The sequence below is a fragment of the Taurulus bubalis genome (assembly GCF_910589615.1).
Source record: "Taurulus bubalis genome assembly, chromosome: 1".
NCBI classification, from domain to species: Eukaryota; Metazoa; Chordata; class Actinopteri; order Perciformes; family Cottidae; genus Taurulus; species Taurulus bubalis.
Genome location: NC_136589.1, coordinates 48,691,515 through 48,763,603, shown reverse-complemented (window position 1 = coordinate 48,763,603; position 72,089 = coordinate 48,691,515). Strand labels below are relative to the sequence as shown.

The window sequence follows — 72,089 nt, the reverse complement described above, 5'->3', positions numbered from 1 at the left end:
TTACAAAATTCTCTGTGGATTATTAATGGTTCAATTTCATCAAAATATATCAAAAGCTTGTTTATATCGCATTGTGTTCAGAAGAAAAGGACCAATGAACCTCTAAGGAGAAAATTCAACTAAATTCAACAAAGCAGCCCTTGCAGTACGTTCAACATAGACATACAATATTTGGTAGGCGTATGTACCACATATAAACTTATAAATAACTCTCTTGGGACCATGCTCTAAACCGTACTTGAAGTCGGCCAATTTCATTGTCTTCGTAATTTTTTTCCTATTTCTAGTTCAAATTGCCATAGTTTCCCAGTCGATGGCGCTACGACTATGAGTTAATATTGGCATGCAGAAGTCTTCAAGCCATATGACTCTCATAGTGACGATGACTGTGTTTATTAGTAAATGTACAGTGATAATAACTGTCTTTATTAGTATTGATACAATGATGATAACTTCCTTTATTAGGATAAATACAGTGATGATCACTGTGTTTATTAGTATATGTAGAGTAATACTAAATGTGTCTTTATTAGTGTTGATACTTTTGTCTTTATTAGTACAAGTATAATAACTGTCTTTATTAGTATGACTATAGTGATATAACGGTCTATAACTGTTAGTATTAGTACAAAGGTGATAACTTTGTCTTTATTAGTACAGTGATGATAACTGTGTCTTTATTAGTATTATTAAAGTGATAATAAATGTCTTTATTATTGTTAATACAGTGATGATTACTGTCTTTATTAGTATTATTACAGTGATGATGACTGTTTATTAGTATATGTACAGTGATACTAAAGATGTCTTTATTAGTGTTGCTAACTTTGTCTTTATTAGTACAAGTATAATCTATAATCTTTATTAGTATGAGAACTGTCTCCTTATTAGTATTAGTACAATGGTGATAACTTTGTCTTTATTAATGAGTACAGAGATGATTACTGCTTCTTTATTAGTACAGTGATGATAACTGTGTCTTTATTAGTATTATTACAGTGATGACTGTTTATTAATAAATGTACAGTGATAATAAATGTGTCTTCATTAGTGTTAGTACAGTGATGATAACTTTGTTTTTAATATTATTATTACAGTGATAACTGTCTATTAGTATTAGTACACTGATAATAACTGTCTTTATTAGTGTTAGTAGACTGATAATAATAGTATAAGTACACGGATCAAAAGTCTCCAGCTGTTAAAACCGACTGACAGCTGCTCCAGATGTGATCAGCTGATCCAGATATGATGAGCCGTCAGGGTGCTTCAGAGGAAAGGACGCCTCATTTCTCTTAAAACATATTTCCTTGTTTCCTCTCTCCTCGGATGGTTTCCTTGATCTCTCCATGCAATCCTGGTGGGAGGGACTGGGACACAAGGAAAAGACACAAATGAGGAAAACGGGGATGCAATTAAGAGACTTGGGATGTACCCATTGTGTTTTTTTTCTTCTCTTTATGTGAACAGAAGGATAGTTCACACAAAAAAAGAAAAAAATGATATATATATATATATATATATATATATATATATATATATATATATATATATATATATATATATATATATATACTTACATACACACACGCACACACAGTAGTGTCACTTCACTTTTACCTCCTAATTCATTTAACGGAATCACTGTAAGGCAAGGCAAGGCAAGTTTATTTGTAGAGCACATTTCAACAACAAGGCGATTCAAAGTGCTTCACATAAAACCATTAAAAGCATCAAAACATAATGCAGATTTAAAAACAGTTAAGAAAACATTAAAACAGTCAAAAAGCTAAATAAAAGTAGAAAAAGCAACTTAAAAAATAAAAGTTGAATAAAAGTTGCAGTGCAGTTTAAGAAATAAAATGCAGTAGTGAGATGCAGTAGTTGAATCTGGTTCAGTTAAAGGCAGCAGCAAACAGAAAAGTCTTCAATGTGGACTTAAAGGAGCTGAGGGTCTCAGCAGACCTGCAGCTTTCAGGACCTTGTTCCAGATGTGTGGAGCAGAAAAGATGAACGCTGCTTCTCCATGTTCAGTTCTGACTCTTGGAACAGAAAGTAGACCCGTCCCAGACGACCTGAGGGGTCAGGATGGTTCATAAGGTAGACCAGTCCCAGACCAGCAGCAGATCTCAAACATACTTAGGCCCTAAACCATTCAGTGCTTTATAAACCAGCAGCAGGATTTTAAAGTCAATTCTTTGTTTGACAGGGAGCCAGTGCAAAGACCTCAGAACTGGAGTGATGTGATCCACTTTCCTGGTCTTAGTGAGGACTCGAGCTGCAGCTTTCTGAATCAGCTGCAGCTTCCTGATTGACTTTTTACAGAGACTGTAGGTTTCTGCTGATGGCAAAGCTTTAGTGGTTTAATAATAATTTGCCCACTCACATTTTAATTAGTAGAGAGAAGTTTGAAATACAAAGTGTATTGGGTTTGAAGTGTTTTGCGTTTAGGTTTACAAGGCAAATGAAGGAAACCAGAGCAGCTGCCAAAAAATGAGGAGCTGTACCTCCAAATCTACCAAATAGTTGGTTTATGAGTCTGATGTGGGTTGGCTCTGAAAAAGTGAAGGAACCTTGGTCTGATAGGGTTCCTGTTAGACATTCCTACATTATGATGCTCCATTTAGCAGGGGCTCTTGTTATATGGTATTTGGCAAGTTCTTGTTTTCATAAGCAACTAATTATTTCTCTCACTGTCTCCAAAGTCTCCATTCAATATTTTTTAGATCATGCACAGATGGCACACACTCAAGCTAAATACAGATTCAGGCTTATCTAAGGCCACTCAAATGCACCTCACCTTATTAGTTCCCAAAAACTGGGAAGAATGCTCCGCCATCATGCTCCAAAAATCTTATCAGCAGTGTTCACTGAACACATATGTACAGTTTCCCCTTGTTTTTCTACTTCTGAGACAGAGGTTTGGCTGAAACATGGCTTCTCGCAAGAAATACCATTATGCTCTGTCCAATAAGAAAAAAGTGGGAAATAAGTCAAAAATTACTGTTCTGTGAGGATTTACAGCCCAAACTGGATACATATTGAACACAAACCCCACTCGACACCATTTATGACAGGTGAAATTCAATTTTAAACAATTGTGTTACCACTGTGAGACTTGACCTGTACTTCTCTAGTCCTCCGACCACTCAAAGGGCTTTTAACACTACTTGTCATCATTCACACACATGCATACACTCATTCCACCTGCCCATCAGGACCAACTAACATCCATACACTGTAGGCACACTACGGGGGTTAACCCTTCAGGGACTGAGATCATTTTCTAGATTTTAAATCATTTCTTAAATTCACCTTTTAAAAGGCACTTGCATATCAGATACATGCCCATGTTTCAGTGGCGGGCCGTGTATTGTCTACCTGCGCTTTGTATTTTGCCCGATGTCCCGGTAAACACTTTGTTCGTGGAAAGGTGGTAAGTATGTGTTGTGCTCGGCCACAAAGGAAAGTAGATCCGCATATCCACATGTTTCCCTTGTTTGTAGACTCTTTACGTTCGTTGTGTTCCCCTGAATGAGAACTCCTGTTTTCCCAAAACAATGACACAATCTATCAGTCTTTTTAGAATTTCCCTGTTCATCTTAACTTTTTCGTTGTGAAGCTCCGTTTCCCTGCAAACTTTTTGTTGATCTGAAAATCCACTCGGGTCTCTCCAAGCGTTTTCAAGAGCACCGTAGCTTGCAAGTGTCCTGCCGTTTTTTTGGTGTTGCGTTGCAGCCTTGCAAAGGCAACTCAGGTTAACAAATCCAACGTGGCTCCAAACAGCAAGACGCTAGGTCGCAAATAAAAGGCATTCCCAGCAATACAATTTGCAACTCTTCTCTGATGCCGTCAGCCAGGAATATTGTTCGTAGTTGGCGGTGGCACACCGACCAATCACAGCGCATGTTAATGGTTAATGGTATTGACTAAGGGTTAAGTGTCAGAACTATTGATTCCGTCACTCTGAGTTTGGAGGGGCGGCCTCTGTAATCAGAGTCAACAGCAGCAGCTGAAACTTGTGGAAGACTCCCACGGTCAAAGTCACGGAAGATGGAAAGTCGCTTGCCTTGGTGCAGGAGCAGGGTAACCTTCCCGCCCGGTGCAAGATCTGTTCTTTGATGTGAAAAATAGTTGAAGTATTAAATTAGTCTTAATTTACATAAACTTCACATAAACCAAATGTTATGTTTCTGTGGATACGTCATTTTCACAAATGTCACACCATCAGCATACATTGTAAAGAGGTCGTGTTCATTTCACATATTTCCTTGAGATCACGTTGTTTCAATCATTTCTATTCAAATTCCAAGATTAGTCTTGAACCTGTGGCAGACCTGGAGAAGAAATACGGTGTTGCCTACAACGAACCACCTGAGATACAACGACAGAGGAGTCAAGGTTAAAACAACACAAGCAGAATATAGAGCATCCTTTAAACCACTCTGTCAGCTGTGTATCAGAAGACAGCAATTAGTGACCTGAGTAATGCCTTAACTTGTTAAGGGGCTTAAAGCAAAAAGAAGCTCAAAGAGCCTCAAACACAGAGAAAACACAAATAGTGTCAATATCATGGAACTCTAAGCAGCAGTAGGAGCCTCAATAGAGAGGATGATGTCTATTTGCACTTATTTTTAAATCTTACATTTTCAGTTGGCCATGAAACGTTTTTTTCAGTGGTAACACGCCGACACAATATATAGCATAGTGCCATGGGAAAAATTGAAGAATTTAATCTAAAAATATTAAAGGTCATGATTACCGTAGATACTGGACACACATAAGAGTATAGTGCAGTATACGTATATATCATACCGTATTTTGAATGTTTGGTTGTTTGGAAGTCGTGGGCTGTAACAGCAGCCATATTGGGAGAATTTGGTCCTGTGACTGTTGGTCAGTGGTAGCAGAGTCGTCTTTCAATCAGAGCATCGGTGGTTCGAGCCCTGCTAACCCGTGTCGATGTGTCCTTGGGCAAGACACTTCCAAAACTCGCGATGTGGATCTGCGTTTTACAATATTTACATTTTGGAAATATTCATATCTCCGTGATAATACAGCGCAGAAATACATTTAAAATTCTAGAGGAATTCTATTACCCAATTTCATTGCTTAACATTGCTACAAAATATTAGCTAAACTGCTGGTAATGTGCTTGGAAAAGGTCTTACCATCTGTTATTTCCGCTTACCAGAAGGGCTTTATTAAAACACAGATGTTTTTTTTTTTAATGTAATGTTATATACAAACTCTAAAACTCAAAAGGACCCTGCAAGTGTGATCTCTTTAGATGCCAAGAAGGCCTGCGGCAGAGTAGAATGGGGTTATCTTTTCCGTACTTTCGAGAAATTCAGCTTTGGCGGTTGATTTATTGCTTGGTTCAAGTTACTGTACATCTCTCCTCTTACATCTGCCAGGACGAACAAAAACCACTGTGACTACTTACCCCTGTTTAGTGGCACAAGATAGGGATGCCGGATTACTCCGCTGCTCTTTGACCCACTCGGTATTGCGCTTTATTGCATCTAACCCTCACCTCACAGGAATTGAGCAGAGAGTATCACTTTATTTTCATGATTGTTTCCATGCCTGATATCTCTATGCTAATTGATCTCAATTTATTTGGTCTCATCTCTGGCTACCAGCTGACTTTCAATTAGAGTGAGCTCTTCCCTCTAAATGCTGCTGCTCGCAAATACCAACTTTACACAATACCATTTAGAATAGTTCTAGACAAGTTCATGCCCTTGGGGGTTCCGGCGTCATTTTAACCCTCCCCTCGCTCAAATACAGCATGACTTTCAGAGAGAGATGATGATGATTACTCCCCTTATCCCTAGCTGGTCAAAACAATTTAGGTTAAAAAGAAAGGTCTGTCTAAATTTCCTTTACTATTTTAACGTGTTCCTATTTGTATATACCTCAAACAATAAGATAAGATAAACTAATATTTACAATGTAAGAAATGCCAATAAAAAAGAGTTTCCCCAAAAATTCTGCTGTGATAACTTAACAAGTATTTTGAAGACATTCTCTTGAACTACGCTTATTGTCCAATCAAATATTGGGTATATTTTCTTTGTCTCAAATGATTCCATTCAGGAATGAACACTTTTAATTAAACAAAACAAAAGGCTGAAACTGAAGCTGACACTTAATGACATATATGGCCCCCAAACCCTGCTGTGTATTGCTACGTTTCAGATCCAAAGTTTCTGCTGGTGGGAGACTTAAATGTTCGTTACGTGCAACCACATTAGCTTAAAAGTAATGCTTCTTTGGTTCAAAAATCTTGGAAATAGCCCAGTATATCCCTGCAATTAATTAGCTCCGCCCAACTGCCCATACAGTCTTCGACAGGTATTGACAATCAATTAAACTCCAACATGATAACATAAAACTGCCTGGCTGTAACTGGGAAATCTGGGTAAACATGGTGTAATATCTGTGCCTAGTCCAATTATGAGAAAAGGGTGTGACGGTTTTAGCCGGCTATTTAGTTTTAATCAGTGGCTACCACATTTCTTTTTTATAAACAATACCTGGCTATGCTGAGTATCCAGCACAAACCTTATTGACAGTGGTGATGATTCTCAAATGAACAAGATAACAACCATTTGTGGTAGAAGACAAACCACTGTGCAAAAAGGGGACACTGCAGACCTCCATAAATACATGTAGTCCAATTGAATCACATCCCTTGCAATCTTGTCAACTCTGCCCCAGCAATACTCTTCTAAATATAAGATCACTTATTAAAAAATATTTTCATGCAATTATCTTTTTCTTTCAAATGATCTAGATCTCTTCATGATCAAATAATCTTGGCTGACACCAAATTAATTCCATTCAATTCAGTTTATTTTATATAGCCCAACATCACAAATACAAGTCTGTACACATGACATCCCTGTCCCGGCACCTCACATCGGATCAGGAAAAATCAGCAGGGCCATGGCAGCTGGCAGGACCGGTTCCAGGCAGTCACGGGGCAGGACCGGGGTAGGGCCGATTCCAGGCAGCCACGAATCCATGAAAAAAAGAAAGTAGAGTTAGTAATATGCATTGAAGAGACAATAATTTATCCAGAAGGAGAGAAAGAAGAGGAGAAGAGGAGAGGAGGAGCGAAAGAGGAAGAGAAGGAGAGGAGGAGCTCAGTGTATCCTAAGATGTCCCCCAGCAGTCTAGGCCTATAGCAGCATATCTAGGGGCTGGACCAGGGCAAACCTGAGCCAGCCCTAACTATAAGCCTGAAACAGCCCTAACTATAAGCCTGAAACAGCCCTAACTATAAGCCTGACACAGCCCTAACTATAAGCCTGAAACAGCCCTAACTATAAGCCTGAAACAGTCCTAACTATAAGCGCAATCAAAGAGGAAAGTCTTAAGTCTACTCTTAAATGAGGTGACTGTCTGCCCCCCGGACTGAAAGTGGAAGCTGATTCCACAGAAGAGGAGCCCGATAACTGAAAGCTCTAGCCCCCAACCTACTTTTTAACACTCTGGGAACCACAAGTAACCCTGCATTCAGTGAGCGTAATGCTCTCGTGGGGTAATATGGCACTATAAGGTCCTTAAGATATGATGATGATCAACAGTTAAGGCTTTGTAGGTAAGGATAAGGATTTTAAATATGATTCTCGATTTTACAGGAAGTCAGTGGAGAGCAGCTAGTACAGGAGTAATTTGATCTCTCTTCCGCGTCCTCGTTAGTACACGAGCTGCAGCATTCTGGATCAACTGGAGAGACCCAAGGGATTTACCGTAGCAGCCTGATAATACGGAGTTACAGTAATCCAGTCTTAAGGTAACAAATGCGTGGATAATTAGTATGCTCCCCTACCTGATTGCCCACCAGGTTATTGTTAAACAAGTTAAGACAAAGTTGTTTTTGAAAATCCATTTGGCGGAAACTGCTCTTCTTAGGTCTTACATGATTGTTTACTGTCAGCTGATGCTGGCCATAACTCAGACAACCCACAGACAACAATTGTGTTTTTACAACACTTAAGTTCACTTTATATTTAAATTCATATCACAGTATTTTGTAAGATTCTGGCGGTTTCACAGTATACCACGGTATCGTTACTCCGAAAATGAAACTTAAATGTACGTTTCAACTCTGCCGGAGTGCCGGTGTTCTGGATTAAAATAATGGAAGAATATCCGACAATCACCAAAGAGCTCTGAAAACCTGCAAGCAACATCCAAACCATGAGTGTGAATACGGATCGCGAGCAGTAGTGTTGCATGCTGGGTATGGAAACCATGAGAGTGAGTACAGATCGCAAGCAGTAGTTTAAGAGTCAGTCAGTGATTGTTTACTTAAAGTATTAGGGTAAATTTAACGTGTTCTGTGAAGCATTGAGCGTAGGTTGATGTCAGAGGTTGGGCCGCTTGATGATGCAGGTGGGCCGGTCCAACGCCGTCGGACTACCGTGGATCTCCCCGGTGTTCCCCATGGCCAGTCCGCCCCTGACTTCAGATGTTGGTGGGGAGAGCCAGAGACTTTTACTCATCCTCCGTTTAGTGCTTCACGGAGACCTGGCTCAGTGGATCGATACCGGACTCCGCTCTCCAGCTGGCTGGGTTCCAGCTGTTCAGAGCGGACCGCGACACGGAGCTCTCCGGCAAGGCGAAGGGTGGAGGAATCTGATTCTACTTCAACAACGGCTGGTGTAACGACGTAACAGTGATTCTACAGTACTGTTCGCCAGACCTGGAATCTCTGATCATCCACTGTAAACCCTTCTACTCCCCAAGTGAGTTTGCTTCATTCATCCTGGTCGGCGTTTACATGCCGCCGCAGGGCAACGTGCACGAGGCACAGCGGACACTCGCCGAGCAGATACGGTGTGTGGAGCGGACCTACCCGGACTCTGAGTTATTGTCCTTGGGGACTTTAACAAAGGAAACCTCAGCCATGAACACCCTAAATATAGACAGTCCAACTAGAGAGAAGAGCATTCTGGACCACTGTTACACCACAATCAGTGGGGCTTATCACGCCGTCCTCTGCACTGGGAAACTCTGACCACGCCATGGTTCACCTGATTCCCTCATACAGGCAGAAACTAAAGCTCTGCAAACCTGTGGTGAGGAAGTTCAAGAAGTGGACCAGTGAGGCTCTGGAGGATCTTCGGGCGTGCCTGGATTGTACCGACTGGGATGTATTCAGGACTGCTACTAACAGTCTGGATGAGTACACAGAGGCTGTAACTTCATACATCAGCTTCTGTGAGGACAGCTGTGTTCCAACCAGCTCCAGGGTGAGTTACAACAATGACAAACCCTGGTTCACAGCGGAACTCAGGAAGCTACGGCTGCAAAAGGACCAGGCATTCAGGAGTGGGGACAGGGACTTGTTCACAGAGTCAAAATACAGGTTTAGCAAGGCGGTGAGAGATGCTAAACGACTGTACTCTGAAATCTGCAGCAACAGCTCTCAGCAAGTGACTCTGCTTCTGTCTGGAGACGGCTCAGACAGATTATAAACTACAAGCCTAAAACTCCCCACTCCATGAATGACCTCCGCCTAGCGGATGAGCTGAACGAGTTCTACTGTCGTTTTGATAGACAATGGAGCAGTCCTGACGCCATCCCCCACAGGCCCATCAACCAGCCACAGACCATCATCCACCCCCTCACCCAACCCATCAGGGGCTCATGCCTCTGTACCCAAAAAAAACTAGGATCACAGGACTCAATGACTACAGGCCCGTCGCCCTGAACCTCTGTGGTCATGAAGTCTTTTGAACGCCGGGTCCTGTCCCACCTCAAAACCCTCACTGACCCACTCATGGATAGGGTTGGGTACCGAGAATCGGTGCCAGTGTGGCACCGGTTCCAACAAGTCCGGTACCTACCGGACCGAAAAGCAACGCAGATTTCGGTGCTTCCTTCCGGTGCCTGAGCCAATTTAAATACTTTTTTTTTTACACTACTCTGTAAAGTTGCACGGTATATAGATACTAAAAAGGTATCGTTTTTAACGTACCCGTACGTTAAAAACGATTATTAAAATAGCGGATCAGAGCACACTGCTGCTCTGCTCTCTGTCTGCCTGCAGGCAGAGCGGGGCTCGAGGGGGCGGGGCTCGAGGGGGCGGGGCTCGAGGGGGCGGGGCTTCCAGCGCTCACACACACAGTGCGCGCACACAGAGATCGCTGGAGACACGAGCACGAGCTTTTGAACGTCCGTCCTCGACTTGATGGAACAAATCTCTCCAGTTGATATTAATGATGACGTGTAGTCCAGTAAAGCAGCAGTTTTAGGATCCAACAGTGTCTGAGTTCTGTTGTCCCATCAGGCCACCTGATTGGACTGGTGTCTGTTCTTTTTTTAAATATATATTTTTATAGTTTTAAAACGGTTTTTAAAGTTAAAAAGGTTTGAAACTGTAGTTTGAAGTCAAGTGTTTTGTATGTACTTATTTATTTATATCTATAGTGTACTTTAAACAGTTAATAATATTGTTCAATTTGAAGAAAAAAATTGCCTTGGCAATAAAAAAGTATCGGTTCAGGCACCGTTTAGCACCGGTATCGTTTTAAAAGTATCGGTTTAGCACCGGTATCGGAAAAAAACAAACGATACCCATCCCTACTCATGAACCCCCTGCCGTTCGCCTACAGGGCCAACAGGTCTGTAGACGATGCTGTCAACATGCCTCCACTACATCCACTACATCCTCCAGCATCTGGACTCCCCAGGAAACTACGCCAGGATCCTGTTCGTGGACTTCAGCTCTGCCTTTATTACCATCATCCCATCCCAGCTGCAGGACAAGCTCTCCCAGCTGCAAGTGCCTGACTCCACCTGCAGGTGGATCACAGACTTCCTGTCTGACAGGAAGCAGCACGTGAAGTTGGGGAAACACGTCTCAGGCTCTCGGACCATCAGCACCGGTTCCCCCCAAGGCTGCGTTCTTTCCCCGCTGCTCTTCTAACAGCTGCACCTCCAGTCACCAGTCCGTCAAGCTCCTGAAGTTTGCGGATGACACCACCCTCAATGCACCAGGTCACCAGGTGGTCAGTCTCCCACCTGTAGGCGGACTCGTCTATTGAGTCCGCCTACAGGTGGGAGACTGACCACCTGGAGACCTGGTGCAGCCAAAACAACCTGGAGCTCAACGCTCTGAAGACAGTGGAGATGGTTGTGGATTCCATCCGCAGCCCCACCCGCACACATCACCCTGTGTGACTCCCCCGTCGACGCTGTGGAGTCCTTCCGCTTCCTGGGCTCCATCCTAACCCAGGACCTCCAGTGGGAGCTGAACATCTGCTCCATCACTAATAAGGCTCGGCAATTTCACTCCCCTGCACATCCCTCCACACCTCATTTTAATACACTTGCCACTTTACTTTACACTTGTCACTTTCACACAATCACTTCATTCCGTACACTTTATTTTATTTTAATTTAAACTTTAATTTTTATATTCCATAAGTCTAATTGTAAATACTCAGTAGACCCAATTGTAAATATTCATGCTCCCTTTTTATTGCACTCTGTTTTATGTTTATCGTTAAATGTTTATTGTTAAATGTTAAATGTCATGCACCTTCCGCCAGGACAAATTCCTTGTATGTGTAAACATGTTTGGCTTCAGTTATCAAGCTCCTCCTTTTGTGGAATCAGCTTCCACTTTCAGTCCAGGGGGCAGACACAGTCGCCTCATTTAAGAGTAGACTTAAGACTTTCCTCTAGCATAACGTTTATAGTTAGGACTGGTTCAGGTTTTCCCTGGTCCAGCCCTTAGATACGCTGCTATAGGCCTAGACTGCTGGGGGACATCTTAGATACACTGAGCTCTTCTCTCTCTCCTTCTGTATGAATTCAAGTCTCATCAATGCACATTACTAACTTTACCCTTCTCTGGAGTCATTGTGCTTTCTCTCCTCACAGGTTTACATGGGTCGTGATTTTATCGTGACACCTTCTGCTATCATTATTATTATTAGTTGCATTTCTATTAGTATTGCCATTAGGAGTGACCATTACTGCTTTTATTATAATTATTATTCGATTACATCCACTGTTGCTGATATTACTGGTAGTTGTAAGTTTTTCATCATATTCATTGAATGTGCTGTAATTCTGTTTTGTTGTTCATTCTGTACACATGACATCTATTCTGTCCATCCTGACAGAGGATGTTGCTCTCCGCTTTCTTCCCTTTTTCTCCTTGTTAAATGTTTTTTGAGGGACCGATGTGAGGTCCCAGGACAGAGGATGTCATATGTGTACCGATTGTAAAGCCCTCTGAGGATAATTTGTAATTTGTGATTTTGGGCTATACAAAGTAAATTGAATGAATCATTTCATACAGGGCCCTATTTCTCGTACCTGGCTTACTGAGTTAGCAGGCTAATTTTCAGGATAAGATGACGTAGGTCTGGCTTTCTCGGTTTCTCGAAGCAAGTTTAGATAAATCACCATAGCAACACATCCAAAAATGTAAATCTGCTCTCGGGCAGGTTTACTGAAATTCACTGGATAAGCTGGACACTCCCACCAGACAAAAAAGGCAGCTCCCTTCCTCATTGATGAAGGAGCGATATTATTGTATTAGTTTTATAGGAAGAGAGTTCTTCCAGATCGCCAAGATCCGTTCTCACATCATCATGACTTCCTGTACGCGGCGATATAGACATTGAATACCACAGGCACAGCCGATAGGACGTCTCACAGACAGGGACTATCACCGCTGCATGTTCTTAAGTTCATTTAGCGCTTAAGAAACTTATGGATGTGTTGAAAGCACTAATTATATGACAGTGTTATTAGTACACCATACATATCATTATTGTAGAACATGATTAAGGTGGACTCGTTATAAGAATACAGAGAATCATACACAATTTCTTTTCACTGCTAATACATACATACTGATCCGCCCATACACATATTCAAACTCCTAGGTATATGGTAATCTACACATACATGTATATATCCATATAGTACATGATACATACGCAAATACAGTACATATATTGTCATAAGTATATATTAATTTGTATACTACTGCCAGCAGATACATTTAAATAAATATAATCTGATTGATTTGGGTGAATTTGCCGATACATTTTCCCAACACTGACGCATTTTACTTGTCTGATATATTTGCGACGCTTGTGTCTCGCAGCGGGGGCGCTGTTAAGCTGCGCTCACACCAACAACGTTGCAAACGTGTTGCGAATATTTGCAACGCGTTTGCTGTGAATGATTAAGGTCTTGAATTCCTCATATGCGTTCATGATCATCTCCTGCTTCTCAGTGGAGAGAAAAAAAGTTGAGTACTGACTAGTAGCCATCACCATTCCCTCCAGCACAGCCATCCCCACCAGCCCGGGTCTGTTTTCTATTTCTGAATATGTATATTGTGGTTTATTTTTATTTATTATGTATAATACATATTTTATTTGAAAAAGAAAATGTTGTAATGGTCATTTTTCATTTGCACACACCCCATGAAGCTTTATCTGCAGTATTATGTCATTTTTCAGTCCCATTTTTATTATTTTGGTATGACAAACAACATTTCTACGGTAAAACAAAATTTCGATCGGTGCGGCTGCAGCAGTAAAACAGGCGCTGTACCGGTCCGTCTTCGTGAAGAGGAGCTGAGCCTGAAGGCGAAGCTCTCCATTTACTGGTCGGTCTACGTTCCAACCCTCACCTATGGCCACGAACTCTGGGTCGTGACCGAGAGAACGAGGTCTCGGATACAAGCGGCCGAAATGAGCTTCCTCCGTAGGGTGGCCGGGCTCAGCCTTAGAGATAGGGTAAGGAGCTCGGACATCAGGGGGGAGCTTGGAGTCGAGCCGCTGCTCCTTCGTGTTGAAAGGAGTCAGCTGAGGTGGTTCGGGCATCTAGTCAGGATGCCTCCTGGACGCCTCCCATTAGAGGTTTTCCAGGCACGTCCAACTGGTAGGAGACCCCGGGGAAGACCGAGGACACGCTGGAGGGATTATATCTCATTCTCGGGGTCCCCCAGAATGAGCTGGAAAGTGTTGCGGGTGAGAGGGAAGCCTGGGTCGGCCTGCTGAACCTGCTGGCACCGCGACCCGACCCCGGATAAGCGGTTGAAAATGGATGGATGGATGGATGTTGAGCCAGGTACGAGAAATAGGGCCCAGGAAAGGAGAGTATGAGCTCTCCTTTCTCTTTCCCATGAATGAACAGACTGCTTTCAACTTCTAGTTCTCTTTGTCTCTATGTCTTTTTTGTTTCTCTTTTGTTTTTACGGACTTGTTTTTTACATTTAAGCCATCATATGATATCAAGTTATTTTCCATTCATAAATAGAAGCCCAGTCACTAAAGCCAACTCGCATCGGATGAAGAGTCAGCTAATGCCGGTTGGCCACTCAGACATATCCCTGAGAATGACTTGAACTGTCTGTATAGTACATGCATTTGAAATATATTTTGTAATCTGTCATCTAAAATTTCACAAAATGTCAGTTAAAAACCACAAAACCGTAAATTTGTTTAAAAAAACATCACTTTCAGACTCTCTTATGTCAACAAAACAGACTTTTTTTCAACCTAACTAAACTAAAATTGGCATTACACTGCCATGTTGTCTTTTATAACATCACTATAAAAAGTGTTTTGTCTATAGAGCCCCACAAAGGGCTGATTTCATAGACACTCTAGGTGGAAGGAGTAAGGAACATACAAGAACATGAGGGGGGGTTGTTTGGCTAAGGGTACCCAAGTTGCTCTTGGAGAGGGATCAAACCTTGAGGAGGCCCTTCATCGCAATCCTTCATCCACGCAGCTTTTGTTTTGCTTCTGCTTTTAGATAAACTCATACTTCGGAGGCAACGGAGCACAGCACCGGGCTGGAGCTTTTCTTTCTGTCACATTGAAGAAACAAAAACTCTCATGGAGAAGCTGCTGTGTGGGTGAGTTGTGGGACAGATAAAGCTTATCATCATGAGTTCTTCGCCCATTTGTAAGAAACAAACATTTCTGTCCACGGAGCTTCACAGTCTGTGAAGGAAAGACATTACTCTTTTTGCAATAATCCAATTACTCAAACACCTGCAGACATGCAATAACAGTTCCGGTGCAAAGATACTATCTCCTTCCCCACCATCAAAACTATCTCACTTAAAAGACACTTTCCCAGCACAGGGTTGCACCAGCTATGTGTGTTCTAAGTAACTACTGGTAACTTCCAAAACTTTGAGTGGGCAACCATAGCTTTAAATTTAACTGGTGTTCTTTGAAAATAATAGATATTATTTAGATTTATTTATAGATTAATAAATGGATCTATATTTGGTTTAGTTTCGAATGTGAGGGATATACCTGATTATGTTGAGGTAGATTGTGTTATTTCATGTTATTTCTTGTACAGTGGTTAGTAGTGACTAAGAACTATAACGTACAAACATTATTTTCAATCCAATTGTTGCAGTTGTTTATGTATATATTTAGTGAACTGTTGTCTGTAAATAACTTTGTTGTGTGGTGTGTTAATCTCCACACACATACTGACGTTTAAACTTGGTTATGTTTGAAGTTGGCAACTGGCTCCTGAAGAAAATAATCATATTCCATGAATCTAGCTAGTCATGTTACACGCCTGTCAAAGCCTTAAGCTGAACACACATGCACATGTTTTGAGGTATTTGAGAAGCTTAAAGTGAACTTCAGGAACAAATCCTGTCAACCAACTCAAATCTGGGTGCTCAGTCGCACCCAGCTACAGTGATACACTGTAGATCAAAGTCTCAAGATGGAGATATATTCACATGCCACACAAAATGGTTTGCTCAGTGTACAAGTCAACAAGTATGGAACAACTCAACCCTGTAAATTCAGTGCAGGAACCAGAAGTAAATGAAATAAAACTGATGGAAAATTCCACTGTAAAGTACTTCAAGGCCTTCCAAGAGTTATTTTATCACGTGTGGCAATTTATCTTTTTGGTGTAGGTATATTTCAGCAACCTGCCAAGACCATTTCTACTTCAGTTACGGATTCATTTTATTTCCCAGAAACACTGTAAACCTCCTGAAAACTTCCATGGTCCCATATATTGTAAACCCATCAGCATCCAGCTGGGTTTACAATATATAATGTCAGTAATGTCGAGAAAGTCAGGATATCCAAGAAAAAGAAGGAGCGGTGACCCTCACTGTGCTGTGGCCTCCTGTTGATTCACACACTGGTATCTTTGCCATTTTCACTATGGATGACCCTCAGTATGGTGGTTAAATATATCTATAAAAAAAAGCCACCAAAGAGGCCAAACACAAAGAATAACCTTTAACTTTAAAGGCTGGATTTACTCTGATATTACTTTGGCATGCATATGAAGCTTCGGAGATAACTGGGATCCCAATGTTTTCATCTACCCATGTCCAAGATGGTTGAGACCATTATTCACCACTGGCTACCAAACATTGAGACGGTACTCTTTTATCCATGAAAAACATTGAAACAGGTCAGTGATGATCAACAAAAACCCATGAAATGTAGAAAAGTAAGAACATTTAATATGCACGAGTGCAGACATCAATCACTCAGATGTGGCAATCAGGGTCGAGGAAAAAATGACCCACATTTTTATTTTAACATCACAAGATCCCTTTCAGTTGAAGTCAATTGTAACCAGTAATGTTTGTTCAGTTTTACTACAGTGAACGCACAAAATCAGCCTGACAATCTGAAAAGATTGCATGAAAGTCTATGAAGTATAGCCGGCTAGTTTTCAGACTCTGGTCACAGCTGGCTTATGTGACACTATGATTGGTCAGTCTGCGTTTAAAAGACGTAAATGAAAAGTCAGAATGTTCTATATTCTGCGGTACAGGCCATAGATTGCAGATTTGTTCCATGATTGGGTACCTGTAATTATTGGCCTTTGATCTCTTTGATCATTACGGAGTAGGTTTGATTTTGAACACACCCTCATCTGAACCGTTCTTGTTTACATTTACAGTTGTTCATGGAAAACTATCACTGCATACAAATATCAACATGATAATGAACCATTCAGCTGCAGGAGAAAGGAATGTGCTTGCGTAAGACTCAAAAAACTTTCCAAAACCAAGAGCTTCAGATGAAAAGAAGAAAATGATCCGTCAGACCTTGGTGTACTCACTAAAGAAGCTATTTGACATGGGCCTCTTGGGCCTGACTGCTGTTGTGTTTGGCTGTAGAGGGTTCGGAGCTGCAGGGCAGAAAAAGCCACCTGTGGCTGCTATGCAAGAGGTGTTTGGATGGCAGGATGACATGGCCACCCCTGGGCATAAGCACATAGCTGTACCAGAGGAGCGCGTAAGAAAGGATGGTAAGAGCTCAAGATGAAAGGAGAAAAATGAGAGGTGAAAAGCAATCACATGTTGAAGAGCTGTTTTATCATACGACTAATTGTTTAACTCTTGTATAAGAGTGGTAATGATTTGATTACAGTAGTTTGGTCCAATGGACATTTGCTACATCAATTATTTCAGCATTTACCCAAATTATAAAAAAAAAATTTTTTATTTAAAATGTGTTAATATGTTACCACTGGTACTATCCAGTACTATGAACATGTCTGTCTCCAATGTTTGTTTGAAGCCAACGTGGGCGAGAAATTCTTTGCAAAAAAAAAAGATGAACATCTCCAATTCCGTAAAAGAACCTTTGAACAGAAATTTAAAAAACATAAATTAATTATAAATCAGGGATTTACAAATCTTCTAACCTCTCTGCTAAGCACACCATTGTACACTTATTGTGTATTGACTGAACATTTGATAAAGCATCAAAGTAATTTCTTTGTTTGGATTAGTTAATAAAAGTCTCTTCTTGAAGTACCTTTATAAAATGTTACCAGATTACCCTGGCTTCCTCAGAGAGATCGCCCTGTGCGGTATAAGTAAGTGCATGCATACAGACAGACTTCCTCTAAAGAATAATCAGGCAGAGATACAGAAAAACTTAATTTTAAGTCGTTACATTTTTTGATTGTTATGTTTGTGGATACCATTTATGCAAAAATACTTCCAAAACTTTCCAAATGCATCCATAATGTGTGGGACTTATAGTTAGGGCCAAGCGGTCAAGAAATACTGAAAAAGACAGATCAAAGGCAAAACACTGTTCTTAAGAACAAAGCAATTAGGAAAAATAGACAATTGGATTAAGCAGGAGATCAGGGATAAGTGTGACTTGTCTTAAATCATTACCGGGATGCCAAAAAATATACAAGGCCTTGTTTTTTCACAACAACCATTATGATTAATTGTGTCACTGCTCCTTGCCAAATCAGTGATTAATACAGTGTATACATTACGTCAGTAGAAAGGAAAAGCAGTTACACGGTGCACCTGGCAGAGAAGGAAACTAACATGGAGATGGAATAACAGAAAAATGTAACACACTGGCTGAGGATGTAGAGCTTAGAATAATCACACTGCATGTTTTGTGAACAGACATGTGTGAGTGAATAGACATGATAGATTGTACACCAACAACTTAATAACATATGAATAAATATCCAACCAGTTCAACAAACTGGCAATAAGTCTGTGATGTTTGCCATTGTACGCAAGCATGTTTTCCTGTCAACTGGCTCCACCTTAGCATTCAGCCTTCACTGATTAGCCGAGCCAGCCTCAGGCAACAGCAATCAGGAGCCTTGTGGATGTTGAGAAAGATAAAACATACTTTTCCTTTACATAATTAATCAAATAACATCATACTAATGTTTATTTTGTTCTGCCTGTAATCCAACTGTTACACTGTATGGCTCTTCCAACAGGCTCGCCTTCATCTTGACTACATAAATGAAGTTGAAATGAGGAACATTGCCCTATGGAGCGGCATGACAATGGTGAAACTGAGTGGAGTTTGCATGTTGCTGAAAGACTTTGAGCTATGCTTTTAAACATGGGAGGGAGCCTGGTGCTCAGGCGAAGCAGTTTGATTTCCCAAATGCTCATAATTAAACGTTTTCTATTTGAATAGCCAGCAGGGAACTCCTGGGCTTGTGTTTTCGTAGTGGCTATTGTGTTTGTGGAGCCAAATATTGGAAACTTTGATACCGAATCCCTTGGTGTATGTTAACTTTGGCAGCGACCAAAGGATTCTGGGGATGCTTTTCTTGCGTTTTACTTCGCCTCCACTGTTCACCACCCACCATCTCCTCAGGTCGTGGAGTTCCTTGTGTAGCCACTGCTCGCTGAGCTGAGGAGGAAGCACAGGGAAGACATTGTGATGCACTTGGGGTGAAAACTTATCTCAAATGTCTCAGAGGTTTTTAGAGAAAACAATTCAATGTGGGACTTTTTTTTGAGAGGCCTATCTCTTCTTGCTGAACTCTGCTTCATCCTCTGTCATACCTTACAGCGCTCTGTCTCTAGCTGCAGGAAGCCTTCAGCCACCTCCAGAATGTATCCTCCCCTTCCAGCATGTATGGTGCATGAACCACTCACCCTGCGATCTCTCTCTCCTGCCCAGGGATCAGTGAATGTTCAGATTACTGTGGAAAAGAGGACCTGGGCCGATCTTTGTGCAGCACAGGATGAGTCCCGACTCGATGGGAATGTGAGCTGCACAGGAGGAAAGGCAGAGTCAATAAACAAGCAGTAGAGCAAATAAGCCACACATACTGTTTGTTAATAAGTTCTCTTTTCACGTGTGTATGTGCTTGAACAGTAACACTGACACCAAGATCATCCAGGACTGTAGTAGCTTCCTTCAAGAGATCTCTGCTGTTTGGGGTTGGTCTTTTTTTAATAAATGCATGGCATAACTATGGGAGCATTGGGAGCTCTATTTCCATTGGACCCCAACCTGAAAGATTAGATTAAATGATATTGTCATTGCACATACCAGTACTGAGTACAGTTTAATATCTTAACAAAAGGGGGGAAAAGCAGTTCAGTGCAAAGTAATGTATTGAATTTATGAAATAAATAAGGGGTGGATATATATATATATATATATATATATATATATATATATATATATATATATATGTTACATGGATACAGAACAGTGTGTTATGAATATGATGGTCTCTGTCTGTGAGACAGGCAATCGGCTGCGCCTGTGGTGATCAATGTCCGCGGCTCGAGAAGCTCTTTCTTGGCAGAATCGATAGCGCTCGTACAGGAAGTCATGATGATGTGAGAACGGATCTTGGCGATCTGGAAGAACTCTCTCCCTATAAAACTAATATCGCTCCTTCATCAAAGAGGAAGTGAGCTGCCTTTTTTGTCTGGTGGGAGTGTCCAGCTTATCCAGTGAATTTCAGTAAGCCTGCCCGGGAGCAGGTTCACATTTTTGGCTGTGTTGCTATGGTGATTTATCTAAACTTGCTTTGAGAAACCGAAAAGCCAGACCTATGTCATCTTATCCTGAAAATTAGCCCGCTAACTCAGTAAGCCAGGTACGAGAAATAGGGCCCTGTATGAAATGATTCAATTCAATTTACTTTGTATAGCCCAAAATCACAAATTATCCTCAGAGGGCTTTACAATCGGTACACATACAACATCCTCTGTCCTGGGACCTCACATCGGTCCCTCAAAAAACATTTAACAAGGAGAAAAAGGGAAGAAAGCGCAGAGCAACATCCTCTGTCAGGATGGACAGAATAGATGTCATGTGTACAGAATTAACAACATAACAGAATTACAGCACATTCAATGAATATGATGAAAAACTTACAACTACCAATAATATCAGCAACAGTGGATGTAATAGAATAATAATTTTAATAAAAGCAGTAATGGTTAGTATTAGGCAATACTAATAGAAATGCAACTAATAATAATAATGAAAGCAGAAGGTGTCACGATCAAAAAAAGAAGAAAATCACGATCCATGTAAACCTGTGAGTAGAGAAAGCACAATGACTCCAGAGAAGGGTAAAGTTAGTAATGTGCATTGATGAGACTTGAATTCATACAGAAGGAGAGAGAGAAGAGCTCAGTGTATCTAAGATGTCCCCCAGCAGTCTAGGCCTATAGCAGCGTATCTAAGGGCTGGACCAGGGAAAACCTGAGCCAGCCATGTTAGCCAATTTTTTGCCATGTTGCTATGGTGATTTTTTTCTAAACTTGCTTCGAGGAACCGAAAAGCCTGACTTACTCAGTAAAAAGTAGCCGGCTAACTCAGTAAGCCAGGTACAAAGAATAGGGCCCAGGACTCTGTTTTAATTTTATTTTTTTATTAAGGCAAGTACACAAAGAAACAGTGCAGTGCAATTGTGATACATTTAACATTTTCTTCCCCCCCAAGCATTCAAGTCAACAGTATCATTCTTCTTGTGAACAAACTCCCTTCCCGACCAACAAAAACAACAACAACAACCTCTTAATTGAGCATACAAAAATAATGCAGGGGGGCGGCAGTGCCAAGGAAAGAGTCTGTAACAGCAGGTCACGGTATACTACTACAATACCTCATCAGGAGAAAGTTGATCAAAATATTGAAGAAGAGGTCTCTAGTAAGTGTAAAACCTATCAGAGCACCCTCTAAGAGTGAATTTAATTTTCTCAAATTTAAGGAGGAACAGGATATCATGTGACCATGCTTTAATGGACAGGGGTTGTGAAGATTTTCATAAGAGAAGGATCTTCCTATGGGCAATTAAAGAGGCAAAAGCAATAATATTGTCCTGAGTCGCTGAGGTGGCAAGGCTGTCAGGAGACCTACCGAAAATAACTATGTGTGGGGATGGATTGACGGTTATACCTAAAATGTCAGAAATGGATTTAAAAAAGGACTGCCAATAATTATCTAATTTTGAACAGGACCAAAACATGTGAGTCAGGTTACAAGGAATCTGGAAGCATCTACTACATGCTTCATCCATTGACTCTGGATACATTTTAAAGCGTTTATGTTTGCTGTAATGTAGACGGTGGAGCACTTTAAACTGTATGAGAGACAGACTAGCACAGCTAGAAGAAGAATTAACAGCCTCAAGAGCCTTTTTCCAGAAATCCTCAGAAAAGTTTGTTTGTAATTCAATTTCCCAATCAGCTTTAATCTTATTTACCGCAAACTCATTAGTTGCGAGCAGGAGGTCATAAAGGAAGGAAACCTGACCTTTGGGCAGCAGTCTCACCTTGAGTGCCAGGTCTATGCCACTGAGGCTCGGAGCTTGAGGGAATGTTGGCGAGTGGGTCTTAGCAAAATCGCGAAGTTGAAGATATCGAAAAAAGTCTAAGCTATTTAGATTGAATGTAGAACACAACTGGTCGAAACTGGCAAAAACGTCATTAACGTATAAATCACCCAAACAACGAAGTCCATTCCTCTCCAATGATGTAAATCGTGGGTCATTCTTAGCTGGTATTAAAATATGATTATTACAGATGGGTGTTGCTTCAGGGAGGGAAAGCCATCCAAAGTGTCTTCTAATTTGCGACCATATTTTAAGTGTGTGTATTACCACAGTATTAGATGTGAATCTAGAGGGAGAAAGAGGGAGGATATCACACACTAGTGATGGGAGAGACGAAGAGGAGGAGTCAGCCTCCAATCGGCACCAGCTGTACTGGGGTGAGATAAACCAATGTGTAATTTTGTGAAGATTGGCTGCCCAATAGTAATTGATAAAAATTGGTAGCCCAAGCCCGCCCACCGACCTGTTCCTCTGAAGCAAATTCCCTCCTGTTCTTGCATGTTTGCCTGCCCAAATAAAAGAAGAAACAGCTTTGTAAATACATTTTAAAAAGGACTTAGGAAGAAATATGAGGAGACACTGAAACAAATACAAATATCGGGGTAGTACGTTCATTTTGATAGTTTGTATCCTTCCTGCCAGAGACAGTGGCAGACAATTCCACCTCTGTAGATCTGCTTTAACTGCAATAGTCAAAGCAGTACAATTTTGATCGTTAAGAGTACGCATGGTATGTGTAACTATAATACCCAGATATTTTATTCCTGTGTTAGATATTTTAAATGGTATAGACTGTAAAATTTGTGCAGCCAGTTGATTAATTGGAAGACATTCACTTTTTGAAATATTTAACTTATACCGAAATAGTGCCAAAAATGTTCAAAAGCGAAAGGATATGTGGGATACTTGTCAGGGGGTCACACACATACAGTAGGAGATCATCAGCGTAAAGTGAAACACAATGTTCAACCCCTCCCCTTTTGATCCCTTTAAACCCTCCGGCTGACTTTAAAGCAGCTGATAATGGCTCAATGGCGGAGCAAATAACAATGGGGAGCGTGGACAACCTTGCCTAGTACCACGGAAAAGAGGAAATGGTTTTGAACGCTGTGAGTTTGTGCACACAGATGCATAAGGAGAAGAGTAGAGTAGCTTAATCCAGGAGATGAAGCTGGTACCAAAATCAAACTGCCTCAAAGTAAAAAAAAGATAAGCTTACTCCACCCTGTCGAAGGCCTTCTCGGCATCTAGAGATACTACAGCCTCAGCTTCAGTTAAGGAAGACGGGGTGTGAATGATGTCGAGCAGCCTTCTAACATTCGAAAAGGAGTGTCTCCCCTTAATTTCCCCTTAATAAGTCCTGTTTGATCTTCTGAGATGACAGTGGGCATAATATTCTCTAAACGACGAGCAAGGACTTTAGCTAGTATTTTAACGTCAACAGAGAGCAGTGAAATTGGACGATAGGATGCACAATTTGCTGGGTTCTTGTCTTTTTTATGTATAAGAGATATAGATGCTTGCATAAGCGTGGGTGGCAAGATGCCCTGGTGACATGAATATTCAAACATTTCTAGTAGGTGTGGAGCGAGCAAATCAGAAAACCGTTTAAAAAAACTCCACAGGGTAACCATCAGGGCCCGGTGATTTACCACTGCGCATTGAACAAATGGCCTGTTTGATTTCAGAAAGTGTTAGAGGGGCATCCAGTAACTGATTATCATTTAAGGAAACCTTCGGCAAGGTTAATTTATCAAAGAAATTTTCTAATTGGTTTTCGTCGTTAGGGGACTCAGGTGTATAAATTAGAATAATATGACCTAAATGAGTCGTTTATCTTCTCTGGGTCAGAGGTTTAAGAGCCTGACTCTTCTTGTATCTGGGTAATCTGATTAGAAGCCAATCTGGCCTTTAATTGGTGAGCCAGAAGGCGACCCGCTTTGTCACCATGCTCATACATAGAGCCACGAGAACGGAGAAGGAAATGTTCAGCTTCTGCAGTAAGGAGAAGGTCAAGCTCTGATTGGAGTCCTAGCCTTTCTTTGTATAGATCAAGTGTTTGAGAGGTTGAAAGCAAAATGTCGAGGCCAGCTATAGATTTTTCTAGTTCGCTCTGGCGAGCTCTTGTTTGCATGAGATGTGTATGAAATGATTTTACCTCTAATAAATGCCTTCAAGGTTTCCCACAGTAATGAGGGCGAGGTTTCATCATTCTTATTTGTTTCACAAAAAAAATTAATTGAATCAGTAACGTATTTACAGAAGGTTACTACATTGGCCAGTAGAAGCGAGTCCAGGTGCCAAAATCTGAATTCTTTTGGTTTGAGGTCAAAACCTGGGCCCAGAACTCTTGCAGCCCCATTAACCCGTCAGCTTTCCCACATCAAGATCTAAGGTAGGCAGCCACTTCCCCCTCTGCTGGGCAGGCTGCCATTTTGGCCAGTGTGCTGCTGGTCTAGACTTGGATGGGGTAGTCAACCCAGGGCGCATTACAAAATGCACAAGAATGATATAATATGAGTGTCATGCTATTGCACTTTGGTCACTTTGGTCGCCCATGGTCACGCCCCTATCACGTGACCGTTATCTGGAAGATACAAGGACTTCAGCCACCAACAGAGCATAGACTAAATGTATTAGTGTGGATGTAGCCTCAGTGTGCGCTGTCCGCCCCCGTGAATGCTGTGTTCTGAGTCTGGTTCCCTATATTGTTTGTATCCTCTGCCTAATTCCCGACATGCTCTACTTCCTGTTTTGGGTTCCCTACATTCTCTGTGCCTCGGCCTCTGCAAGCTCTGCGTCCTGTGTCTGGCCCCCTGCATTCTGTGTCCGCTGCCTGGTTCCTCATATTATGTGTCCTCTGTATGCACTGTCCTGTGTCTAGATCCCTTTATTCTCTGGGTCCCTCTATTTGGGGAGTGATTTCACATTCTACATGATGATTGAAGGAAGGACAGGTTTGTAATGTCTTCCTGACATGGCTCCCCTATCTCTTTTTCCTCAGCTGGTGGGGAATAAAGGGCCTCTCCTCCGGTAGCAGCACCACTGTGTTAAGGATTGCTAACAGCTGATTCCTGTTGTAAACAATGGGGCCATGGCTGTGCTGGATCCCCAGACATGGTTGTAGACCAGCGCCAACACCTTGAGTCTAATGTCCATAGTGCACGGAAAGGTTAATAAAATAAAATGTAAAAAAAAAACAGTACTACAAAAACAAATTAAATGACCCCTCATGTAGCTGATTTAAAAAATATATATATAAAAAACCCTGAACTCGAGTTTCTAAATAAAATCCCCAGAAGGTAACTGTTATTAAACAGGGAACTTAGGAAATTACTACTTTTTGTCTAAGGACACTTTTAAAAGGTCCTCTCCACCCATATAACACTTTGTGTTTAAGTACAGTTTTAAAAGTTTATTCCACCCAAATACTATATTTCCATCCATTGACATAGTTGTTCTATCCACATACTACTTTCTGCCATGTATCCAAAGTCTCCACCCCACATGCATCACTGCATAGACTGCCCCTGCTGATTAGATCACTCCCTGAACATTATGCAACTTCACCCTTAATGTCTGTGACTCTCTTTTCCATCCATCCATCCATTTTCAACCGCTTATCTGGGGTCGGGTCGCGGTGGCAGCAGGTTCAGCAGGCCGACCCAGGCTTCTCTCTCACCCGCAACACTTTCCAGCTCATTCTTGGGGACCCCGAGGCGTTCCAAGGCCAGCCGGGAGATATAATCCTCCAGCGTGTCCTCGGTCTTCCCCGGGGTCTCCTACCAGTTGGACGTGCCTGGAAAACCTCTAATGGGAGGCGTCCAGGAGGCATCCTGACTAGATGCTGAACACCTCAGCTGACTCCTTTCGACACGAAGGAGCAGCGACTCGACTCCAAGCTCCCTCCTGATGTTCCAGCTCCTTACCCTATCTCTAAGGCTGAGCCCGGCCACCCTACGGAGGAAGCTCATTTCGGCCGCTTGTATCCGAGACCTCGTTCTTTCGGTTACGACCCAGAGTTCGTGACCATAGGTGAGGGTTGGAACGTAGACCGACCAGTAAATGGAGAGCTTTGCCTTCCGTCTCAGCTCCCTCTTCACCAAGATGGACCGGTACAGCGCCTGTTTTACAGCTGCAGCCGCACCGATCCGCCTGTCGATCTCCCGCTCCACCTTACCCTCACTCGTGAACAAGACCCTGAGATACTTGAACTCCTTCGCTGGGGCTAGGCAGTTTGTCCCCACCTGGAGGGAGCAATCCACCGGTTTCCGGCAGAGCGCCATGGCCTCAGATTTGGAGGTGCTAACTCTCATCCCTGCCGCTTCACACAAAACGCCCCAGTGAATGCTGGAGGTCACGGTCCGAGGAGGCAAACAGGACCACATCATCCGCGAACAGCAGAGAGGCGATCCCGAGACTCCCGAACCGGATCCTCTCCGCCCCCTGGCTGCGCCTAGATATCCTGTCCATGAAGGTCACGAACAGGACCGGTGATAAAGGGCAGCCCTGGCGGAGGCCAACACCCACCAGGAACGTGTCTGACTTACTACCAAGGATACGAACACAGCTCCTACTGCAGGCGTACAGAGACCGGATGGCCCGTGCCAACGGGTCCGGCACCCCATACTCCCGCAGCACCCCCCACAAAACCCCCAGAGGGACCCAGTCGAAAGCCTTCTCCAGGTCTACAAAGCACATGCGAACTCCCAGGACCCCTCCAGTAATCTTGCGAGGGTAAAGAGCTGGTCCACTGTTCCACGGCCGGGACGGAATCCGCACTGCTCGTCTTGAATCTGAGGTTCGACAAGCGGTCGGAGCCTCCCTTCCAGCACCCTGGCATAAGCTTTTCCCGCGAGGCTGAGCAGTGTGATACCACGATAGTTCGAGCACACTCTCCGGTCCCCCTTCTTGTAGATGGGAACCACCACCCCGGTCTGCCAGTCCATGGGCACTGTTCCCGACCCCCATGCGACACTGTAAAGGCGTGTCAGCCAAGACAGCCCAACAGCGTCCAGCGCTTTCAGCATCTCAGGGTGGATCTCATCCACCCCTGGCGCCTTGCCAACAAGGAGCTTTTTGACTACCTTAGTGACCTCTACCAGGGATATAGGTGCATCCACCCCAAAGACTTCAGGCGCTGCCCCCCCTCCAGGGGACATGTTGGCCGGGTTTAGGAGTTCCTCAAAGTGCTCTTTCCACCGCCCCGACGATGTCCACAGTCCGGGTCAGCAGTCCCCCCCCCTCGCTGAGAACAGCCTGGGGTAGGCCCTGCTTTCCCTTCCTGAGCCGCCGGATGGTTTGGCAGAACCTTCTTGAGGCCAACCAAAAGTCCTTTTCCAAGGCCTCCCCGAACTCCTCCCATGCCCGAGTTTTAGCATCCGCAACAACCACAGCTGCAGACCTTCTGGCCTGCCGGTACCTGTCAGCTGCTTCAGGAGACCCCTGGGCCTCCTTCTTCAGCTTGATGGCTTCCCTCACCCCCGGTCTCCACCACCGGGTTCTCGGGTTGCCGCCACGACAGGCACCGATGACCTTCTGGCCACAGCTCCTAGCGGCCGCGTCCACAATACAGGCTTTGAACATGGTCCACTCGGATTCCATGTCCCCAGTGTCCAAGACACCCGAGTGTCCAAGACATACGGCCGCAGATCAGATGATACGATTACAAAGTCGATCATTGATCTCTGGTACTAATTACACTTATGAGCCACCTTATGCTTGAACATGGTATTCGTTACTCTCTTTTCCCTCCAAACAATTCAACGGATGTTAGTATAATGTGGACGTGAAAAATATTCAAACAGGCGGAAGAAGTCACGGCACCCAATATCCGGTTTTCAAAATACTAACTGATATGAATGTGTTCAGAACATTTCTGACCACATCCAAACATCTTTACTGTAACAGTACATTGTGTTTGACATATTACAATATTTCTGTAAGACCAGTACAGTTAAGTTTTTGTTTGTTTATTTGTCTGCACATGATTGCCTTAACTTTTTTTTTTCTGCCCCTTTAACTCCCTCTCACTCTGTGCAATCTGTACAATGAGAAGATAAGCTGATAGGGAAAAATAATTATAATACATGTAGTGTAGTTGTGAAAAATTAAATTAGAAAAATAGCTAGAACTTTGTCATTCTGTTTAAGCCAGCAGAGAAGGCTTAGCAGGCCCTGACGGCCCACCACTGGGTGAAAGTCAGCAAATTGTTTTGTATTTTATTAAGCTTGTTGGAAAAGCAATTTGTAGCCCCAGGTGAATAGATGAGTAGGAAAATATACACTATATTTTCATAAAGATATCCATAGACATACATTACAGGGACATCTAGAGTTGCTTTTGTAGAGAAAGAGAATAAACAAGGAGGCAGAATGAGAAACTCATCTGTTGAGTTGAGATTTTCTATAAAATGATAATAGCAGTAGAAGTAGACCAAGGTTATAAATTAGATACTGTGTTCAGCAGGTATTTAAACCTAGAAATCATTGCTGCAAAAATATTGGATTTTTTGTGGAAAGGGTACTTCACCAGTTTGAACCTTCAACAACTACAGCTAAGACATATTTATATGTAGACAAATAGTAAATTCAATTTATTTTGTATAGCCCAAAATCACAAATTATCCTCAGAGGGCTTTAAATCTGTACACATACGACATCCCTGTCGCGGAGACCTCACATCGGATCAGGAAAAACTCAAAAAGCCGTTACAAGAGACGTTATGTGTGTCTTCCCTGTGCTGAGCATTAGTGTCACTTTCTCACTTTGCGAAAGTCGCTTTATGGTGTTGCCTTACAGGCAGTGGATCACGTCTCAAACTCCTCTACTGCTGCTGGTTCTGTGGCAGCTCATGAGACAGTGAGGCGTCCGATAGTAAAAACGGATCCGTCCTCCTCCGTTTGCGCTGCTCTAAAAGTCCTGTAAACGTAGCAAAAGATATGCGTTTAAAATGGAAACTTCACGTGAAGAGGACAGGTATCAAACCTGCTACGTTGTGATTACAGGGAGAACACTCTACCACATGAGCCACATATAGATAGGACTCGTGGTCTGCATAGTTGTGTTTTTAATGTAGCCGACACATGACTTTTTTTTTTTTTTCTCCTCTTCATTTGATAGTTATAACATAAAATAGCAATACAATGTCAACAATTGTCTTTATTCTTGTTTTATAATTTCATAAATACAACAAACTATAGCTTTTTGTACATATAATATGACTATACATACAACTTTATAAGCTGTGATATGAAATAGCTTTTGTGGCTCCAGACAATTTTTTTTTGGTGGAAAAAAGGGCAAAATGGCTCTTTGGATAGGAAAGGTTGCTGACCCCTGCCTTACACGGTTGTTTTGTTTATCATTAATACATCACCTTGTTTCATTTGTTACGCTTGAGTCTTTCTCCCTGGGTTATTTACACCATTACTCCCCGCCTCCCCTAGACTTCAGTCGGGGAATGTAACAAATGGGGGCTCATCCTAACTTGATGGACCAGGTTTCTATTTCTGTGTAGTAAAGTTGGCTATGTTTGTGGCACATGGTTATGGTGGTGTAGCAGTTGGGTACTCTATCTCTTGCGTTGTGTAATTTCTTAGTAACGTAAAGCACACTTGGAATTGTATTGGTGTCACCAGCCGTTTATTCTCCAGTAGAGACGTGACACGGAGATGTGTCAATGGCCTGGCAAAGCAACAAAAATACATCAGCTTCTCATAGCCCACCTCGCGGTCATAGCTCTGGTACTAATAAAGGAAACAAACATCATCTTTAAACACAGCCTACAATAATAAATTATATGAACAAATATACACTTGTTTAGCTAGCACAACAGAGCTCAATACAGATCCACCTACCACAGGGAAGACGTGTTGCAGACTGGACAGAGCACACAGGGTGCACCGCTCAAGTACGCAGGGGCGCAGAAGGGGCGGGGCTCTAATGTCTCACAGCGCGCTAATTTCTGTGGCTGACTGACAACATATTGTAGTAAAGGACAGTGATGACAAGTGGAATCATTAACTCCATTACAGTGGCCTTGTATACACAGGAAGTTAATTACTGTTCTGTCCCTTGTAAGTGAAAGCGGGGTTCTCATCTTGTCGGTATCGGTATGGTGTCCTGGCTTTAGCAGCGGTATCTCCGCAGTGTTGCCAACTCCTTTGCAAGGAAAGTCGCTATTGGCTGGCCTAAAAGTCGCTAAATGATGTCATGATGTCATCGTTATAAGGCTTTGCCTTTTTGATGTTTTTTTTTTTTGTTATCAAGTTTGACATAGAAATCAGCCTCACAATATAGGTTGTATGCCTGTGTATCATCTCCAATAAACGGCTTCAGCCAGCCTTTGAATTCAGAGTTTGATTCCCACTCCTTCTGTATTTGTAAGCGTACAGTTAGACTGAGACATGACTAGATGTTTAGCTGATGTCACAGAGAGGCGCGCGCACACACAGTGGACGAGGTGAGTAAGTGACTGAGGTGATTTATTTGAGTTGTGACAAAGAAACATTTACATCCCGCTCTGTCAGCCAGGGCGGGGTCAATGGCGGCTTTGCGCATACGCGATTCATTTTCAGTCTCTCTGGACGCGGAGTGAAGTCTCCTCTCTGACTGCAGCGCTGCGCGAGGCTCCTGTGAAACCGAGACTGCTCACGGCAGCACCTGCTGCTCGTTGAGGACAGTAACTGCAGAACAAAACGTGCTTTCACGTCAGTCTCCACTAACACCATACAAAGTCGCTAGATTTTTCGCTAGTCGCTTTTGACAAAAAAGTCGCCAAGGGCTCTTGGAAAGTCGCCAGATTAAGCGACAAAGTTGGCAACACTATCTCCAGGCCCCAGGGGCTCTGATCCTCCGGTGTGGGAGTCGGCCGAGCAGCAGCCTGAGCGTTTCACTCAGTCTTTGCAGAGCAGTGGGGCTGGAGCAAAATTGCGCACAATGCCCCAGTTTGATCCCTTTTCGGGAGAGTCATCTCCGGGTTCTAGGTTTGATGCTCGATTTTAAGTGCGCCTCGCTCGTCTTCAATTAGATAAGAAAGAGGAGAGGGATCCTCCTCTGTTGCTCTCCCGAAGGTGTCTTCCCTTTTTTCCCTGTGAAAGGGTTTTTACTATCTTTATTTGGGGGAGTTCTTCCCTGATCCGATGTGAGGTCCCGGGACAGGGATGTTGTATATTTACAGATTGTAAAGCCCATATATTTGTGATTTTGGGCTATACAAAATAAACTGAATTTAATGTATTTTGGCCCTGACAGTTAAAGGTCCACATTAAGTTTTTTATAGAACTCCTGCTGTAGCCCGGGCCAGTAAATATGACAGCGTCGCACGACCTGAATGCCTTTTGTAAAATAAAAGTCCAATCAAATTCAGATGATGACTTGTAAGAGCCAGCCACAACAATCAGTCCAGCATGCGGGCAGTTAAATATGGACACTTTCTGAAGCATAGATATTCGGACAAAATATCAAATTGACATACAAACTATCAGAAACTCTGATGTTAAGATATCCCTTTGCCATCAACACTGCTGCATACATTCACCCATCAAACAATATAAATAAATGTAAATGACCATATTGATAGCCAAAGTGCAAAACCTCTTATCTGCAAAATGATCCAGGAAAGATGGGGGGAACCTCCTATCTGCACTTTGTATTGTCATTTCTTTATTCTTTTGTTTGATTTTGTATTATGTATTGGGTATCCTTTAAAAATATATTTAGTTTTCTCTCAAAAAATTGCATTTTTCAGGTTTTGCTCTTCGGCCTTCGATATGGCCTCTCCTTTAACGTCATCCCCTGGACAAACTTTACTTTGTTGTGTGATAACTGATTTGAGTTTATGGTCTATGGAATTATAATGTTTACATAAGACCTTTTTAAAACCCTTTTGCTTTTAGTAGCAATTTAAGCAAAGTAGACTGCCAAATGGACAACTGACATTACCATCTATGCCTGCTATAACGGCTGAAGGCGCACAGCCAGCAGGCATTGTCATATACTGTAGTTTAACCGCCCCACGATTCCAATGTGATTGTGAGCAGACTCTTAACAAGCAGCCGCGCAACAGCATGCGACAAGCAGGGAGCAGCCTGAGCAACACAGGAGCTGGTCAATGAGAAAATAAGCTAATGGGGAAAAATAATTATAATACTTGTAGTGTATTTGTGAAAAACAATTAAATTATAAAATAGCTATAACTTTTAATTATTAAAAATAATAATGCTAATAATGAAAAAAAAAAATGTAAACCTTGATTCTGTTTAGGCCTGCAGAGAAGGCTTAGCAGGCCCTGCCGGCCCACAACTGCCATCCCCACTGATCCCTGGGCAACCAATGTGCCCCAGGTAATGTTGGTGCAGGCTGTATCATCAGTATCACCTATCCAATCAATGTTGGTAAACCTCAGCAGGGCAGTTGTTGTTATCATCTCTGTGGCATTATGTCTGCGTAACCCTGCTGTCGGGTGAAGAGGCCATCAACCACGTGGAACTGATTTTCATCAAGACTTGCTTTCACCTTCCTGGCCAGCTCTGATCCTGCTCTATAATTGTTGGAAAGGAGGGAGTGGGGGCTTTTCCTTCCTCCATGGAGGATGTCTGGGGGGGGGGGGGGGGGGGTTCAGTTCACTGTACGTCCATCCTGCCACCCTCTGACTCACCCTACCAGTCGGAAACCATAAACGTGTCAGTGGTCCAGAGCAAGGTCTACTGAGTGAAGCATCACCATACCCCCTTCATGCCCTCTGCCAGCCCTTCCTAAATCATTCAGTTAGGACAGTAGCAGTGAATGACATTTCCCCTAGGTCCAGAGGACATAGAGGTAACATCAAGGCCGTAATTAGCAACAAGTACTTAATATCATATACTGCAGTTTCTTTCACCTACTGTAATTTCAGCACTCAGGATTTGTAATTGTCTGATAAACTAGGAAACTCTGCCTGTTTGTCTGTGTTCTGTTCTGTACATACCTCAATAAATGATAATCCGATCTACTTCCCAAGGACATGCGATGTGTTCAATATTGATACACTTTGAATAAACAAACCATGGTGCTCTGGGCCTCAAGGCTCTGCGGTGAAGAGCATGTTGTTTGCTATCTCGGAACCCATCAATTGGATGATGGATAAGCCTCTGGGGGAAAAAAGGCTATATTTTTGAGAGTCTGGTGTTGCCAGCAGATATCAAGGCCATACCTTTCTGTGCCTTGTTCATTGTTTACAGTCCGACCAGTAACTTGAGATGTAATACTTGAGTTGGAGTTGAGACAACAAGTATGACCGGATTGTACTACAGGTAATCATTTTACAAGCGCATTTGAAACCAATCCAAAGCTAAATTCGAGATTTCCTTTCCAATGCGTTCCACCTCTTTTGATCCCCACTAAGACTGTTTACCTTCACCTCTGCAAGCAGCATTCCAGGGGCCAAACGACGGGCACTGCAATAGTATCACTTAAATCACAACAACAGTTTGCATGTAGAGTCCAGAAATTCCATCCATCCATGGTTTAGATGAGTCAGAATTTTAGACTTTATAAAATGTGAACCTATCTTTCTTTGTTATAATCCATGGTAACATTGTTTACATTGCTCAAAGCATGATGGGAACTAAATGAGCAAAATAATGAAGCAATATAATAATGAAGCAATATAATAATGAAAATTTGCTTTTTGTTTGTTTTAAATTTGACAGTAATACAAATGTTCCACCAACATGGCTGTTGTACCCCTGTCACACTGGTACAAACTGTTCCAGTGTTCCAGGGAACATATCCTATAGAGAGTTCTGGTGTGTACCATTCACACACCAAATGCTCAACATGAGTAGCCTAATTAATACAATGAAGCAGATAAGAATTCCTTAAGCCTGATAATAGACTGTGATTTAGTGTAAAACACTCACAGAAATAGTACACTAACAACCATCACCATACATTGTGTCGCGACCACTGGTGCCCATCAGGAACCTTGGAGTCTGCAGGCCTAGGCCAAGCTACATGTTTGTCCTCCCAGTGTCCGGTAGCAGTGCTCTTTGATCCCTCCTGCCTAGAGTCCCTTCTGCTTAAATCTCAACAAGCCTTATGTCACGTACACCATCCCGTGTGTGTGTGTGTGTGTGTGTGTGTGTGTGTGTGTGTGTGTGTGTGTGTGTGTGTTCTCCCTTGCTTCCCAGGGAGTTAATGACAGACTGATGAGTTCCTGGCTATGAGAGAAATGGTGAGCAACAGGCCAACCATCCGCTCAGCTCTCCTCCTTCCCCTGGACCAGCAGCCTTCTTCCTGCATACACGCGCGCACACACACACCTTGATTTATATTTTTACTCTCATTTCAGAATATAAGTGCACGCTCTCAAGTGAAACAAGATCAGCCATAGCTGTTAACTTAGACAACCTAGTCTGTAAATCCACTGAACCAAGCTTCCAATTATTGGCTATGTGTTTGGATCCTGTTCTATACGTAACACACTATCATTTCAGCAGATCAGAAGGGGTTCATCCGAAACAAGCAGGCCTTTTTTAATGTAAGATATTTCCTCAATGTGTTATATAATGTATCCTTTGATCGGGTGGAGTTCAGGTTTGGCATGAATTTGTTTGCTTGGGTAAAACATGCGTCCCCACAGCCCTATCTTTAATTCTCTCCTAAAATGTGCTTTATAACTAATTCTATGCTCAGGGTAAGGATAGCTGAAACCCAACCACCGCGGAACAAGACACACAAGTTGAAATGCCAAGACTGGGCCAAGACGCCAGCAAGGTAGAGGTGGGGTACTGGTGTGGAGCTGGTATTAAAGATGATCTAGTTGGACCTTTTCGGGTTGAAGACGGACTCAAAATCGACTCTCAAACCTACTGCCAGTTTTGAGAAGATACTTTCTTCAAGCAGTGGTCCAGGAAAAAGTCTGCATCTTTCAAGAAGACCATGATTTGTATACAGGACAATGCTCCATCGCATGCATGGAAGTCCTCCACTGCATGTCTAGCCAGTAAAAGCCTTAAAAATTAAAGAATAATGACATGGCCCCCTCCTCACCTGAGCTAAACCGGGGAAGGAAGCCCACCTCTCTGAACACTTATTGCTGTTATTACACCCAAAAAAAACAACACAACTTGCCTAATAATTATGCAGTGTATTCATTTTATTATTATTATTTTTTTTTTATAAACTGTAGGTGGATTTGATTTACTTATTGAATACAAATCAAACCAAGTGAGATCAATTAGTTACACCAATATAGTGTTAATATTTGAATGGGCCCCGGGCCACTTTGTACTTGAAAAGTTGGGCCCCAAGGCCAAAAAGGTTAAGAACCCCTGCTTTAAAGTATTTCAATTTAATCTAGAGTTAAAAAGTGTAGAAAAATGTCCACTTTAAAAAAAGGATCAAGTCAGCGGCTGGTCTGCCATCTTGTCCCTATCGAAAATGTCTGCAGTGTTTTTTATCCAAAATGATGGCTACGCTTTTTGCTGCTAATTCACGCACACATTCACACCCAGTGGCAGCGAGCAGAGGGTGTTGTTCTGGGGCGGGCATCAAACTGCCAACCTGGTAATCCTCCTCATCATTGTCATGATAATAATGAAAACCAACACAGACTCACAGCAGTTCATAAAATATAGTTACGAAATGCAATCTATTAGTTTTGTTTCCATGAATTGTCATTGTAACATTACGCAACTAAATGAAAGTTAAGTTTATGCAACAAAACCAATTAAGATTTAGGAAAACCATCACAAAAACACTTTAGGTGTCTGTTTAATTCCTGTGTCCACCATGAAAAAGGATCTAAATCGACTTTCCATTGTCATTGTTTATTTGTTGAGCAACACATAAAAGTGCGCAAAACCAATAAATGACTTCCTGTGGTTACTTCCTGTGACTGGGCTGTGCTTTACTTGTCGTCTGATGACCACCCTACCTCCACTCTTACCTCATATAGCAACATTTCACTCAGACAAACAGCCAACCACTTACAGTAAAATATTTTATTTAGAAACGATTATTTGTTTTGAAAATAAGTTTAAGAAATCCAGTGATATATGTAAATAATCAATTATTAGGTTAAAGTGCAAAAATACATTTTTTATATAATGCATCTGTACAAAAATAACTTTGGGGGTGTGATATTGAAAAGGAGGGAAATGTATTAACATGGCTTTGATCATTCTCAGTTGTTATAAAAAATATTAATTGTATAACAGTTGTGTCCCTTTTTTAAAACGTTTTTGGATTATAAGCTTCGTAGCAAAGTATTCCACACATCCATTAAAAAGTAATTGATAACTAAGCATACACTTCTCCACTAAGGCCTACAGTATTCCTGCATTATTCCTTTAAGAGCTGGCTGGTGAAATGGTTCATCGTTGAAGAGTATTCCCACAGAAGCAGAGCTCTGCCTCCAACAGCTGAGATGAATAAGTCTTTGGTTGTTTTGAGTCTTATTGTCTTTGGTCCTGTTTTTCCAGTGTCCCCGTCCCGTCCCTGTAGGCAGACTGATCACTTGATCTTGGCTGGCTTCAGTTCCTTGACCTGCATGTGTAATGTTTTGTGGACAGCCAGAGTCCTGGACTGACAGAAGCCCTTCCCACACTCCTGACATTTGAAGGGCTTTTCTTTGGAATGAATGTACCTGCAGGGTGGACACACAGAGCAGCCAGTTAATATTTAAGAAGAATCATGTCAGATTTCAGAACATTCAACAACATCATTTCTATTGAGACTTCAATATACAGTATTAGAAAAAAGAATGATCTGGAAGTTTTGTGTTATAGCCAGAATAAAGTCATATTATAAGAGATTGCTTGGAGTCATTTGTGCATGTTTGTCTCTGTTTGAGACTGTCTCTAGACTCGAGGATGTTTCCCACTGAAAATCCTGGGAAAGCCGATGGGAAGTGCACTTTAATGGAGGCAGTGAAGTTACATTTGTGTGGACATAAGCCAGAAAATGGTGAGATTCATGCCTGATCTAAGTGTTTTTTGTAAGTTTTTTTTTTTTAGCCACAACTCTTAACTCTAAAGAGAGTCCCAAATAGGGTTATGTGACAGTTAGACCGCAGCAATGTCATGGGACAGCAGACTATACATGACTTAATTCCTGAAATCGCAGAGAACGCATATGTGGGATATGTGCAGAAAGTAACATAGCCAAAATATGTATTTAGCCTGTGTTGTTTATCCTACTATTTGTTTATGCTGCTCATGTTCTTTTGGTTACTTTCACTTCTGGTAATATGCAGGTGTGTGCTTTCCCTTTATGTACTTCGACGTCTGGATTCAGGCAAAGAGGGGCAGCGCAGCTCCGATTGTTTTCTGTTCCTACTTTATTCAATCCACTCCAGTTAAGCGTGTAACTCTTCATTTAACTAACGGCATAAAACATATGTGGACTTCCGGATGGATTTGTTTTGAACACATCACAGTTAACAAGCTACTTTTAAAATTGATAGCTACAATAAGTCAACACAGATGAAATGGATGATATGTCTGTGTATGCTACTCCTGGACAACAGCAGATGCAGACTCTCTCCTGATGAACCTCCCTTCACAATATCCAAGTCCGTTTTTTTGGATCCCTCAGAGTGAAGCGTGGAAGAGAGTGTGATGTTATTTTCACATATTTTCAGTTCGGGGGGCAGACACGGTCACCTCATTTAAGAGCAGACCTAAGACTTTCCTCTTTGATGGTGCTTATAGTTAGGGCTGTTTCAGGCTTATAGTTAGGGCTGGTTCAGGTTTATAGTTAGGGCTGTTTCAGGCTTATAGTTAGGGCTGGTTCAGGTTTATAGTTAAGGCTGTTTCAGGTTTATAGTTAGGGCTGTTTCAGGCTTATAGTTAGGGCTGGCTCAGGTTTATAGTTAGGGCTGTTTCAGGCTTATAGTTAGGACTGTTTCAGGTTTATAGTTAGGGCTGTTTCAGGTTTATAGTTAGGGCTGTTTCAGGCTTATAGTTAGGACTGTTTCAGGTTTATAGTTAGGGCTGTTTCAGGCTTATAGTTAGGACTGTTTCAGGTTTATAGTTAGGGCTGTTTCAGGCTTATAGTTAGGACTGTTTCAGGCTTATAGTTAGGGCTGGTTCAGGTTTATAGTTAAGGCTGGTTCAGGTTTATAGTTAGGGCTGTTTCAGGCTTATAGTTAGGGCTGTTTCAGGCTTATAGTTAGGGCTGTTTCAGGCTTATAGTTAGGACTGTTTCAGGCTTATAGTTAGGGCTGTTTCAGGTTTATAGTTAAGGCTGGTTCAGGTTTATAGTTAAGGCTGTTTCAGGCTTATAGTTAAGGCTGGTTCAGGTTTATAGTTAAGGCTGTTTCAGGCTTATAGTTAGGGCTGTTTCAGGCTTATAGTTAGGGCTGGTTCAGGTTTATAGTTAAGGCTGTTTCAGGCTTATAGTTAGGGCTGGCTCAGGTTTATAGTTAGGGCTGTTTCAGGCTTATAGTTAGGACTGTTTCAGGTTTATAGTTAGGGCTGTTTCAGGCTTATAGTTAGGACTGGTTCAGGCTTATAGTTAGGACTGTTTCAGGTCTATAGTTAGGGCTGTTTCAGGTTTATAGTTAGGACTGTTTCAGGCTTATAGTTAGGACTGTTTCAGGCTTATAGTTAGGACTGTTTCAGGTCTATAGTTAAGGCTGTTTCAGGCTTATAGTTAAGGCTGGCTCAGGTTTATAGTTAAGGCTGTTTCAGGCTTATAGTTAGGGCTGGTTCAGGTTTATAGTTAAGGCTGGTTCAGGTTTATAGTTAGGGCTGTTTCAGGCTTATAGTTAGGGCTGGCTCAGGTTTATAGTTAGGGCTGTTTCAGGCTTATAGTTAGGGCTGTTTCAGGTTTATAGTTAGGGCTGTTTCAGGCTTATAGTTAGGGCTGTTTCAGGTTTATAGTTAGGGCTGGCTCAGGTTTACCTGGTCCAGCCCCTAGATATGCTGCTATAGGCTTAGACTGCTGGGGGACATCTTAGGATACACTGAGCTCCTCTCTCGTCTTCTCCTCTTCTTTCTCTTCTTCTGGATAAATTCATGTCTCTTCAAATGCACACTACTAACTCTGCTTCTTTCAGGGAGCCTCTGTGTTTCCATGGATCATGGCTGTCTGGAACCGGTCCTGCCTCCTATCTGGATCGTGGTCCATGCCTACTACTCATTATATGAATAATTTCTGTGCTGTAACTCCGTTACGTTGTTCATTCTGTCACATGACATCTATTGCTTCTGTCCATCCGGGGAGAGGGATCCTCCTCTGTTGCTCTCCTGAAGGTTATTATTATGTTATTTGTACAGATTGTAAAGCCCTCCGAGGCAAATTTATATTTATGATTTTGGGCTATATAAAATAAACTGAATTGAATGTTTAGCTATAAGAACTGTTTCCATCGAAGTTGCATCATCGCTTGACACAGACTCTTTCATCAATGCCAGACGAGTTCAAGGGAAAGAACTACAGTGTGACAATTGGGCCAATTTTGTGAGAGCAAAATTCTAAAGTTGGTAATTCTTAAATCGTAGAAAACGGTACAAAAAAGCTGAATATGGTAACATAATGCCAATGTTACACCAATGTCAGAACCAAGTCAATTGATTACAATAAATCAGTGGTTTGATTTGGGTCTGTTGTTTTTCTGTGCATGTGGCGTTACTGATGCAGCACAAAGCAGCTCAGCAGCAGGAAGCCGCCACAGAACATCTGACTGCAGTTATTTGAACACATTCTACATATTGTGACCTCTTTTAAAGTGACATGTCATGGATTTCACAGCATTTCTTTGAACTAATCTTGTCAAATCATCTAATGTAAATTAATGATTTTAGATTGAGAAGATACAATGTACAATATTTCTACACCTGCTCTGCCTAATGAAAATGACCCTGATCCAAATTTACTGCTAACACCATTTTGATTGATGACATAAATAATTAATTGTCTTTGACAATCTAGGTATGCTGGTAATTAAATGCAAATTGTTGAAGTCTATTTGGTAGATTCATTGTATTTTTTTCACAATTAGCATTAAACAATATAAACCTTCCTCCATCTACCATTTTGTACTACTATTTTACACTTCTAGTCTTTTCCTTCCGTTTTATGCGTGAAACTGCAGTGACTGTATATTATGTTCTGAGTGCTGCAAAAAGATAGAAGGTGTAGACACAATGTAGACAGTCTAGACATGGTGTAGACACAGTGTAGATACGGTGTAGATACAGTGTAGACACAGTGTAGATACAGTGTAGACACAGTGTAGACACAGTGTAGACACGGTGTAGACACAGTGTAGACACAGTGTAGACACAGTGTAGACACGGTGTAGACACAGTGTAGACACAGTGTAGACACGGTGTAGACACAGAGTAGACACGGTGTAGATACAGTGTAGACACGGTGTAGACACAGTGTAGACACAGTGTAGATACAGTGTAGACACGGTGTAGATACAGTGTAGACACAGTGTAGACACAGTGTAGACACGGTGTAGACACAGTGTAGACACAGTGTAGACACAGTGTAGACACGGTGTAGACACAGTGTAGACACAGTGTAGACACGGTGTAGACACAGAGTAGACACGGTGTAGATACAGTGTAGACACGGTGTAGACACAGTGTAGACACAGTGTAGATACAGTGTAGACACGGTGTAGATACAGTGTAGACACAGTGTAGACACAGTGTAGACACGGTGTAGACACAGTGTAGACACAGTGTAGACACAGTGTAGACACGGTGTAGACACGGTGTAGACACGGTGTAGATACAGTGTAGATACAGTGTAGACACAGTGTAGATACAGTGTAGACACAGTGCAGATACAGTGTAGACACAGTGCAGATACAGTGTAGACACGGTGTAGACACGGTGTAGATACAGTGTAGACACGGTGTAGACACGGTGTAGACACAGTGTAGATACGGTGTAGACACAGTGTAGACACAGTGTAGACAGTGTAGACACGGTGTAGACACAGTGTAGACACAGTGTAGACACAGTGTAGACAGTGTAGACACGGTGTAGACACAGTGTAGACACAGTGTAGACACAGTGTAGACAGTGTAGACACAGTGTAGACACGGTATAGATACGGTGTAGACACAGTGTAGATACAGTGTAGACAGTGCAGACACGGTGTAGATACAGTGTAGACAGTGTAGACACGGTGTAGACACGGTGTAGACACAGTGTAGACAGTGTAGACACGGTGTAGACACGGTGTAGACACAGTGTAGACACGGTGTAGATACAGTGTAGACACAGTGTAGACAGTGTAGACACGGTGTAGACACAGTGTAGACACGGTGTAGACACAGTGTAGATACAGTGTAGATACAGTGTAGACACGGTGTAGACACAGTGTAGACAGTGTAGATACATTGTAGATACAGTGTAGACACAGTGCAGATACAGTGTAGACACAGTGCAGATACAGTGTAGACACAGTGCAGATACAGTGTAGACACGGTGTAGACACGGTGTAGATACAGTGTAGACACGGTGTAGACACGGTGTAGACACAGTGTAGATACGGTGTAGACACAGTGTAGACACAGTGTAGACAGTGTAGACACGGTGTAGACACAGTGTAGACACAGTGTAGACAGTGTAGACAGTGTAGACACGGTGTAGACACAGTGTAGACACAGTGTAGACACAGTGTAGACACAGTGTAGACACGGTATAGATACGGTGTAGACACAGTGTAGATACAGTGTAGACAGTGCAGACACGGTGTAGATACAGTGTAGACAGTGTAGACACGGTGTAGACACGGTGTAGACACAGTGTAGACACAGTGTAGACAGTGTAGACACGGTGTAGACACAGTGTAGACACGGTGTAGATACAGTGTAGACACAGTGTAGACAGTGTAGACACGGTGTAGACACAGTGTAGACACGGTGTAGACACAGTGTAGATACAGTGTAGATACAGTGTAGACACGGTGTAGACACAGTGTAGACACAGTGTAGATACATTGTAGATACAGTGTAGACACGGTGTAGACACAGTGTAGACACAGTGTAGATACATTGTAGATACAGTGTAGACACGGTGTAGACATGGTGTAGACACAATGTAGATACAGTGTAGACACGGTGTAGACACGGTGTAGACACAATGTAGATACAGTGTAGATACAGTGTAGACACGGTGTAGACACAGTGTAGATACAGTGTAGATACAGTGTAGACACGGTGTAGACAGTGTAGACACGGTGTAGACACGGTGCTACCTGTTTTAAAATATCATCATTGACCTCATGAACAAAGTTCAGTGCTTGATGTGAGCCAGCACTGAGCGGCATATTTTTTGCCTAAATTTGGATGGAAAATTGACTCTAGAAGAGGTGGCTTCTCGAGGGGGTTAATTATGAAAAAGGGGCTAATGGCCAAGAAGTTGTATGAAGACTGAAGAATAAAGCTTGAGAGAAAAGTTCAAACCTTGCCTATTATAACCACAATTAGACAACTGCTACATGAAGTGGGCCCGTATCTCACCTGTGGTCCCGGAGATGGTCCTGTCTTCTGAAGGCCTTGTGGCAGATATCACAAGTATATGGCCTCTCGTCCGTGTGCGTCCTCTCGTGGATCAAAAGGTTGTAGGATTTGGTAAAATGGCGGCCACAGAACTTGCAGACAAACTCTTTCTTGGTCTTGGAGGGAAGTCGGCCTCTGCTGGACTTGCGCTCCGGTGAGGAGAGTTTGGTAACATCCAGGAGGCATCCAAGGCCGGCTGAAGTCGGGTGGTGAGCCTGTGCTGCTGCTGCTGCTGCAGCAGCGGAGGCACCCGACATGCTCAGGTCTTCGGCCTTCAGATGATCCTCCTGAGTGGCTGCAGCTGCCAGGTTGGCAAAGTCAAAGCGGGGCTTGTTCTTGGAGCTCTGCAGCAGTCCCGCTGAGTCATGCTTGGACTGCAGGAGGTGAGGGAACATGGGGAGGGAGGCCATGGAGGAGAATTGGGCAGGCAGCTTCGAGATGGTGCAGCGGGGCAGGGCCAGCGGTGGGTAGCCGAGGGTCCACTGGTGGAGGTGGATAGCGTGCAGCGCACTGAAGCTGTAGATGCTGTGAAAATGATCCGTTGGCAGCTGCAGGCCTGTGGAGCTCTGGAGGAGGGCGTAGTTAGCTAGCTGGAGGGACGGGTGCAGAGGGACTGGTGTTGGCAGAGTCTTGCTGCCCATGGCTGCCACACGGAATCCAACAGGTCTTCTGATAGAGAGAAAACATGAGCAGGTGAAATGATGCCAACTTTGAGCCAAGTCCCATTGAATTATGTCTCTTACTTTACTTTTACTAAGCCAATTTAAAAAAGAGAGCAATTAAGATGACCAGGGGGTCTGATCACAAGTTTCTACTGCAAAACACTAATGTACACATACACTAGGGCTGCTCAATTAATCAAATTCTAATCGCGATCACGATTTTGGCTGCCACGATTAAATGAGCATGATCGTCGGCGATATTGACGTTCAAAATGCTGCTCTGCTACATATCAAATCAAGCGCTTCCTCAACTAACAGTCAGCCAACCACCAGGGGAGAACGAGATGGGAGGTGTCATGGCGCACCCTGAGGTGTCATGCGCGCGCACCGCAGTGGCAGTCTAAAAAAAAGTTCTGTCTGCAGTCGACCCCGGTATTGGCAGAAGTAGAGAGACAGACAACAGAAGAGAGAGCAGACGTCACGGTGTCGTGTGAAAGGTAAATCAAATGCCAGGAGCAGAAGGCGACGAGCTAGTCCCTCGAAAAGGATCATAATCTGTTGTCTGGAAGTTTTTGGGATTTAGGGCAAGTGATGCTAACCAAGAACAAATCATGTGCACAGAGTGTGTTAGAGTTGTGTCTGCGCCGCATAGCAATACAACTAACTTGTTCAACCACCTGAAAAATCACCACAAAACACAGTACAACGAATGCATTAAGGCAGTGGTCACCGACCTTTTGAAGCCCAAGATCTCTGACCTCTGCCTCGGTGACTGGAAAGATCTACCTATTGAGGCGTTGAGAGAAAAAGACTGTCCAGACTGTACTTACAACGTGAGGCTTTTTATTTGGCCGAATTGTAATTGAATGAAAGCAAACACTTTGTCCAGCTTTCAATTTGATGTGACCAAGAACACACTAAATGACTTAATTTCAGTGCAACATAAAAAGGAAATTATTTGTTAACCGCACACCATATGAACAAGAAAAAACACATTTCCAATGAGCAGGCTGGATGACTACCAATATTAACTGTTGTATTTATCAATTCTTGTATTTATCAACCGTTTGAATTGAAGCATAATTTTAGCAAAATGTTAGAAATGATCTATTTGAAATCAGTTCAGTTTTTACTTTGTAAAATATCTGAATTGGTAAAGTTGAGATATTTTATTTGCATCAGGCATGTCCTGAACACATAAATATCAGTCAGATATATTTACATTAATTATCTTTCCATTAACCCTCAAATCAAATAAATACATTTCACACACATTTGAGTTGTATGTTCTCTTTAACTCACTAGTTCAACGGTGGCCAACCAGTCAGAGACTGAGAGCCACATTTTTTACTGTGTTACCGCAAAGAGTCACATCATACACATGGGCACACATGATCTCCCCCCGTCAGCCAAAAATTAAATCCATTTAATTTAGGGTTAAGAAACCCACATTACTCTATCAAAGATCAAACTTAAAACAGATGAAAATAACAAAGATTAAACGCACGTTATTATATTAACTTTGTTCAAAGCTTTTTTGTCACAGTTGAGAAGGACATAACTGTAATAAGAACATGCATGTGGTCTGGGGCGGTGGGTCAACTGGTCTGGCTGCAGGACCCACCATCACCCTGAATGACAAGCGACCAAAGCGAGGAACATTTTCAACTTCTCAAATTGATTTAATGAAAATATGGTGCAGTTTGAACCTGAGATAGTGTCACAGTATGCCAAACACAGAAATATTCCCTTTCACACTCAATTAAAAACCCCAAAGTGCATCTTAAGGACACAAGGTAATACAACACACATAATAATGTTATAACTTCAGCCTTTTTGAACATAACATAAAAAAAAGGTTGGGAATGAAGCGAACTATCACAAATAGTCCGGTGTGTAAACTCACGCAAGTAAAGTGTTGTGAACGCAGCATTGAGGAGTGTGTGAATATTCAGTTCAGTTTATTTTATATAGCCCAAAATCACAAATTAAAATGTGCAATCTGTAACATAACACCCTGTCCCGGGGCCTCAGATCAGGAACAACTCCCCAAATAAAGATAGTAAAAGCCCTTTCACAGGGAAACAGGAAGAACCTTCATAGAGCAACAGAGGAGGATCCCTCTCCAGGATGGACAGAAGAATAGATGTCATGTGACCAGAATGAACAACGAAACAGAGTTACAGCACATTACATCAATATGACTGAAATTGAATAAACTGCACTCTGCCGCATTCAAAAATCCCTTCAAAATAAAAGCACAGGATTTATTTATTTTTAAACGGGTTTGCGAATGACTGAAAACGGCTCGGCGATTACATGGCTTTCAAGCCGTCGCGCCTTGAGTTTGACAGATTAAAAAAAAAAAAAAAACACAAACTTCGATATGAACGTAAGAGTTGCATGAAACCAGGCAAAGAGCCGCGGGTTGGCCAGGCCTGCACTAGTTGAAGGTCACATGTTTTACTTAATGTGAATATAATTAATTTAATCTCATTTCCATATATGCTACGATTTGTCAATATCTTATTTTGAAAACCGAATGTTGTGTCACATGGATCTTTCCGCTAACTTCATAAAAACCCCGCTCGCTCCCGATATGTGTCGTTTGAATGTGTTTACCGTGAATGTCAGGATAGAGGTGCAATGACATTTCAGTGTCTGCTGAGTTGACCGCAGTTCGCTTTGACATGACTGGAGTTGCTTTCGCGCTGCCTGTGGAGTCTATCAAGTGTGCTCACGTCTGGTCAGTTGCATGCCCTTATAAGGAGCTGGCGGGGCGTTTCTGTATGAAACAGGTGAAAATCAAAAGAAAATCCATATTTCTGAATTTATTTTTATTTTATTTTGGAGAGCGACGGGGAAAGTCCCTGAGATCGACTGGTAGATCGCGATCAACGGGTTGGCGACCACTGTGTTAAGGCTAAAGCTAACGTATCTCCGTCTGTGTCCAACGTCAATCCAGAAAACCATAACAGCGACCCTGCATAGCGCGGCAGCGTATCCATCCACCTCCCAAAGACACACTGACACGAGTCCAATAAATACTGTGAGCAGAGAAGGCTTCCGCAAAATGGTCAAGACACTAGACAAGAGATGCGGGATCCCCTCACGCAATTATTTCTCCAAACAGGCATTACCTGCACTGTATGAAAAACGTTGGGGGGAAATAAAAAGGGATGTCACAGTATACGTTTTATTTTGATGCAAAGACGTGTACATTAGTAAAAAGTGTTTATACTATTTTATTTATATTTTTCTTCTACGAGATGCACTGTGATAAGGACCAGTCTGATGCAAACATTTGTATATTAGCCAGAATGTAGCACAACAATGGAAGTGGAAGCAGTATTGTTCATTTAAACGTGAAAGCAGAATAAAAATATGTTGTCCCTAAAATGAATGAATCGTCATGAGAAATAATCGTGATCTCAATATTGATCTAATTAATCGTGAATATGATTTTGGCCATAATCGTGCAGCCCTAACACACACAACAACTACATTTATACAAGAAACCAATGAAGTGTGAGAGGAATTAGGCAGGTATTTAGCAACCCAGTCGCCAAAATAAAATGTTATATTTCTTTTCTGAACCAAAAATATGCTTTATATCAACATTTGTATATATTTACATATCAACACTATTGTGTTTTGCCATTGCAAAACTGGATTCAAATGTAGGTTCAATTTAAATTCAGGTTTAGGCAAAAAGACTACCTGTCCAACTTTAGTAAAAGATCAAGTTCGTCTTAAAATAAGTAAGTCCTTTGGGTTTCCGATGTGCTGTTAGGAGACCAGGCTGCTCTGTGGACAGGTAGACGGTAAGAATAGTCTCCCCTCATTGTGTAGAAGTGCATCCATTTTATAAACTGCATTTTCTCAGCTGTGGAAACTGATTAAGTGCTTCAACTCCAGAAGAGGAAGATCAGTACAGGTTTGTTCAATTAAAATAAATTCTTTGGAAAACATGCTGATTCGCTTCCTTGAGATGAGAAGATGGATATCAATCTGTGTGTGAGCATGGAGTCAAGGTGGCTAAAGACTGGAGTGTTTGTTAGGAAATAGTTCTGGAATGCAACTACCCCTAAAACTACAAATGATATGTTTTACCTGTATGTTTGCGTTGCTTAACTTTTTAAACCTCAGCCGTGTTTTCTAAAAAATTGCGAATGGTTTGCAATTAAACCATTTATACTAAATCCAGATTATCTCCTCAACCACAAGGCTATTTGAATAATTTCAAAAAGGTATAATATACAGAAAACACTTGTGAGACAAGTTAATGCTCTGATTGACTTCATACAAAGACTGAATACTTTAATGTCACAATTCAAGTTGTAAACAAGTTTGTACTCACTTCCCACCCCTACCTACCAAGACCCGTGCTTCCCCAAACCACACTCACTCACTTCTGTCAGGAGCCAGTCAAGTCCAGTTTATTGAAGCTGTTGGTTGCAAGCAGGCCCGGGGTGGGTAATTGGGAAAATCGGGAGTTTTCCCGGTGGGCCGCTTCACTTCTGGGCCGGTCGAGAATTTTATTTGTTGACATTTGTCACGTTAGTCCGTCTTCTCTTAAAGTGGGCTACACACGTTCCGCATTCTGACACCGCAGCCTCTGCATGGGTTGTACCATGCGAGGAAGTTCTCCCCTCCCAAAGAGTTGGTTCGGTCCGTAGCCCGTCTTTTCCAAAAAGTTTTCTCAGATAGGCTACCGATAGCTGGGCCGGCCCGACCGCAGCGATACGCGTCAGGGAGGATGGACAAAGGGAAGAGGGCAGGAGGGCTGAAAAAAAGAAAGGCGTTGGAGGAGGATGCTGCCAAATGTGCCAAGCTTACCGATTTATTTTCAAGAGGACAAACACAAGTGGCAACTGGTAAAGAGTCTCTCTTTACCAGTTGCCACTTGCCTAATGATTAGCAACGTAACTATTCGGCTAACGTTGTAGCCTTGATTGATATCGTTGTAGCGTTGTCAACCTATTCCCAAGCAAAACATTAAATTGAATTAAAATATTAGCCTTTTTATATCACCCAAAATATGGTGATCCGTAGACTTTGCAAATATGATGCAAATATTGATATATAATATTGATATTGAAGTATGCAGTAATATGACTCTTAATGTTTCTTTGTAGCTTCGGAGCAGCAGATAAGAGTCTCCTGCTGAAAATGATGAGCCCGACATTTGCAATGAGGAGGCCATGACTACAGGGACAGGTAGAGAGGATAACAGAGGAAACTATGAATTACAGTTATATATTGTAAGAAAGAGCAGGATATGACAGTACTTGATGAACCAGTATGCATTGTTTGCTCAGAAGTGTGTGTAGTAAAGGAGTAAATCACCACTATATAATACTCATGCAGAACAATGATGATGACAATGACGGCCCCATGAGGTCTCACTCCAACACACCTGGCCTACTGCCTCATTCATGTTAATGTGCACAGAGAAGGAAATCCTCATGTCTATAAGCATTGACACAGTTCTAGATGCAGTGGCTGAAACCAGTGCACTGCTTAGGCGGTTACTGACGCTGTAGATGCTGTTGGTGCTGTTCACCATGTAACTGTATACTGTACTGTGAGTTGAACTGTAAACATTAGTTCAATATGCCTCTTTGTTGAAAAGTGGGATACGTTTCAAATGTTTGATTTATTTATTTCTGCTTTTGTTAATTTATCAACCTATCCTTGTGGAATAGTGGAATATTTTTTGTTAACTTCTCATTTTAAGTGGATTATTATTGTTGTATTTAACCTTTACATTATTTGTTGGACCATGTAATTAATACAAAAAAACTACAGGATAGTAAGAGCTGAACTGTTGCTTCATTTATCCAATTTCCACTACCATGGAAAAAGTGGGCCGGTCTTGAGCCTGAAATTCCCGGGCTGAAAAGGGGCCCCACTCCGGCCCTGGTTGCAAGCACACATCAGCTTTGTCTAAGTCCTTTGCCAAATTCTTACTTTCTGCAATATTTGGATATAACGACATGGTTATTGGGGAAAAGTCATGATTAGGGTTACCAAGTCGAACAATTGTTGCAGGTCTATAACAGGATGTAAACTCCAAGTACCTGCATGAAATTTAGAGGCATTTACACACTTATCATTAACCCAACCTCCTCCATTATTTATACCAAAAAAGTAAAAGCTACCTCTTGACTTTGACTTTATTTGATGTGGACAAATGGCATTAGGATTCCTAGCACACATGGACAAAGGAAACACCAGATGCACTATGTTGAGTGTATATAGCGGATGCTAATTTCCAACACCTGTCAACAGGAAGCTTTTTTTTTATATAATGAAATGTGATAAAATAGAATGAAAAATGAGAATTAAAATGGTTTAAAGGGCTGAAGTTTGGAATTGAGTGAAGCCGGACAAACCACACACTCCTCCTGTCACTATTCTACTCGAAATAATAGAAATGCAATACTAATACTAATTATATTCTATATTTTATTCTCAACACTGCAGTTATATCCATGTATTTATTTGGTTTAAAAAGAGTGGATTGGATAAAAATACCTATACTATTTTACTGGAAATGAAAATCTCCCATATAGTCCTTTAAAGTTATTTTTAATTGGACCAATCTGCATGGGCTGCAGCGCTTCCAGATCACTGACGTGCTAAATATCTGGATTTGTCAGGGAGCCACAGCTAAAGAGAGGCCTGCAGAGGGCCCTGCAGAGCCCTGCAGAGGGCCTGCAGAGGGCCCTGCAGAGGGCCCCACACCCGGAGCCGGCCTGCCCGAGCTCGGGCTTGCGTTTAAAATATGGACTTGTTGTTGTTGTGAGAGGGTGCTGGAAGTCTGCATGAATAAACATGGCACAAAACACAGTGACTAATCTGCACAGTGGAAACAGTTCGGACGTGTGGAAACAGGCTGTCAGGCGAGCCGTGTGCTCACCGACAGCCTGACAGCCTTCAGAAGCACGACTACGCCCGCGTCGTTTCCCGCGTGTTCTCCTGCGATGAGGATCTCGTGGTGCGTCACCTGAACACACCACGGCCAGCAGACTCCGGACCACAACACTGCACGCTGTCTGGCTGCGGCCTTCGTCAGCCGTGCAGTGTGAACTTCTTAGTGGTGTGTGTCTGCAGAAGTCAACCCAAAACAACTGGCAGCGTTCCTGGACCCAGAAACTCGCCCGGGGCGGTTTGAGTGGATGAAATACCTGTGAGCTGTTAAACCAGGTTTAATAACCAGGAATAACAATAGACAATACAGTCTGTGTGCGCTGGACAGGAGTCACACCTCACAATGCTTGTACTGTATGAATTACTTTTTAAACTAATCTATACATTTACTCCACTACATTTTAGAGGGCACCTTTTACTCCTTTAACATTGGATATGACAGCTACTTGTATTGTATCATCCGAAGCATATGATACACCTGTGATTTATCTCATATTAAACATTACAATAAACTAAGTCTTCCACCACTGCACTACTAGAGTAGTTTTTCAGATGAAGATTATGAAAGATGACGACCATACGAGGAACACCGGCAGACTCTTGTTGTTACTGTGTTCTAGTAATTCACCTCTTCATTATTTATGTATAAACTCTTTCTATGGATTACAATATATTTTTGTGTCTTTGGATTACTTTGTAACTTGTATTTGAAAAGTGCCATATAAATAAAGCTATTATTATCATTATTATTATTATTATTATTATTATTATTATTATGATAGAGTCAAAAAAAGAGTTGGTACCCCTGTAATAAACCAATAAAAATGTGACTCACAAAAATTGCTTAATCATAATGCCACTGTGACAAGGCCCATTTTTCAAAATGAGTCATTTTACTTTGAAGTGACTTTACTGAAATACATTTTCACGTTTTATTGACTTTACTTTTTGAGTTTTCAAAGCTGATCACATATTGAGACGTGATAATATGGAACGCTTTTTATTACTATTTTAACTATTCAGGGAAAACTTAAGGGAAACACCGTTTTCATATTGATAAAGATAAGTCATTCAAATGATATTGATAATAATAATAATAACATAAATTGTAATAACAATTGATTAAATATGTTATAATCAGCCATCTCTACTTCATTTCTGAAATAGACAGTAATCTGGGAATAAATAGTGAGGCAGGGTGTGAGAACCTGGGACCTCAAGAGGATCCGGTTCCAGAACAACCTGCTGCTATTCCTGCTCTGATGGGACGCCTTGTAAAGCCCTCTGAGGAGAATTTGTGGTTTTGGGCGATACAAAATAAATTGAATTGAATTCACACATATTTAGACTAATACAATAAAGTGTATTGAAGATTATTATTATTATCATTATTACGTTGCCCTGTAGATTAGGTGGCGTTGCCATACAGAGAGAGTGGCTCTACAAGGAGTTGGGTAACGTAGTGAGTAAAGTAGGAGGCTGACCGGTCTAATGAGGGGCAGTGGAGCCACGGCCCCCTGCGGGCCGCTCCTTTCTGATCAGGACGCAGAAGTAATTGACTTATACTCAGAGGTCATTAGAGGAGATAAGTGCTGTGCTGCTGCGCGGCTCCTCACCTTTAACCCTTTGATGTCTGCATACTAGGGGCCTCTAGATCCCAACAGCCATGTGGCCCTCTGCTCTGGCCCAGACTGAGAAGCAGCGCCTCAGCCTCGTTGTGAGGCTGAGGCGCTGCTTCACACCTCCGTGTAAACGCGATCAGGCTGGTGGAGGAACACACCTCCTTCCATGATCCACGGTGTCAACTGCTCTTACAGAAGCATCCAAAACACACAGCCTCAGATTTTATATGTGATTTGTATTTGTTCTAGTGCCCTGATGAAGTCGATGCGCTAAATGACATACACAGAGTGGCTGTTTTAAGAGCCTTCCAGTCCTCTGTTGGGCGATACGTGGACTACATGCGAGTCCTCCTCGTCCTTCATTAGGAGTTCACTGAAGCATTAGTAGCCTGACGGTGAAGACCAGCAGGTCACGGCTCTGCAGACGCTGCAGACTGCCTGCTACAGTACAAACCTTTTTATTCTAAATTCAAGTTAGTCATTTTCTTTAATTCTAGAAACAATTTCATAAGTTGCTTAGCTGCCATGTCCAAAACACTAAAGCATAAACTGGAATGTTCAATGAGCCACAGCAGTGGTGGAATGCTTCTGTACGTTTCATAAAGAATCAAACCTTTCTTCACTAGTTCCATGTTATGTTACTTCGTTACCTTTTTAGAGGAAAATAGTCGTTTTTTTTGTCCTGTGTCTGATGATTTAAGAGGGCGTGTGAACCTCTGATACATTTTTATAGGGTTAACATTAGCACAATTGCATTATGGCGCTTACACATTTAACACATTAATACACTTTTAAAATTCTGCAATACTCGACGAGGACTTACACTAACACTGAGTAAACGCAGCTTTGAGTCGACACTAACATGAACAGCCTCCTCCAGCCCGTCACACCTGCCTCACGACCCCTGACCTGACCCCTGACCTGACCCCTGACCTGACCCTGGCACGAGCAGAGCTTCGTCTTCGGTCTGTGCTGATTGTGCAAGGCTCATAACTAGGATCACAATTCAAACTACACTTTAGTCAGACGGCGTTCTGTCGAGGGATTTCCGTCATATTTATTATTACTATTATTATTATATTTAGCTCATAACCTGCTGTTGATTATCAAAGCTGGAGACTCTTTTTAATTTTACTTGTGTGTAAAACAAAGAAAGTAATACATGTTTTACATTCATTCATACACAGTACATCTTCTGAGAAGAAAACTATTCCTCTGTCAGAAGTAAATCTCTTTAGATGCATCTGTTCCTTTATTTGATATGTAGAGAAACCAAGACGTTAAGAAGTGAAAGACAACCTGTTGCACCGCTCTCAGTTTTAAACCTTGAAGTATCAAAGTGTGGACTTCCTTTTAACATGAATTAAACCCGGCAATCTGATCTGTGATGAGTTGTTTCATTTTGAAAATAAAAACAAAGTGAAGACTTACCAATAAAAGCTCTTCTTTAAATGCTCCTCTCCACTCGGAGGTCCAGGTCGTGGAAGCCGCGGAGCTGTCCGGTTAATGAGCCATGTTGCTCCGCTGGGTGAGCTCAGAGGCTGCGGGGCAGGGTGCTGCTGCTGCGGGCAGGGTGCTGCTGCTGCGGGCAGGGTGCTGCTGCTGCGGGCAGGGTGCTGCTGCTGCGGGCAAGGTGCTGCTGCTGCGGGCAGGGTGCTGCTGTGGGACGCCTCTCGCTCCGCTGGTCTGCTCTCACTGCCGCTGCCTCTTTATCTCCGCGCAGTCCCACTCCTACCGGCGCGTCACTCAGCCAGCCCACACGGAGCCGAGTCCTCTCGACCCCCCGCAGCAGGAGCATCGCTGCTCCATGCGCGTGTCAAATGCTTGGTGCCATGTCGGCCTGATGGAAGGTGCGCACGCACTCCCTTTAATGATCCAAAAAGAGTTTGATACAACAATAGAAATATGAGTTCACAATGTCTAAGCTTTAGTACTAAAGGCCATGTGTATGTCCGTCTGTGCGGGTTTGATATTTAATAATCCTTGAAGAGATCATATCCGGTCAGCTAGCTCAGGGCTCTCTGTGCACAGGAAACTATCAAATATAATCTCCATAACATAAACTCATTTCTAGTTTAACACATTCCCCAGGTGATTAAATATCACATAGACATACCACATTTGAATAATAACAACAATTATAATAAGGCTACATTAAGATTGTCAGTGTTTTGATGCAAAACAAAGTTATCATTATCATAGTTATCATGAGGTGTCACAATTGATTTACCTTTGTGGATGTGAACTGTGAGAAGTTCATCATTAACAAATCAGAGAAAAAACCCCAAACATATGCTGTATTCTTATCCCTTTCATAATGCCCTGGGGGATCTGACCCCGCATGGTAATGTAAAGGGCCTGGTGTGGTCTCATCAGGGTGCACTCGTCCCATATACAAGCTATGCAGGAGAACATTTAAGTTCATGGTGGTCAGCAGTAACCGAGCAGGAAGGCCACGTTTCAGTGAACAACATCTGCCACCTGGTGGAGAACGTTCTTTAAGAAACCATCAACTCGTTTGACTAATCCTCTGAGGTTCCGACCCTGACCGGCGAAGCTTGTTCTTTAACTGTGGTCTTGATTGGAATCCAAAGTAAAAAAGGGATGAAGTAACATAATTCTGTATCACATGACTGAACATGGCTTGAGGTGGATTGTGTTGGCGTATCACGTGAGACACAAGACTGCAGCGTCATGTACACTGTGAAGGGCTCTGGAGACACACACACACACACACACACACACACACACACATCAGTTCATATGTAGTACAAATACACCAACCCCTCAGCTAGGTTGTTTTAATGGTACAGCTGTTTTTTTAAACCTTTTTATTTCAAAGAATGCAATTTGGGCTCAGGCCTATTATTTCATGGCTATAGAATAAATACCACTGTCTGTTTGTGAGTGTCAAAGTTCAGCTCGAGGTCCTCTTACTAGTTTTGCAGAAGCTTTGAACTCATCTCTATGTACTCTCATCTACTCACAAGACAACAACTGTAGAATCTACACGACAACTAGTTTCATGTTCCGTTTCCCTGTGACATATTTCTTCATCAATATCTGCGTCTTTGTGGTAGAAAGCAATGGCAATTTAAAACAGGATGAATCACTTTCGCTTGTTTTATTTACAGCGATCACTATATTTTGATTTAAGGTTCAGTTCCTCCCTCTAGTGGCCAGAGAGAAGCATTGACATGTGAATTCCTAAGCAAAGAAAAAGATAAAATACATGCGGATGACATGTGTTGCAACATTATGCTGTTGATATTTCTGTTTGGTGTTACTCTAATAAACTACTTTCTCAAATAATATACTGCGTTTGGTAAGACACATTCATTATACAACCTAGAATTGATTTTTTTTGTAATTGGAGGACATAAAAAAAATCTGAAAACTGTTTAATGAACTGCAAAGAATGTTATACTTCAAGGAACAAAGAAAAAAGTCAAGTGACATGGAGTCTGTAATGACGCGCTCCGAGAATAGATTGATAGATCCCACACTAATTTCCTACATTTAGAAAGGATTTTAGAAAGTCTCTACATTTTCCGCCGCAAACTAAAAACAGATCTTTTTCGACTACACCTTGAATAAGGAAAGTAGCGCCGTAGTAGCACTTTAGCAGCACTTAAATTTGACAGGTTGACCGTCGGAATAGTATAAGCAAATAGGGGTGGGAATCACCAGAGGTCCCACGATTCGATTTCAGTATGATACTTGAGTCCCGATTCAATACTGCGATATATTGAGTATTGCGATTTATTCCCTTTTTCCAGCGCAAATTGTCCCCAAAGGAAAACTTTGTCAACATATTGTATCTAAGAAGACAACGTTTTCAGTCTGTCCATCTCACTTCAATAATTTTTATTGCAGCAAAATGTGAAAAACTGATCATAAATGCTGACAAACTGAACTGTTTGCATTACAGTCACATAGTCGTGTCAGTCGAGCTGGACACGCCGGAGAGGGAGCGGGGCTTATCTCCGTGCAAACAGTTACATTTCCGCCATTCACCATGGAAATAACCACTCTTTATACTTTCTACTTCTTGTGGAAATCCCCAAAACGTCAGAACATCAAACACCCTCGTGTCTGGGTTTATAATATTATCTGTAGCCGCACACAGCTCGGTGGATTTCACGCGAGGAAATGGGTCTGAATGACGGCCGCTTGCAGCGCCAGAGTATCAGTAGCCAGACAACAGAGCGCCATCTGGTGGTCTGAAAAAGCAATTCATTTTATTATTCGAGGAGCAAAGCGTTTATAATTGATTTAATAAAAGATCGATACTTGGCTTCCAATATCGCCACGCAAAATATCGCGATACTATGCTGATTCTATTCCCCCGCCCCTAATAAGCAACATGCAATGTAATGCAATGTAATCCAAAGTACACATCTTAAAATCAGACATCACCAAAGACGTGAACCAACACCTCTCTGACAGTCTCGACAAAAAATTATAAATACGCTCGGAAGCTTTACAAAGAATGTTTTTATTGCATGCCAGATGAATTTGATATCATGCGACTAAACATTGATTCAGTATTGAAGAGACCCCAAAAGTATATTTTCCTCTTACCTTTATTGCTATTTATCAATCTAAATTGTTGTATGAGATGCCTAGTTTTGGAGATACCGGCTCCATTTATTTAACAGAGAGAATTCACATCTGTAGCAGTGGACAACATGCTCCAGCCACCAGCACCTACACTGTCGTGGAAGACTGACGACAAGCCGGACACTGCTCACCAGGTACACAGCTAAGCTGCACATGCACACCTGTTGAACTGTTTAAACTGTATGAAGTACTAGTATTGAGTAGTAGTCATGTATTTTACAGAGAGGATTCACCACCAGCAGCCCCTCTAGCACAGCATCCCCACCAGCCCGGTGGGGATTTCTGAACATGTATATTGTGTAAATATATATATTTTTTATTTATAAAACATTTTATTTGCAAACAAAAAATGCTGTAATGGTAAGGTACTGTTGTTGTTTTTCATTTGCACACACCCCATGAAGCTTTATCTGCAGTATGAAGTCATTTCTCAGTCCAATTTTTTATCATTTTGGTGAAAGGTGTGACAGATCACTCAAAAAACGATAATACAAAATTTGGTTTTAGACATTTATTTACATGTATCTACCATTGTATTCATATATGTCACTGCTATTGTGAACTTAAGACCTTTGTTAAACCTATTTCAAGCACCAAAACCGTTCTACCACCTGAGTAAAGTTATGTTTTCACAAGAGATATGAAGAATTTCCAAAAATTGAGATTACATTTTTCAGCTTTAGTCATATTTTCTCTTTACAATTTTGCCTTATGACAATGGTGCCTCATTATATAGAGAGCTGAGATTGTTCTGCAATTTGTGATGTAAAACATGGGTATGTACCTTATATGGTGAATTTAAGAAATTATGTAAAATCGAGAAACTTACCTCAGAGTTATAGGCCCCCTGCTGCATATGATACTTTCTATGATCAACTCACAGAAGTCTTGAAAGAGTGCAATCTGAAGAAATAATTCATTCTTATGGATGATTTAAATATGAACTGGGAAGATAAATCAAAGAGGAAAAAACTAAAAATGATCACTGACAGATTTCACCTAGAACAATTAGTAAAAGGCCCAACAAGGATTGCCAAACGATCCAGTACACTATTTGCCAGAACACTGACAAAAAATAGGTTTAAGAATAGGGCAAGTAAGACAAAGATCCTTCAGTGCATACCTAAAGCTAAGCAAGAAGAATTTGCCAGTGAAATTAACAGCTTGAACTGGGACAATGTACTGTCCTCTGACGATGTTTTGGCTGAAACAACTTACAAGGATGGACCCACATTGTTTAGGAGATTGTAAACTTAAAGTACAGGGAGAGTTCATTAATGATCATCTTGCTGTTGCTTCTGTTTTTAATATTTTTTTTCTGGAGTCTGTAGGGGAGCTAGGAAAATCCTTTCCAAAAAGGGAAATTGGAAATTGTTCCAACAGATGCTTCAGGTCCGATTTTCGAGCTGGTACAGACCAACGAGGCACAAATGAACAAAATCATAAGCTCTTTAAAAAGCTCCAAATGTAGAGATGCTTTTCAATTTAACACCATGTTTGTGAAAGACACTTTGTGAGATTTCCCACCTCCCATTGCTCATTTAATTAATTTGTCCATTAAGCACAGCTCGTTCTCTGATGACTGGACATGTTCCGATAAGCTTATGCTTATCGGAACAGTACTGTCAAAGGTTGCAGAGAAAGTAGTCATTCAACAACTGACATTTCTTAACACTACACTTTTGGACTACATCGTATGCAGTTTGGCTTTAGAACTAAACATTCCACAGAAACTGTTACCTTGTACTTAATAGATCAAATTAAATCAAGGCTCGACAAAGGAGGTAGTTGGTGCTGTAATTTTAGAATTGCGTAAAGCTTTTGATACAGTCAATCATGATGTTGTAATATCGGAACGCTAAATGTAACTTCTGAAGCACTGGCATGGATGTCTTTATATTTATATATATATATATATTAAGTGATGTATTAAAATGAGGATCTTTTTTTTTTCGAACAGGGTGCAATGTGTTTAAGTTTGTGATGCACGTTCCGGAAACATGGAATGTACAATGGGTGTTCCACAAGGGTCAGTTTCAGGTCTCTTATTATTTAGTTTATATATCAATGAGCTCCCTTAACAGTGTCATGATGTAGAACTACAAATGTATGCAGATGACACTTGTTTACACACACGCAAAAACTCCTGAGTTAGCAGCTGCCAAGCTAACAAATGCATTGGACAGGATCACACACTGGCTTAATCAATCATGTCTGAGTCTAAATGTCAACAAGACAAAAGGTATGTTTTTCACCAAAACTATGACACAACCTCCTGACGCTGATATTCTCATCAGAGGTGAATGGATTGAAATTGTTGCTGATCTTAAATATCTTGGCGTGATACTGGATACAAATTTGAACTGCAATAAACATGTAAAGAGAATGGTTAAAACTACAATTTGGCTAATTTTAAACATATCAGAAACTGTCTCTCTCTGGATGCTGCCAAGATGTGTATGCATGCCATGATCCTTTCCCATATATCATTTTGCATTACATGTTGGGGGCAGGCTGGTGAAACAACCATAAGATCACTGGACTCCCTATTTAAACAAACTCTTAAAACGTTGGACAAAAAGCCATTGGATTTTCATCACTGTAGGATACTGGAGAAATACAACCTGCTGAGCTTTGTGAACTTTAGACTATTTTTAAATTTGTGCATGGTTTATAAAATTCTAAATGGTTTGGCCCCTCCTCCACTGCGTAACCTTGTGTACAGTCGCTCAGTGACTTCAATCAAATCCACCAGAACCGTACTTTTAATGTGCTGTACTGTAGCCTTGTAACTTGTATTGTATGTATTGCGTGTTCTTCAAAGGATCACAATGCCAGGTTTCAGATTCCATGTTCAAGGTTCCTGGTTCCAGGTTCCATGTTCCAAATTGCAGGGTTCAGGTTCCATGTTCCTAATTGCAGTGGCTGGGTTCAGGTTCCAGGTTCCAGGTGGCTGGGTTCAGGTTCAGGTTCAGGTTGCAGGTTCCATATTCCAGGTGGCTGGGTTCAGGTTGCAGGTTTCAGGTTCCATGTTCCAGGTGGCTGGGTTCAGCTTGCAGGATGCAGGTTCCAGGTTGAGGCCTGAAAGGAGAAACCATTCTGGACTGTCAAGTTGTTGAGCACCATCGACGGTAAGCGTATTGCATCACTTCCGGTTCCACCGTGTGTGTGTGTTAGCCGATAACGTACTTGTCTCAGCTACAGCTAAGCCAAGCTAATTGTGTGATATTCTTTAGTACAAGCGGCTGATTACCTGCTGTACATCTTCCACATCTAAACACTCAACGACTCTCTTCTTCTTTTAGCGACTCATTGCTTTAATCCAGCCGTCTTATTTTCACTTTGTTTGTTCTGATAACGTTAGCTACCATACCTACCTTAGCAGCTTGCGATGTCTTCCTTCTCTTCCTCTCCTGATACCTCTTCTGCTCTGTCTTGCTCAGCGTGTCACAATGTTTAGCTATTCGCAGTTCAACAGGTGTACATGTGCAGCTGAGCTGTGACCTACCTGGTAAACAGTGTCTGCGTCGTCGTCAGTCTTCCACGACGGTGGCTGGAGCGAAGCTGCATGGTGTCCACTGCTGTAGATGTGAATCCTCTATGTAAAATAAGTTCACTGAAAGAAAGTTACGATTGCACACCAAAACCGTAACAGAGATCCAGCAGGGACTATGATCAGAGCCTGAGCTAACTGTGCTAACGGCTAATGTAACCAACCTACATGCGTACCTGTGTTACGCCAGACTGGAGCAGAAAGGGACCAGCTAAATGTGCTCACTCTGCTAGCGTAAATATGCTATTGCAACACAAAGTGTAGTATCTAAATACACTTACCCATCTTCAAATGGATCCCTTCTGTCTGCATCTTCCTCTTGGTCGCAGGAGTCAAATCCTTCAGGGCTGTTCTCGTCGGCAAATTGGCGCACAGCTCCCTCCGTAGTAAAGTGCGTCCTTTGCCATAATATCTCTGTTCTTTATGAGTGAACACACCAGCGTGTTTTCAGAGCTCAGGTGTGTACTTACATGCTGGTTCTTTGAGTGTTTCTTGATTGTTCATTGATTTAACCAAATGTTGACGGACATATGATTCAACAAATCACAGCGAAGGATTTCATCGTAAAATTATATTTCTGTGATGTATTATCGCGACGCTATGAATATTTTAGAAACTTAGAGAAACGTAGAGAGTGTCATACAGTGAAACCGCGGTCCCCGTGGACATAGGGTTAAGACTGATAAGGTTATTATTATTATTATTATTATTGGTGATTGTAATCAATGATAGCCAGACGCGACTCTCAAAAACGCATCGCTACCAAAACCATTGTTTTCCTATGGTGCGGTGCGTCTTTCAGGCACGCCTTTTAAATGCCGCGCGTCGCGTTTCGAGCGTTTTTTCGGGCGCCGAAAAGTTTAAATATTCTCAGTTGCACAGCTCATCGTTAGAGCTGCGCCTAGCCTGGAATCCAGACGAGAGCAGGCGGACGCAGCAGCAGCAAAAAATAAAATTTTGTATTAGCCCAGGACCCCCTATCAATTCAATTCAGTTTATTTTATACAGCCCAACATCACAAATACAAGTTTGCCTCGGAGGGCTTTACAATCTGTACACATGACATCCCTATCCCGGGACCTCACATCGGATCAGGAAAAGCCTCTATCCAGAGGAGAGGTGAGGAGAGGCCTATCCAGCCTCTCCTCACCTCTGAAGCAGTCCAAGACACTGCAGAGTCAGTCTCCCCACACACACACACACACACACCCCCCCCAAGAGACCCCATCCCTATTCCCGCAAGGCCTCCACTGCTGCACCTGGGAAAAATAACTAATTGACGGAGTACCAAGAGTGCATCCTTGGTGCATTAAAGAACCCCGACAATGAGGACGAGCACTTTCTGCTTAGCCTTTTACCCGCATTCCAGAGGCTCGATAATATCACAAGGTTCGAAGTCCGCATGGGCTTCCAGAGAATGCTCCATGAAGCAGAATTTGGACCTCGTTAAATATGTGAATTAAATGTAAATGAAAGTATGTTTTGCCATGAATTTAAATGAAAGTATCTCATGTTAATGTAATGAATGTAAATAAAAGTATTTCAAAGATGCATTTAGATTATGTGTACATCTTTTTTTATTATTTTCAATAACAATATTCAAATGATGCCGTCTTGCCAATGGACAGCACCATCAGGAGAGGAGAAATAGGAGGCAAAGTTCTCCCTCACACCCTGGGCTTCTCTTGACGCATTGTTGCTGCCAACCCGTTCCAGGTGTTGGACAGCTCTCTGATCCACAGCGGAGAAGGTGGGAAAGTCATGGTCCTCCGTCTCCCAGTGCAGGAAGTTGTGGAGAATGCAGGTGGCTTTGATGACCCTTTAAGGCCTAAGGTGCATTCTACCATTCTCCTGGCCCGGGTTAGGGTTGTCACAGCCGGTATTTGAAAACCCTCCTCCCTCTACTGTTGCTCTGTCCCGGGTATGGCCTCATGAGAGCCCTCCGCAGAGAAAACGTCTCGTCTACCACAAACACGTGGGGCACCGGGCTCTGATCCTCAGCACCACGGAGAGGGACATCTGGAGGGAGTGGGAGGGTCTGGGAATATAAGGACTTCCCAAAGGCAGACGCAGCCAGAGTCCCTCCATCGCTGCTCTTCCCGTATGCCCCGACATCAATGATGCGGAATATGTAAAGAAGAAACTCACCTGAGACAAATACTCAGCCTTTCTGATAGGCTGATTGTCTCTCGCCAGTTGGTCTCCTGCCTCGCGATGCTTGGCCCCACCATGCTCAGAAGACGCTCCAACTGACTCCCGCTCAGCCGAAAGTAAAATTGAAAGTGCTCGTCATCGAGACACAATTCGCGGAATAGATGGTGGTATTCGCCGTACTCTTTCCTTTTTTTATATCGTGAACCCAAAACCTCGGTCTGGAGGAGTCCCGGTTGGTTTGGCGGGATAGTCTGAGAACATATAAGAAGGCCCTCCGTAATGCCAGAGGAGCCTACTACTCATCACTAATAGAGAAAAACAAGAATAACCCAAGGTTTTTCTTTAGCACTGTGGCCAGGCTGGCTGAGAGTCATATCTCTTTGGATCCGTGTATTCCTATAGACCTCAGTAGTAATGACTTCATGAACTTCTTCAATGACAAGATTCTGGCTCTTAGAGGCAGGATTGGTGATCTCGGCCACTGCCGGTCCATCCTTAGGTAGAGTGGCCCTGATGTCTGGATGGATTTTCTCCCATCAGCCTCGACCAATTGTCTTGAGGCTGCTTAAATAAGTTTTACCTTTAGTTAGTGCCTCTCTACTAGATATTATCAATGGGTCTTTACTAACAGGTCATGTACCAAGTCTTTTGAAGTAGCTCTAATTACATATCTTAAGAAGCCCCCTCTGGATCCAGAGGTGTTGGCTAACTATAGACCTATCTCTAACCTTCCCTTCATCTCTAAGATACTTAAGAAAGTAGTCGCAAACCAACTGTGTGACTTTCTACATAACAATAGTTTATTTGAGGAGTTTCAGTCAGGATTTAGAAAGCATCGTATCACAGAGACAGCACTAGTGACCATTACTATTGACCTTCTAGTTGTATCAGATAGGGCAGTGTTTTTTAACCTTTTGAGTCGCGGCACATTTTCTACAATAAAAAAATCCTGCGGCACACCAACAACCCAAAATGTCACATTGTAACATAATACAGCATATATGGTAGGTCATTATTGCGCTACCTACTGGCATGGAAGAGTATTCAGTGTTTCAAGTAAACCAGATTGCTCCATCAGACAAAAAAAACCCAAGTATTATCACTTTGTTAGAAAAAAGAAAATAAAGTTGTGCAAAAAATAACTAATATTTGGTCATCAAGCATCAAGTTATATCAGTATTAGTGGCTGCAGTGAGTTGCTTTTCTCTACACATCTTTTTAAAACAGGGTTGTAGATTTGATACGGCTCTCAGTTCATGCTCAATGAGACACAACAGCAGAAAAAAACGACTAAAACGGAGATCTCATAAAGATCAGCTTTTGGGGTAACCTATTAACGGCGGACAGTAAACATTTAAAATGAGCATTTCCTCTTTCGCCCCACCTGTAATAAATACCGCCCCAGTTTGATAAATACTGACTTTAAGGAAACATGGTGTTCATTTATTTTAACGACAACCACAAAGTGAGCAGGCTTTGTCACTGCAGTGTGTTTTTCGGGCTTTTGGAAGAATATTTCCAGAGCCTCTCGATATGCGAAGTCAGAAACGTCATTTATGGAGCTCCGCAGGCTGCTGGATGTTTGTCTTGACCTGCAAATACATTTAAAAGTGATCGCTGATAGCTTAAAATAAAACAGCAAATCCCATTGTGAAAAGCACACAACATATTTTTCGCCGCGCTCTGTCCACTGTGTGCTCACCTGTGTGCATCGGGGCGGAACTCAGCCGTGTGCGACACGACCCAGAAATGACATGCTGTTGTATATGATCAACAACATACGGCCATTTAGCCATTTAGTTTGTTTAATAGTAGAACAAGGTGTAGACCTGTTCTATATTACTCTGCCAGCCACTATATTGCAGGCTTAGACGCTCAACAATGTCAACCACTGTGCCGTGGTAATTTTCCAATCACTGAGATAGGGGACTAGTCTCTGTAATAAGATGACATGGTCAATGGTGTCGAATGCAGCACTAAAGGTCTAACAGGTACAAGACAAGTACAAAAAGAAAAGAAGCTACCTAATAATTATGCACACCTTGATATAGGGTTTTGATCTGCTTAGGCCACAATGAGGGTCATTACACAACTTAGAGTTGGAAAATATGCATACAAATTATGATATGGTCCAAATACTCCTTTAGGAGCCATTAGTTATGTCTGTGTATTTTATTGTGGTAGTATATATATATATATATATGGGCACAGGTGCAACAGCCAGGTGGGTAATGATGCATGGGTGACGGGGAGATCACAGGTTTTTTACCGCAAGCAACACTTCAGGAGACCAATAATGTACAAGTTGTATAATCATGAAATATAATTAAATGGGAACCCAACGATATACAAACGGCCTGGACTCTCATCTGAAAAAGCGAGTAAGAAACAGGAACTTCAGACCTTTTCTGCATCTATAGTACACTGTCCTTTCTCTTGGAAAAAAATGGTGGTTATCCCGATGTTTAAAGGCATTCCAAAACAATGAGGTAAATGACCAGGGAGCACAGTGAATATTTCAATCCCCACAATCCCCACTGTGAAATGTCCAAATGGGGCTGTATTTTTATTAAACATTTTCTCTTCTGTCATGAAACTCTTTGCTGTGTCAGTGACTCAGTGGAGCGATGAGCATTCATAAGTTTAGTCTCATCTCAGGTCCTATTCGGTTTGAGCTGAACAGAGAACCGCACATATAGCTCCATCTCTCTTTCTGTTCTCTCTCTCCGTCTCACTGCTGATCATTTGGTTTATTTTCCTCCCAACGTGCATGTAATGCTCTTCACCTCGTGACAATATACTTGATGCATTTTAGCACTTGCTTTTGGGTCAGAGCCAGTGAACTAAAAAAGGAATGTGTAATTTTATGATGGTATAAAACCACAGCGGTGGTTGTTCGTAGAAACCAACACACTGTTGACTCACTGTGGAACTATTTGTGGTGAGAGCTGCTTTTGATTTGGACAAATCTAGGGCTAATGTGCAGGTGTGCACACACACACACACACACACACACACACACACACACACACACACACACACACACACTTTTAACTGCTGCTAGTGGAGAAGAGATTTATGTTGTTTTAAAACAATGTTGCGTTGTTCTCAGTGTGCAGTTCTGTATCACGGTTCAGAGCAACATATTTATGTACAGCTAAACTCGACTCGGCAAAAATTTTAATCTGATTAATTTGGCTTGCTTCTCTTAGTAGGTCGATGAGATCGACATCAAATTACTTTTAATTAAATATAAGACTTTCATGATGCCAGCCCCCAAAGCTTTTGATGTTTCGTGTAACGCTGTTGCCGTGGCGACCCATCCTTCGGTCAACAACGAAGGTACTTTGGAGGGACTAAGCATGCTCGAAACGTAACTACACTTGGGGCACATTTAAAGGCCAAAATGTAGTTACCTGATATGATTTGAATGCTTCAAATTGGCACTTCGGCTCGATAGCGCCCCGTACAAATATTAATTATATATATATATATATATATATATATATATATATATATATATATATATATATATATATATATATATATATATATATATATATATATATATATATATATATATATATATATATATATATATATATATATATAGTGGCATCACAAGGGGACAAGTAGTGGAGGGGCGCTACAAAATGGCCGCCAGTGCAAGAACTACATCTCCCAGCCTGCCTCACCGCTCACCGAGCTGCAGCTGCTTAAGGCACCTGATTGAGGCAGGGCTGGAAGACTTAAGAGAGAGCACCTGGGAAGGAGAAGGGGCACACGCAGAAGGTGAACCCACGAGCACCTGGAAGAGGACGACAAAGAAGAGGACCTCGTAGCCTGGATTCCCCAGTGTTGAGTTTTGTTTGGTTAATTAACCACTTTCTCCTCCGGGATGTTTTACGTTTTCTAACTGGACCCTTTTTTTGATACTTTGTTGTTTGGACGTTACCTTGCTGGTGGGATGGGAAATAAACCTTTACTTTGTTAAATACCCTCGGACGTGCCTGTGTCCAGCTCTCTTTTTGCACTGCCCCAGGCTAGCCTGTCCTAGCGACAGCCCGTGACACTACAATATACACTCACCTAAAGTCATTATTAGGAACACCATGCTAATACTGTGTTTGACCCCCTTTCGCCTTCAGAACTGCCTTAATTCTACGTGGCATTGACTCAACAAGGTGCTGAAAGCGTTCTTTAGAAATGTTGGCCCATATTGATAGGATAGCATCTTGCAGTTGATGGAGATTTGTGGGATGCACATCCAGGACACGAAGCTCCCGTTCCACCACATCCCAAAGATGCTGTATTGGGTTGAGATCTGGTGACTGCGGGGGCCATTTTAGTACAGTGAACTCATTGTCATGTTCAAGAAACCAATTAGAAATGATTGGAGCTTTGTAACATGGTGCATTATCCTGTTGGAAGTAGCCATCAGAAGATGGGTACATGGTGGCCATAAAGGGATGGACATGGTCAGAAACAATGCTCAGGTAGACCGTGGCATTTAAACGATGCCCTATTGGCACTAAGGGGCCTAAAGTGTTCCAAGAAAACATCCCCCACACCATTACTCCACCACCACCAGCCTGCACAGTGGTAAGAAGGCATGATGGATCCATGTTCTCATTCTGTTTACGCCAAATTCTGACCCCATCTGAATGTCTCAACAGAAATCGAGACTCATCAGACCAGGCAACATTTTTCCAGTCTTCAACTGTCCAATTTTGGTGAGCTCTTGCAAATTTTAGCCTCTTGTTCCTATTTGTAGTGGAGATGAGTGGTACCCGGTGGGGTCTTCTGCTGTTGTAGCCCATCCGCCTCAAGGTTGTGCGTGTTGTGGCTTCACAAATGCTTTGCTGCATACCTCGATTGTAATGAGTGGTTGTTTCAGTCAAAGTTGCTGTCAGCTAGAATCAGTCGGCCCATTCTCCTCTGACCACTAGCATCAACAAGGCATTTTCGCCCACAGGACTGCTGCATCCTGGATGTTTTTCCCTTTTCACACCATTCTTTGTAAACCCTAGAAATGTTTCTGCGTGAAAATCCCAGTAACTGGGCAGATTGTGAAATACTCAGACCGGCCCGTCTGGCACCAACAACCATGCCAAGCTCAAAATTGCTTAAATCACCTTTCTTTCCCATTCTGACATTCAGTTTGGAGTTCTTGTCTTGACCAGGACCACACCTCTAAATGCATTGAAGCAACTGCCATGTGATTGGTTGATTAGATAATTGCATTAATGAGAAATTGAACAGGTGTTCCTATTAATCCTTTAGGTGAGTGTATCTCCCTCTCTCTAAATTAAAGCTATGACTGGACCCTCGCTCCAACACGTCAGGGTAAGCTGAAGGGTCGCTGGCTCGTCCGTCCGAGAACGTCCGCCTGCCAGGCGGATGTTTTGTCCCCGACGTGCTGGAGCGAGGGCCCAGTCACAGCTGCAAGCAGCTTTAATTGACTTTGTGATACAAAGCAGCAGCATAGGCATACTTACATAGTTATATCCACTTAACTTCCATGTATCCGTGTCTCATTAATGAATAGGATACCTGTGTCGTTGCCATATTAACATTCTTACATTCAGACAGTGTTGATGGTTTTGAGAAAAAAAACAGTGTAGTCTGTGCATCTTCCTGCAGTATGCTGCTTCTTAGTTTGAGTACATAACATCTTCCAGAAGCAAAAAAGAACTCTTAGTAGAGCAACTTATGATCGGAGCCTCCTTACATGAGTTGTTTTCACTATGGTGTCCATTCCATCACACGCCCACACCGACCAAACACTAGACAAGTTGTATGTAAGACAGGACAGAGAACTCACTACTATAAGCTGCTTTTATTCTGGCCGAGGATTTTCAACAACTCCAACCTGAGGAAAATCCTGCTGAGATATTAGCAACACATCAGCTGTCCTACATGCAGTGGTAACACTCCCCTCTGGGACGAATATAAGGGAGCACTACTGTACAGACAGTCTCAAATCATAAACCCTGAGTTAATAGAGAAATCTTCAGAAGGATTAATCCATGCAACCCACCTGAACCTGATCACAGCAAGATGTCTGCAGATCAACAAGCGGAGGTCTTCACTTGTTCAACCTCTGACTGCTGTAGTTTGTCGTCCCCACATTCTGTAAGAAGACCACCATGTCCCTGTCCTCAAACATAAGAAAGCCCACTGCCTGCATAACTACCGTCCAGAGCAATTATGAAGTGCCGAGGGTGGTTCCTTAAAGCTCCTCCTGTCCCACTACAAGATGTCCTCACACGCTAACCCTCCTTTCCCACTACTAGATGTCCTCACACGCTAACCCTCCTGTCCCACGACTAGATGTCCTCACACTAACCCTCCAATCCCACTACTAGATGTCCTCACGCTCTAATCCTCCTATCCCACTACTAGATGTCTCACACTAACCCTCCACACTGCCCACTCCCACCTGAACCAGAGGAACACACATGTGAGGATGCTGCTCATTATTCAATGCAATTCAGCCTGATCACTGACTGATGACAAAGATACAGTGAGGAGCTCAGGGCCCTGACATCTCGATGCCAACAACCTCCATCTTAACGTCAGCAAACAAAAGAAGCAGATGTTTTACGACAGGAAACATCACCACCATCACAATTAACAGAACTACAGAGAAGAGTCAGCAGCTTCAGGGTCACATCACCTAATCTGGACTCACTCCAACTACATCACAAAGACAGCTGCTCGTCTTCCTCCGCTGGCTGAGGAGGTTCAACACAGAGGACGTTACCTGAAAGCACCGTGTTTGCTGTGGGGTACGCTGTCTATTTTTGTTTTGTTCTGCTAAATGACACATTCTGTAATGCCCTCATAAATTAAATGTTTAAAGTATGACAACAAATATACTAGACTTCAGTTTAACTGTCAAAAATACAGTTTCACACACAGTGGTCCATTGAGCTTGATTAACCGGCCAAACGGGCTACACCAACTAGCATGCTACATGCCACCAGTTTACAGCAACTGGTATGCTGTCAAAACCTTCCAGGTAAAACCTGCTCCCCAGTATCTGTTCAGGATGTGCGAATGGAAGCTAAAAACAGCTGTTCACAGGGGACCAAAAGGAGAGGGGTCCAGTACCATCTCGTCACATGATCAATTATAAACGTGACATTACAGAATGTTAATCATATTACCCAGCAATTATCGTTGCATATTTACATATGACAAAATCCCAATAAAAATAAGGAATTACTCATTTAATTCAATGTTTGCCCTACCGTTATATTAGGGGGGCGGGGCGATAAAACATAATAAATATTAAACATAATAAATGGCCGTATGCTATTGATTGCATCTACACGACAGCTTGTCATTTCTGTCTCTACATGGTCGCGCATTACAACTCTACTTTGCTCTCTGTATCGCGCATGGCGGAGTTCCGCCCTGATGCACTGCACACAGTGGACAAAGACAGAGCTGCGAAAAATATGTTGCATGCTATTCATAATGGGATTTGCTGCTTTAAGCCATCACTGTTAAAGCCAAACAGTTAATGTATTTGCAGGTCAAGACAAACATCCAACAGGCTGAAAGAGGAAATGCTGATTTTAAATGTTCACCATCCGCCGTTAATAGGTTGCGCCAAAAGCTCAACTGACACAATGGGATCCTCGTAAACGTCCCCATGCACACATCTAATCCTCCCCCACGATGCCTCCACCAATGCCTCGGGTCGAACCAGGCTCTGGTGGATCATAGACTGCGTACAGCCTGAATCCACCATTGCCTGATGTGTACCCCCTGGATTCTTACCGCGGTACGTCGCTCCCGGACCGGGGGAGGGTGTTGGAGGGCCGGCAACCCGAATCACCTGGCCCACCTCCATCAGCGGACACTCCCTCCGGAAGTGTCCGGGCTGCCCACACCTCCAACACTCCTTCCCTGACATTTGAGGACCCCTCTGTAGGTCGGGAAGGGTGCCGGGGCTGGCCATGATCGGTGGGCCGGGGACCCAGGGTGGGAGGGTTGACCATGGAGCCGGTGAGGGCGGCGCGCGGCCACTGTCCCCCGTCCCAGGGGGATGGCAGTCTCCAGAGACGCAGGGCGGTCGCAGCGGACCCACGCCGACGTTCGGGCCGGCAGCCCGCCCACAAACTGTTCCAGGACCACCTTCTCCACCCCGTCCTGCGCCCCTCCTGCTGCCCCGGGTTGCAGCCGTCTGGTGGCGGCGTCCTTTAGCTGCTGGGCAAATGCGAAGGGCCGATCCTCGTCCCCGAGCCTGGCCTCGCGAAACCTTCGCCGGTGGTCCTCCGGAGTCAGGCCCAGCCGGTCGATGACTGCCTTACGCAAGTCGGCGTAAACCTGTCTAGTTGCCGTCTGTGTCTCGCCAGCCAGAAGAGGCAACAGTCTCAGTTGCCGGCCAGCCAGACGCCCCCGCTGTCGCCTCGAACGAGTCAAGGAATGACTGCGCGTCGTCCGCTTCCATCATTCGGTGAAGGGTGACCCCTGCCAGCGTAGAGGGGCCCGGCGCCAGCGGAGCTGCCAGTGACCGGGCGGCGATCTGCTCCAGGGCGAAGGTCTGGCGCTCGGCCGTTTCCTGGGGAGACTCCAGGAATCGTCTGTTGGATGGCCGCGATCCCCGCAATCATTTGCCCCAGCGCCACAAACGGCTGGGTCGGCGCCTCTGGTTGCTGCGCTCCATCCATTGTACCTACGTTGGGTGCCACTATAACACGAACCAGTTACTCTCGTGAGTCTGGTCAGGTATAAAAGAGGGCAACATGGCTTGATTATTAATGTCCTTTATTTCTATGTGCACTCTCGCTGAGAGCACCCGCCTTCTCGTCCCGGCTGCTTCGGCTGTCTCGGCTGTGTCCACTCCGCTTCCAGCTCTCCCGTTCCACAGCCGCTACTACTGTTTATATTAGGGGGGAGAGACACACAAACACAGATTGCCCCCAGCTGAGGCCAATTACACCTCATGCTCACACCTGTTCCCTGAACCACCCAATCATTCCGTTCCCTCTGCAGCTGAGCGCAAACCCCGCCCCACTGCCACAGTCTGTTACACCCTCTACTACTGTTTTCTGGGCAGAGGGCTGATCTTGAGCAACAGGTTATTTATTGTTTAGCACTTGTCAGAACACATGGATCGTATTCAGCTGCTGCTCTAAGGTCAAAAAGCTGCAGCTCAGCATGTATGGGAAGTGGAGGGTCGTGGTCACGTCAGGACCTGGTACCAGCAGCAGTCCAAGTACATGTTTAAATTTAGTTTAGCTAAATGGGTACAAGGTGGTTATGAGACTGAACGGGGTGTAATCAAATATTGTCACTATCCCGTTACTTAGGATTTGCAGCTGCCAGGGTCCAGAGGACAACATGCAGCATCGCTTTAGCAGCCTCCAGTCCGTCTCTGCCAGATCATCATTGCAGGCCACAACGCCAGCCACAGCTCATCATCTCACCATATAATAATAAATTTGGTTTTAGACATTTACTTACATGTTTCTACCATTTTTTTTATTCATATATTTTACTGCTTTTGTCTACCTAAGACCTTTGGTAAATTAATTTCAAGCACCAAAACAGTTCGACCTCCTGAGTAAAAATGTTTTCTCAAGATATATGAAACATTTCCAAAATCTAGATGACATTTTTCAGCTTCAGAGTAATATTTCTCTTTAAACTTTTGCCTTATGGCAATGTTGCCTCATTATATATAGAGCTGAGGTTGTTCTGCAATTTTAGATGTAAAACACATGGGTATCTATTATATGCAAGTGACTTTAAGAAATTATGTAAAATCAAGAAAATGACCCCCGATCCCAGAGGGTTAATACAAGTCAGTATGAGTTCACTGAAATAAAGTTAACGGTGATAGGGACAACAGTTGATTAC

At 42.6% G+C, this 72,089-nt stretch overlaps 1 protein-coding gene across 1 annotated transcript; it reads right to left on the bottom strand.

Moving 5' to 3' along the window:
• Positions 1-36,532: 36,532 nt before the first annotated feature.
• Positions 36,533-47,857, bottom strand: osr1 (odd-skipped related transcription factor 1). The gene is made up of 3 exons (XM_079223265.1): positions 47,738-47,857; positions 42,625-43,332; positions 36,533-36,780 (listed from the first exon to the last, which is right to left on the bottom strand). Exons 2-3 carry the CDS (start codon positions 43,302-43,304, stop codon positions 36,648-36,650), a joined length of 813 nt encoding a protein of 270 aa, XP_079079391.1. The 5' UTR covers positions 43,305-43,332; positions 47,738-47,857; the 3' UTR covers positions 36,533-36,647.
• Between the last annotated feature and the right edge of the window lie 24,232 nt (positions 47,858-72,089).

Coding starts and splice junctions, on each gene's coding strand:
- osr1 (XM_079223265.1), bottom strand. CDS start 43,304: ATGGGCAGCAAGACTCTGCCAACACCAGTCCCTCTGCACCCGTCCCTC. Junction 36,781..42,624: donor GACCATCTCCGGGACCACAG/GTGAGATACGGG, acceptor TCCACCCTGCAG/GTACATTCATTCCAAAGAAA.